At 32.7% G+C, this 72,089-nt stretch overlaps 4 protein-coding genes across 6 annotated transcripts in view; 2 read left to right on the plus strand and 2 right to left on the minus strand.

The window, feature by feature from the left end:
- The first annotated feature begins 3,565 nt into the window (after positions 1-3,565).
- LOC106884356 (ubiquitin-associated domain-containing protein 1) lies at positions 3,566-28,006 on the plus strand. Of its 2 annotated transcripts, none has more exons than XM_014935699.3 (11): positions 3,566-3,913; positions 7,013-7,071; positions 9,750-9,860; positions 11,326-11,428; positions 12,147-12,261; positions 13,008-13,125; positions 13,707-13,808; positions 14,614-14,700; positions 17,056-17,194; positions 19,195-19,366; positions 27,820-28,006. In XM_014935699.3, exons 1-10 carry the CDS (start codon positions 3,658-3,660, stop codon positions 19,362-19,364), a joined length of 1,260 nt encoding a protein of 419 aa, XP_014791185.1. In that variant the 5' UTR covers positions 3,566-3,657; the 3' UTR covers positions 19,365-19,366; positions 27,820-28,006. The 2 variants fall into 2 exon arrangements, with proteins under 2 accessions (XP_014791185.1, XP_014791186.1); XM_014935700.3 differs by having other exon boundaries at positions 27,823-28,006.
- Positions 27,756-43,904, minus strand: LOC106884357 (uncharacterized). 2 transcript variants are annotated; one of them, XM_014935701.3, is made up of 9 exons: positions 43,419-43,904; positions 40,855-40,972; positions 38,580-38,680; positions 35,404-35,545; positions 34,180-34,274; positions 33,392-33,497; positions 31,360-31,444; positions 30,266-30,461; positions 27,756-28,442 (listed from the first exon to the last, which is right to left on the minus strand). In XM_014935701.3, the coding sequence occupies exons 1-9, from the start codon at positions 43,560-43,562 to the stop codon at positions 28,317-28,319; spliced, it is 1,113 nt and encodes a 370-aa protein (XP_014791187.1). In that variant the 5' UTR covers positions 43,563-43,904; the 3' UTR covers positions 27,756-28,316. The 2 variants fall into 2 exon arrangements, with proteins under 2 accessions (XP_014791187.1, XP_052832299.1); XM_052976339.2 differs by lacking the exon at positions 43,419-43,904 and adding an exon at positions 42,116-42,292 and having other exon boundaries at positions 28,146-28,442.
- LOC149137030 (histone H3-like) lies at positions 36,907-37,314 on the plus strand (the record flags this gene model as incomplete). Its single annotated transcript, XM_089348296.1, has 1 exon — positions 36,907-37,314. A coding segment is annotated over one exon (408 nt), but the record flags the coding sequence as incomplete, so codon positions are not given.
- A 16,857-nt stretch (positions 43,905-60,761) lies between the features above and the next one.
- Positions 60,762-72,089, minus strand: part of LOC106884355 (RNA-binding protein RO60) — a 64,001-nt gene continuing 52,673 nt past the window's right edge. Inside the window, exons 3-7 of the mRNA XM_014935698.3 lie at positions 69,134-69,285; positions 68,464-68,590; positions 65,570-65,815; positions 65,289-65,458; positions 60,762-61,866 (exon numbers count right to left, since the gene is read on the minus strand). Of these exons, the coding sequence (XP_014791184.1) occupies positions 61,734-61,866; positions 65,289-65,458; positions 65,570-65,815; positions 68,464-68,590; positions 69,134-69,285 (828 nt within the window). The 3' untranslated portion in view covers positions 60,762-61,733. The remainder of the gene's footprint in view (positions 61,867-65,288; positions 65,459-65,569; positions 65,816-68,463; positions 68,591-69,133; positions 69,286-72,089) is intronic.

The raw sequence follows: 72,089 nt of genomic DNA on the forward strand, positions 1-72,089 counted from the left end.
AAAGTTTTATAATTATAAACATAATTAAAATTAGGGTTCAGCAAAAATTGCTTCACCACACACCGAAATTTAGAAATAGTAGTTTTAACTGCTATTTCTAAATTTCGGTGTGTGATGAAGCAATTTTTGCTGAACCCTAATTTTAATTTTATATATATATATATATATATATATATATATATATATATATATATATATATATATATTAATTATCATCATCATTTAATGTCTGCTCTCCATGCTGGCATGAGTTGAACCATTTTCATAGAGCTAGCTAGCAGGGAGCTGTCTGGACTCCAATTGTCTGTTGTGGCATGGTTTCTACAGCTGGATACCCTTTCTAATGCCAACCACTTAATAGAATATGCTGGTTGCTTTTTTACATGTCACCATCACAGGTGCTTTTATGCAGCACTGGCATGAGTGTGTTAAAATAGCACTGACACAGGTGCATTAATGCAGCACCAGTACAGGTGCTTTTTAAGTGGCACCAGCACCTGAAAGAACAAGCCTGTGTGTGTGGAAGACAACGATTTTACTTAGCTTGGCATCTATATATATACTAAAGGAAGATAAGCCTGGCATGTTTAGAAAATCATTCGAGCGAGGTCGTTGCCAGTGCTGCTGGACTGGCTCCTGTGCAGGTGGCACGTAAAAAACACCATTTTGAGCGTGACCATTGCTAGTACTGCATGACTGGCCTTCATGCCGGTGGCACATAAAAACACCCACTACACTCTCGAAGTGGTTGGCGTTAGGAAGGACATCCAGCTGTAGAAATTCTGCCAGATCAGATTGGAGCCTGGTGCAGCCATCCGGTTCACCAGTACTCTGTCAAATCGTCCAACCCATGCTAGCATGGAAAGCGGATGTTAAATGATGATGATGATGATATGTATGTATGTACGCCCTCATACATTAATTGCTGTAACTGTATATAAGCATAGTTGCTACATAGCCTTAAGTTAAATCTGAAGTAAAAAAAAGTATATGTATATCGTCATCATCGATTTAATGTCCATTTTCTATGCTTTATTGAAACAAGTTTTCTAGAGCTGAATGTGATTCCTATTGTCAACCCTCACCTGTTTCCAAATAAGGTAGTATTTCCTTATAGCAAGACATGCTTTCTTGAAAGATTGGGAACAAAGAATACTGTTTACAGGATGCTGCTGCCCATTTACAAGTATCATACAATGCCGAGACAAGGGAACACACACACACACATGTATGTGTGTGTGTGTATATATCATCATCATCATCATCATCGTTTAACGTCCGCTTTCCATGCTAGCATGGGTTGGACGTTTTGACTGAGGACTGGTGCAACCGGATGGCTACACCAGGCTCCAATCTAATTTGGCAGAGTTTCTACAGCTGGATGCCCTTCCTAACGCCAACCACTCAGAGAGTGTAGTGGGTGCTTTTACGTGTCACCCGCACGAAAACGGCCACGCTCGAAATGGTGTCTTTTATGTGCCACCCGCACAAGAGCCAGTCCAGGGGCACTGGCAACGATCTCACTTGGCTTGCCGGGTCTTCTCACGCACAGCACATTTCCAAAGGTCTCGGTCAGTAGTCATCGCCTCGGTGAGGCCCAATGTTCGAAGGTCTTGCCTCACCACCTCAGCCCAGGTCTTCCTGGGCCTACCTCTTTCACGGGTTCCCTCAACTGTCAGGGAGTGGCACTTTTTCACGCAGCTATCCTCATTCATTCTCACCACATGGCCAAACCAGCGCAATCGTCTCTCTTGCACACCACTACTGACGCTTCTTATGTTCAGCTTTTCTCTCAAGATACTTACACTCTGACGGGTATGCACATTTACATTACACATCCAGCGGAGCATATATATACTACATATGTGGGAAATTCTGTCTGTGCGTGTGTTTGTGGAGTTGTTAGATAACTCCTCCTACATCATTTTATTGATTTTGATGAAACTTGACATGTGAGTAGAACTCATGTCTGGAAACCTCATGGCATAATCAGATTGTTGAAAAAAATCGATAATAGGGCCTCTGAAAGGATCCTTGTATATATCTAATATATTTTATTTAAAAAAACAAGGGAAATAACCCATTCGCCTCTGGAAGGGATCCTCATATATAGCCAAGGGAAATAACTCATTCATTTTCCTAAATTATTTGGTAAAAATGAAATTGAGTATGCTTATTTCTTAGTATTTGAACTGTTAGAGTTATTTTCCCAATTTATTCAGTACAATTCTTAAACAAGTAAATAGTATTTTCCTAAACAATAGATCCACTTATTTCGGTTAGTGACTTATTCACGAATATACCAACACTAGCAACCCTGAAGCTAATATTCTCTGCGAACGCACAAAAGCCCTTTTCAGAGTTATTTACTTTGAATTGTAATTATCTCATATCTGATTAGCCTGTTATTATGTAACATGCTTCACGATTTTAGTATAAATACCTTATTAGTATTTCCTCCTATGTTCATAATACTCTGGGAACGCATTAAAGCCCTTTTCGGGGTTACTTTATTTGAATTCTTACTATCAAATAACTAATTTCATGTTATTACACAAGTGACTTCACAATTTGGTATTTATAACTTATTGGGAATTTCTAAAAATGATATCCTGTGTAAGACAGTTTCGTATTCTCTGTAAATGCACAAAAACCATTTTAAGGGCTACATACTTTGTATTGTTATTATTGGATTAGCGAAGCAGTTATGAGAATAGAACCAAGGGATAAGCCCCGCTTTTCCGGGAATTACTGGGTACATCAGCTAGTATATATATATATGGTGCTACATAAAAAGCACCCAATACACTCTGTAAAGTGATTGGTATTTAGGAAGAGCATCCAGCCATAGAAACCATACTAAAGCAGGTAGCAGGGTTTGGTGCAGTCTTCTGACTTGCCAGTTCCTGTGGAATTATCCATCTATTCCAGCATGGAAAAGAAAATTTAAATGACAGTGATACAAGCTTCTTTTAGTTTTTGATCTACCAAATCCATTCACAAGTTTAGGGCCGGTCCAGGACTTTAGCTGAAGACACTTGCCTAAGATGCTATGCAGTAGGACTGGACCCAAAACCGTGTGGGTTCATCAACTTTTCTCTAAAACTTTTAACTCCAAAATTATTTTAATACATAATTATATGGTAAGTATTCCAACATTTTCATGTAACAGACATTTATATTTATCCTATATAAGGAATTATGATCAGGTAATAATCTAATACAACAGGTATTTTTTGAAAAAATATTTTGTTGATGCCCTTCGAAAGTAGGACCTTAATCTTTTCCCTTTCTTCTATTCTAAATGTGAAACCTTTTATCAATGTAATAAAAAAATTTTCTTATCCTTCCAACTAGTTAAATCTCCCTATTGTAACTATTGTACTTCACTTAGTTGTTAGTTCTTCAGAAATTTTTCAAAACTTGTATTTCTCATAATAAATAAGAAAAATTAGCCCCAGGTAAGGGACGTATTTATTCTCCGATGAAGAGCTGTATTTGAAACGTCAGATTTTTATTGTCTTTGTAGGTTATTCACCTCGAGTTGGGTTAGGTTTAGAATAGGGGGCGTTGTTTCGTAACAAGGGAAATAATTCAGCTACACGACATGTCTCTCGAAGCGTCGTTAAGACTTGACGATTGACGGACAAAATCTCAATGTTTGTCTCGGATACGTTAGTCTTTTCACCTTCAACAATGAAGGTTCGAATTACTAATATGGAAGGTGTCGATATTATCGATGAATTTCGACCAGATTTAACGGTAGATATGGTAAAGATCCGTTCTTTAAGCCAACTTTTTAGTCCAATGGAAAGCATGAAAGTCTCTCTCTATCACAAAGTTTTACTCGTCCGAACTGGTAAGGTTCTAAATGAGGAATCCACATTGCAACAAGAAGGTCTTCGAGATAACGGTGAGAAGTTATTTTGTTATTTTACTATGACACACACTCCACCTCAACATGGATCCAGCTTAATTTTCACAATTATTTCAAACTGAGTTCATTTAAACGTCATTCTTAGCAAATTAACACATGTCTGTCCGCGAAACTTTTGTTTAGCCGAACGATTTGCCGTTGCTATTGTGTATGTAACTTGTAAATATTGGAATTTTTGAAATGATTTTCTTTTCTGGTTATTCAAAGCAAGCTCTTCAAGTTACGGTAGAATACCGATTAACAGTTTCAATTGGTTAATGTTCATTGAATATTTATAGGAAGGAATGTGTAGAGTTGTTTCGGTAAGGCATTATTATGAAAGAAAAGTTTGGGCATACTGTTTTGTTCCAGAAATGTTGTAAGATAAAATAAGTTGGTGATAGGTGAATTAATGAGTTGTGTGGTTTAGCATTTGGCACTGAAATGCTAACATTAAGCTCCGGTATTGCTCACCATAATAGTATTAATAGTAAAATTTCTTGATGCTGTTCAGTGATAAATTAAGGACTAGATTTTTCACTAAAGAAGAGTTTGCAAGTGAAGCAAGTTTTATCGAGAGGGTGTAACAGGAAAAAGGCTACAGCACTTCAATCCAGGTTGATTAACTATATAATAAATTGTGAAATTGAGTTTGTTAAATGCCGCAAGCGAGTATTGAACCGACAATATTGTTTTGCATCGTTGCTGTCAAATGTAAACATACTAACCAATGTTATCTATCTATATATATATAGCTGAAACTGTTTCGCTTCTGTCGTCGCTAAAACTTTCAGAAAGGCATAAATATCGCAATTTATGCATATATAGACCTGCACACGCACACACTGGCTCAATCAAAATTTCGAAGATTTAATTCATTAGTCACACAGTTTAGGTATTTTGATATAAATGTGACTCGAGAATAAAACAGATTGTGGATCTGTCATACTGATAGCAATTTCGAGAACAAAATAAATAAACTAATTATAAACCGATAAGCTAACATGATCATCAACGATTCAAAACCTATTTCTCAATCAGATATAAGTTACATCTATTTTTATATCTCATTCCTGTAGCATCTCCCCATAGGTACAATGTTATACATTTTTGACTACATCGTGCCAGGTTTAATGGGTATCTTCCACTACTAACTCTTAGATGTTCAGTCACCATCTCGATACACTTGCATTGAACCTTATTTCTAAGTGAACAACATTTCACATGTAATACACATCTCTCTGGTTATGGAAGTATTGCCTTGCATATACAGAACTAATTTTACAGGAGTTAATCTCCCTCTCTTCAGTTTTCTATTGTAGGATGAGTTGATTCTTGCAAATTTAAACATTTTTGCATTGTTTACAGTTGGATATTCTTACAACCAGTAACCACTTATGCATAAAAATAAGTGTTGTTCATATAATTAAAAAAGATTGTTGTTATTTTCCCTGGAAATATAGATCTAGTATTGCTTTGAACAAATGAACTCTTGTCCATTAAGGAATGTAGACTGAAAGATGACTAACAGAAGACACAATAAATTGCTATGTGTCATTTTAAATATATATATTCAAGTACAATTTTTATCAACTTCATAAAGAGCTGGATAATGAAGAAGCTTATATGCTTGGTTGCTTCAACTTGTTAGAAATAGTAGTCAACTTGATTATACTATGGCATCTTAAATAAGGAAATCACACAGGAGATAATATAGTTCCACATACTCCTTATATTATTGGTAATAGGTTTGCTTGGATCGTAAGAAGGAAAAGCTAAGTAAAACTGTAAATTCCAGAAATGTATATCATTGACACTGTTCTTAGAAAGTTTGAAATATGTTGTGAATTTACAAAGCAAAAATAATTGAGAGAGTAATTAAAGGCATGTGTGAAGGTGAGGTGACTGTAGTATTGCAGATATGTGATGTGAGTAGACAACGCATGGTATGTGTCATGTGTTGATTCTATTGTTCAACCTTGATAATGCACACTTATGTTCACCAGTGGCCCTCCCATCTTTTAACAAAGTGTATTGACTGGACTCTTTCATTTTTTTTTCAACTCACAGATGAGGTTTGATAGAGTTTTGGCTGCTAATTCCAAAGGACTAAGGAAGATATAGGAAGTAATATAGAAGTAATGAGGCTGGATCTCAGGTTATTTGGTTGAAAATATGAGACTAAAGGAAAGTAGTGATATATTGCAGTGCAGATATTTTAAAAAGCATAGTTTAAAATGATGGTGGTGAATATTCCTTTACTTGTTTCAGTCATTTGACTGCAACTATGCTGGGGCACCACCTTGAAGAATTTTAGTCAAATGAATCAACTTCAGTACATATTTTTTAAAGGCTGGTACTTATTCTATCAGTCTCTTTTGTCAAACTGCAAAGTTATGGGGACATATACCAACACCAGTTGTCAAGTGGTGGTGGGGACAAACACACACACATATGTATTACAGGCTTCTTTCAGCTTCTGTCTGCCAAATCCATTCACAAGGCACTTGCTCAAGGTATTATGTAGTGGGACTGAACCCAGAACTGTGTGGTTGGGAAGCAAACTTCTTCCCACACAGCCAAGCTTGTACCTAGGAATTAGTATCGAAACCAGTTTCTGAATTTCTCTTACTTTAGTACATATATAACCACTAGCGTAGCTAGAGTGGGTGCCGCCTGGGGGGGGGGGCCCTTCTGTTTGCCGCTCCGAGACCCCACAAAAAACAGCAGACCCAAAAGTGCCGCCCCTTTAAGAGTGATGCTCAGGGTGAACCGCCCCTAGCTACAGTAGTGTGTATAACCAAAGAAAGTAAACTAGAAAAAGAAAAAAAATCTTTGGAATTTCCTCAAAAGTGAAAAGAAATATGCTCAACTACTGATGAGCGTATAAAATTGGAAAGCTGATAAAAATTTTGCTGTCTGTGGGTATGGCCTTAGAATTTTCTTCAAAACTTTGTTACATGGAATCTGACTTCACGAACCCTGTAGTAAACTGGATGGAGAAATAGAAATATTAAAAAAAACAATTCTTTGTGAGTTGTGCATAAAGGATGTTTAAGATTAATTCTATATCTTTGTTTTATTGTTTTCTGGCAGATGAAATAATTATTCTGAAACGTCGGTTGCCACCTTTTGTTTATGATGGAGCTGACAAGGTGAGTGATACTTTTGTATATTTTTAAAATATAATTTCCTAGCCTGTAATTTGTAAATTCCTTTTCTAAACCATTGCAACCTGCTCAAATATGTCTGGAATATCTTATATTTTATTTTATTGTCTGTGTTATCTATAGAACTTAGCCAGCATTCATACAATTTGTGTGTGTGTGTGTGTGTGTTGGGAAAAACTTCAGTTTAGGACTATGAAAGAGTTACATTAATACTATGTTTACAGTCTTTGACTTGTATTTCTTCTTTCTGGAATGTCAGTATGCTTAAAGTAGAAGTTGGTTGATTTTGGCAAATCTTTGAAAGTTTCATATTTGTCCAGAGCAGTCAATGAGAATTACATTGATTTCTGACATTGACACAAGACTACAAACTTTTAAGGTGGATATAGTCAATTATACTACAGGTGTAGGTGAATGTAATGCAAGATGACTTTGCTGTAACACAAAATCACAAGTTAAGCATGGGTAGCTCCATTTATTTTTAGTTAGGCCATGAGATGCTTCATGGTTGTTTAGCTCCAGGTCATCCTTGAGAGAGGAGACTTATGATCAAAGATGTTCCAACTATGATTATCTTACTTCTTTTTCAGACATAGTGTTTAGGACTTTATTAAGATGGTAAGGTGTGATTTGAGGGAGATTTAGCTGCTATTCCTAAAAAATAGAACTGTTACATATCATAAATTAATTTTACAATATTTTTTTCTATTTAAGCATGCATTTCTTTTTGTGCTGTCATTAGATTTGTACAACCTTATATAGATGTCATTTTTAAGTTCTACAGATGTCTGTGTTATTTTAGCCAATAAGTGTCTGCAAGTCATTTTCGACTATTTAAATAGAAGTAAAATTGCTCCTCTCTAACTCTCTCATTGATGTCACTGGTAGCCAAAGGTAAACTATCTTATTTTCCTCTTGCTCTAGCCCCTCCCTAGACATTTATCTATGGATTAGCCTCAGTAGTATAGAAACTTCAATTTTGCAGTACTTTAAACCAAACATAAAATCATTTGCTGACTGTTATTTTTTACTAGTTTAAAAACTCATCTACACGTCTATTTACCATTGTTCTTTATCTGTTGGAAACTTTTTACTTTACAAACATGAATGAAATACTTCCTATGACACATTATTTGACTTTGCAAAACACACATACATTCTCACAAATACATTTATGAAACTTTACCTAAATAGATTTTGCAATTCAAGATCTGTTATATTCTTGTTTCAGTTACTCATATACCATTTACTATGTAATTATTATTGCAATATTTATCAAACAAGATCAGAAGAGATCTATTTTCTGCTAGAATTAAAAAAAAAATTATAATCCTTTACTGATGCTATGGATAATTATTTTAATTTCTTACAAATCTAGTTCCAACCAACTAATAAAATTGTAGATTTTATTTTTTTCATCATTATTTTACTAGCTGACAAAACGCTTAGTAGCATTTTGTCTGTCTACACATTCTGAGTTCAAAACCTGCCAAGGTTAATTTTGTCTTTCATCCTTTTGGCATTGATAACTACCAGTCAAGCATTGGGGTTGATGTAATAGACTATCCCCCTCCACCAAAATTTCAGGCCTTGTGCCTATAGAAGAAAAGATTATTCTATTAGGTTTTTTTCATGTAAGTATAGGATAGATAAGTTCACTGTATTGTACTTGCACCTCAATCCTGCAGTTTATTTTATTTCATAGTTTTGGTTTTATTTTTTTTACTACCTACATCTGTTTGTTCTCCCCATACCATTTATACTCTATATTCAGCAACCACTCCTAGTTATGTCTTGTGACTCATCTATGCTTCAATTATCACTGAAGGCAAATGTGTATAATGTCAAATGCAGATTTCTTTATGTATTCTAACATATTGTCTTCTAATTAAAAGTGCATCAAATCTCACATGCTCTCAGTTTAGGGCTAACACTACTGTACATTTTTCCTACTTAGGAATATCTGATATGTCACTTTTTATCTTGCTTTTAGATATGCTCCCTGATATCTCATTTATTCTTTTATTTGTTTCAGTCATTTGACTGTGGCCATGCTGGGGCACCATCTGGAAGAAATTTAGTCGATCAAATCAACCCCAGGACTTATTTTTTTTTAAAGCCTGGTACTTATTCTATTGGTCACTTTTGCCAAACTGCTAAGTGACAGGGATGTAAACACACCAACACTGGTTGGAGGATAAATGCAGACACAGTTGTGCACACACACACACACATACATGATTAGCTCTTTTCACTTTCCGTCAACCAAATCCATTCACAAGGCTTTGGTTGGTCTGAGGCTATAGTAAAAGACACTTGCCCAAGGTATCATGCATTGGAACTGGACTGGACTGGAACCATTTGGCTGGGGAGCAAGCTTCTTACCACACAGCCATGCCTGCATCTTTATCCACTTTTTTTCTATACATGACTTTCATCCCTTGGGATCTATTCTGCTGCTTTGTTGCCTGCTGTTTTATTGATCCTCTGTTTCAGTTACAAAACTAATCATTTGAAGTCCTTTGGAAATGTCCTGCTACTATGAATCATATGTCATTACTTATGAAATATCTTAATTAGAATTATATATTCACATATTTTGGTGAGCCACTAACATGTAATAATTGGTAATATTTCAACCACTTTCTCTGTTGTTTTCACAGAAAGAAGAATCACGTAAAGGCCCCAATTCTGAAAGTGTTAATAAAGCTACTGCAGGATTGACTCCTTGTAATATGGAACCGACTACTGATAAACCTCCCAATGGAGGGGATGTAAGATTTTTTGCTTTCATTGCTGGAAATAAATTTAAAAAATAATGCTTTTTCTTTTTCTTATATACTGTTTGTTATGTCAAAACATTAATGAGGTAATAAAGCCATGTTTTAAGAAAGTTTCTTTGCAGAGGTGTTTTACATAGACTGCACCTATAATGTTATAGTCTTATTGTTAAGTTAATGTTATCAATGCAGGAAGCATTAAAAACCTGGATACTGGTGCCACATAAACAGCAGCTGTGCCGGTGCTGTGTAAAAGCATCCAGTGCACTCTTGTTAAGTGGTTGGAATTAGGAAAGTCATCCAGCTGTAGAAACCATGCCAAAACAGACATGGAGTCTGGGCAGTTCTTCAGCTGGCCAGCTCCTGTCAAACTGTTTGATCCATGCCAGCATGGAAAACAAGCGTTAAATGATGATGATGATGGCATATTATGACCTTGTATCATCCTGTACATTTTGTACGTTTATATATGCATCCTGTACATTTACATGGTATTTCTTTCATTACTACTTTGGCTAGTTCAATGAAGTCTGTGCTCTTCTGATGAGGTAATAAGACCAGAACACGTTCAGAACTGTCATTTATTTGTCCATTTTTACAATAATTTTTACAATCATTAGCATGGGTTACATAAATACTTATTGTTGAAGCTTTATTTAACAGCTGGATGGCCTTCTTGCCACTAACCCTCTCTTGTTTTTCAAACGAGATTGTTTTTCATTCTGTATGTCTTCAAAAGCACAAAGGATTTGCTGGCAGGGAAATGTCAACGGAAAACATTGACCATGGCTCATGATCACAGAATGTAAACATCGATACACACACACACATGCGTGCACTCGCGTGCGGCTTTGTAGGCAATAATAGAAGACATTTGGCCAAGGTGTCATGCAGTAGGACTGAAAACCATGTGGTTGCAAAGTGAATTTCTTAACTACACAGTCATGCTTACATGTATTATGTATTTGCTATAAAAACAAAAACAAACATTGTTAGTCAGTGATTAATTTTGATTTTTCCTTGTCATAAAATTATTTCTTGTTAGCTTTTAATTTTCTATTACGTTTTGTATTGACGACATCTCTTCAATTACTTAATATGTATATTTTATTGACATAACTTAATTGTTTATTAACTTATATCTAGAATCTTAATATGTTCACCTATACCAGTGATTCACATAACCCTTGGGGTTCCATGTAAGAATTTGTTGATAAAATTTATGTGAAATAAATTGGTTATACTTCTACAATACAATATTTCAACCATTTTTTAAATACAATCCCTAATAATATTTCATTATAAACATATAATAGGATTTTTTAAACATCGAGTGGCTGTTGGGGTCCCCCCCCCCCCCAAGTAAAATAGGAATCAATGGATCTATAAGAAAAAAATGGTTGAGAACTACTTATCTATGACAACTTCTAATTAGTATTTTCTTTATTTAAAATTTCAGTTTCAATCAGAATTTAGGAAGATATTAATTACTTTGATTGAAGCATCTCAGAAAATTCTGTGCCTAAAGCCAGACGCATCAAAAATTTTTAGACATGCTGAAGGTAAGTAATTTTTAGTTCTTTTTATACAGATCTTGAAAGTTACACAGTATATATGAGGCTAAACTATTGATATATTAATGATTATATAACCATAAATTTGAGCTTTGCTGTAGTCATTGTGTTATATCTTTTTGGCAAGACATTATTGACATTTTCAGTTTGTGGCTAAGGGTTTTATATTACTAAGAATTTCAACTGTAAAAGCAAAAGCTGCAGCAATAATATGCTAAGTCATTGTCATAATCATCATTTATTATTTTAACATCTATTTTCCCATTATGATATGTGTTGAACAGATTGACAAGTTGAGATATTACTTCACCTCATGATCCTATCATTTTGAGCCCCACCTCATTATGTATTTTCATTCTTTGATCTTCCCCTATCAACATACAACCCACCCCCCAGTAAATGTCTTTCAATCTTGTTGCATGTCTGTTCTAATGCTGATGCCTATGAAACCTCACCATTTTTTCAGTATAGCAGTCCTCTGCATTACATGCAAGTAAAGTTGTATATCCAATGGCTCATACTTTCATCTACTTATAAGAAAAAATGAATGTGATGAAAGTTTTTTTGTTAGTATTTTTAATTAGTTATGAAATTCAACTTTAAGCCAGTATAAACCTAGAAATGAACTTAAAGTGACATTTGAAACTATTTCTATTACCTTTTAACTGATTGAAACTGTAAAGATGTTTATTACTTTTCCTTTTAGAAATCAGTAACCAATATCTACCTTGTGCCTCAAAAATGGATGAAACCACTGTAAAGAAGCTAACTGACATGGGATTCCCAGAAGACAGAGCACGTAAGGCTCTAGCCCTTAACAAGTAAGACTTTTTGTACAATTCATTTCTGAAATGCTTAAGTTGGTTTTTAGTATTTTTATATATTGCTACTCTATTTTGTGTGGAAATTTGTATCACTTTGTTTGAATGAATGTTTGTTCTGGTTTAAAGAATGCTTGTTTGCCCAATCCTTTCATTCAGTGTGACTGTATTATTTAGTTGATATGTTAATTCTCCTTTCTACAACATTCAAAATCTTTTATGAAGTTGTGTCCTTAACTAAGAAGTGAAGTCCTACATTCCCAGTGTATTGGCTATATCTTATTTGATCATTATTGATATTTTTTGCCTGTAGACTTTGCTTCAGCCATTAGTGTTTTAAAAAACAGCTTATGATAATGTTTCATATGCAGTAATAATGTTTAGAACAATCATTGAAGCTATTTTATATTATTTGTATTCACTTGTGAATATTGAGCTACATTACATGCTTAATTTTAAGTGATGCAAATAAAGAGATTATAAAAATGTAATATTTAAAATGCAAACATATACTTACCATTCAGTCCTGGATAAATCAACAATAAATTTAGTATTTTAATTTCTTCATGTTAAAATTATAACTTTTGTTTCCAAAATCTTTGTAGAATTCTGTGTATTATTCCTATGTATTTTTTCAAAATATTCAAATTCTGAAATTTTTTTTCCTTATTTGATAATTTTAGAATGCTGTCCTCTAATTTTTGAGTTAGCTCTACTTCTAAACATTTCTTGCATGTTCTTTATAGGATGAACTTCCTTCTAGCTATGGAGTGGCTTCTTACACATAACTCTAATTCTGATACGGATACTCCTCTAAGTAATGAAGAAGACGAAGAAAATGAAGAAACTGAAAAACAGCAATTAGTAAGAACCAGATGTACATAGTATTGTAATTAATGTATTACATTGCCAAGCTGCATTTAGTTGGGGATTTCCACTTCCTAAAACATATTAGCTCTTTAGACTCAGGTATAGAACACAACAGTATGTTTTAGTTATTTGAAATGTATACATTGTTAAATAACAATCTATTGTCATTGTTGCCTGTTAGAAATATTTAAAGATGTATGGATGAGATGGTTTATTTGTTGAAACATTTGATTTATTTTGCCATGTGCCCTTCCTGTTGCTAGCCACTCAGCCATGAATTAGTGTGGCATCTATTTTTTGCCACCCAGACAAAACTCTAACAAGCAGTACTATGTCTCTTGTTAAGGGGCACAAAATCTATGGCTGTAACATGATTTCACTTGATAACCATGAGGTTATTAGCTAAGCATTCCTTTTACAGCCATTTCACAACATTGTTCTCATCATCACCATTAGCAAGAAAGTCTCACTGTTTACAATTTAAAATTTGATATCTTAAAATTTTTTTTTCTTCAACAATAATATTGAATAAATGAATGTTAGTAGAAAATTGCATTCTTTGTTTTCTTACATAGGAAGGGGCCACTGCTGCTACCCCCAACCAATCAGCAAAAGCAAATAGTCTAATAAATTCTTTGAAACGGTTCAAAAAGAGAGAATTCCGTCCAAATCCGAGGGTGAGTTACCAATATGTTTCATTATCTAGGGTAGTTGTCTTAATGTTCTTAATAAAGCATAACGCTTTAGGCAAATAGAGTTAGCTAAATCACTCATATCACCCAAGTGAGAGAGTCATGGTGCAATGTTGAAGCTAAATACATAGGATTTTTGTCCTGAAGCTAGTATTTAAATACTTCATTTATTAAAATATTCATTCATTAAATTTTGAGCTTTGCTTTCACTAAATGTTCTATTGTCATTATTGAAATTAAAATATCATACTTCAAATAATTTTAGAAAGCAGTTTGATTAAAAATACATGTCAGTTTTTCTAGAGTTCTAAAATAGGAGTTTTAGTATCCCAAAGTTTGAATTATTAAAAGCAGGTTTCAAAGCTATATTGTTTTCAGTTATCATTTCTGAACTAGTTATATGATAATCCTTCTGACAGAACTTATACTCTTTTATCTAATGAAGCTAATTTTAAAAGATGTTTAGGATACTCTTTTCTTTGTTGCATAGTAAATAAGTTAGTGATACTGGCATTGACTGAATGTACATTTCTTATTGATGGAGAAAAAGGTTGAGATTACTTTTATTTTAAAATTGCTTTTTTTTTTCATTTTTCATTAATTAATTCACACATTCATTTGTATGTTAGCTCAGTTTCACATGCTAAACTTCCTATTTTAACACCCACTTTGTCATTTTCTCTCTCTTCTTACATCCTTTACTACAAAGTAAGATGGGCTTGGAAGATCACTCATTCATTCACCCACTAAATATAGTTAAGAATGAAGGTTTTATATTCTATTTTGACAGGCTCTGCTCACATTAATGGAAATGGGTTTTGAAGAATCTGAGGCTATCAGTGCTCTCCGTGTGGCTGGTAATAATCAAGATACAGCTGTAAGTTTATATTTGATTTTAAAATATGTAATGTTTATGGATAATATAAAAACAAGAGTGAGCTGAAGATAACTTAGAGCAAAGTTATTGTAATGAGCAGACTTTTGTTATAGATTACATATGTACCATTCACAAAACTCCACTCTCTGGTTTGGTTCATCTTTGAGATTATGGTCTATTCCTGGAATGTAACTTTTCCAATGAGAGTGCTTTAAATGTAATGGGTGCTTGATTTTGAAATTTGTATCTGACAGCTTACTTGCTGCACAGATTTTCTTGAACTCTGACGAAATACGTTTCCAGTACCCTTTTTTGCTTTCTGGGACTTTTCTTGCAGTCATCCAGAACATTTCTTGTGATGGTAAGTCACATAGGAGGATCAGTTTGAAACTCATTTCTAAATTGTTTTTGCACTTCAGCTGCATTTTCAAACTTCCAGTAGCACTTTAGGACAAATTTCCTTTGTTCAAAGGTTTAGTCCAGGTCTCTTCATTATTTCTATATCAAAGAAAAGAAAATTGAGTTTTTAGCTTTTAAAGTGTGTATACATTTTTTGGGACACACACATATAAACACACACGTGTGTGTGTGTAATTAGATACATCAAATATATTAAATATATTAGTTTGGGTATGAAATACAAAATATGTGTGGTAAGTAGCTTGCTTACCAACCACATGGTTCTGGGTTCAGTCCCACTGCTTGGCACCTTGGGCAAGTGTCTTCTACTATAACCTCGGGCCGACCAAAGCCTTGTGAGTGGATTTGGTAGACGGAAACTGAAAGAAGCCTGTCGTATATATGTATATATATGTATGTGTGTGTATATGTTTGTCCCCCCCAACTTTACTTGACAACCGATGCTGGTGTGTTTACGTCCCCGTAACTTAGCGGTTCGGCAAAAGAGACCGATAGAATAAGTACTAGGCTTACAAAGAATAAGTCCTGGGGTCGATTTGCTCGACTAAAGGCGGTGCTCCAGCATGGCTGCAGTCAAATGACTGAAACAAGTAAAAGAGTAAAAGAGTATGTATACATGTAAAACGAGAAAGGTGGAATCTTTCAGATGATGAATTTTTAAGTATAAATAATATAAATATTTATATTAATAAGTCCAACTGACACAGAGTACAAATGACAGGTGGAATAATTAAATATGGAGAGTTAGCTGTATTATTGGATTTTTGGTCATAGTAGAGAGCTTTTCACCTCATTTGAGTGATGAAGTCGTTTGTTTTCTGTAGTAAGAGATCAATGTAGAGATCCCTCAGTGGGATTGGAATATTCTTTATAGATGTACCCAAGAGTTGCTTATCAATGAGTGTTATCTATATGTAGTGCTCAGCCAACTAATAGGTGTATAGTTCACAGATGAGAACTAGAGATTCTTTGTGTAGAAGACACTTAGTAGCTCAAAAGATTCAAACTTAGACTCTGATGTCTTTACAAGGGATCATTCCACAAGGTAAAGAAAGGCTATAAGAGGGACCAAGTTGAGTGGGTATGTAGGCAATTATACAGATAAACAAATTAGATGCATCGAATATTTATTTACTACATTATATATATATATATATATATATATATATATATATATATATATATATATATATATATATATATATATGGTTCAAAATGATACAAAAGACTGAGATAGGTAAGGGAACAACAAACAGGGTGTATTAGTTTGATGCTTAGGAAAAATGGAAAAAAGTCTTTGACATTTTGAGCATACATTCTTCTGCAGAAAGGAATGAGGAGAGGTAAAAAGGTGTCTGGATTAATGGTTGCACATGTTGAATTGACCTTATATACATTCCTACATTCAATGTCTTGGGTACTCTTGTTTGAAAAACTACTTACTAATAAATATATAAACAAATGGATATGTAAAGATTATATGTCAGATTCCATGCAAATATTAACCAGTTTGAAAATTTTCATATGTTGTTGGGGTAGATATTTACATGGATTGATGTCTTTGCAAATTTATCTAATTAGATAAAGTAAATGACAATAGAATAGTGTTTTTCTTTCAGAAATAACTATATTATAGTAGTCCTCTACCTTAAGTAATCAATCTTACTAATTACTAAATTATCTAAATTTTCGAACTCATCTAATATATATCAGCATAAAAAAACTACCAAACTTTAAATTATATTGTTTTATTACTGTTATTCAGCTGAAGGTGTTAACTCAAGTATATATATTGGTAAAGAGCTGAGTTAATGTTTAGTTGGTCTACTGTATGTAAGTTATAAAAATATGCCTGGGTGATACTGAGAGATGTTGTGATGACAGTCATGAAGGATTTAAAAATTAAAAAAACATTTTTTCCCTGTATTTCTTTAGTGTGAATGGTTGCTAGGTGATCGCAAGACTGTCCCAAGTGATGTTGATGAAGGACTTGATGTCAATGGTCCAATCTATAAAGCCATTATGTCAAATCCAATAATTCAAGTGGGACTGAATAATCCAAGATGTTTATTAGGTAAGTCTTTTGTTAATAAGTTATTTTATGTGCTTATTATCATATTTGATGGCAAATGAGGCACTTAAAAAAATGTCTGAAAAAGTAATCATCCCTGAGTCCTATATGTAAAGTTAAGCCTCCCACAAACTTTAAAACATTAAAAACATTTTTTATCCTGAATATGTGCTATTAAAACTGGGGTGCATCTAATATGCCAATGCATCTTTTATGCTATCGAATACAATTACTACAACTTATTTTTTTCTTATTTCATGATACCATATTCAGAATGCCTAAGTCTGTGTGGCTGCTCAACTACCTTGAATTAGCATCCACATCTCCTTTAGATTATATCTACCCTGTTAATAAGAAGACATTTTGGATAATGTTGTCTTAAATAAGACTGTGTCTAAAACTATCCCTGGATGATCATGGCTGGAATATATATATTCATTAGAGGTCTATTTATGAACAACAATTATGTTTTTGTGACCCACAAAAAAAAGTAATCAAGTTAATTTTGTACTATCTGCACAACTATATCTTTCTTCACTGAATATATACTGGTCCTAAAAATGGATTTTTCAAATACCTTTTGGTTTTATGCTGCATAAAATTATAGTTTTAATCCAACATATTTATTTATCCATTATTATTTATTTACAATGTTTGTTTATTTTTTTCATTAATTTTCAAATGTTACAGTCATGTTTATTTGTCAATAAAGTTTACAAAATTGAGTAAGTTTGTGTTGATTAAAGAAGAGAAGTGAACAACATGAGAATGTTCAATGGTCAAGACAAAAACATGTGAGCACATACTCTCCAGAACAAAGATAGAGTTTTAAATGGCAACATGGCTTCTAGAAACAAAAAGTAAATGGTGAGGAGAGGTGGGTAGAGAGAGAGAAAATTTGTTGATGCTAGTGTAAGAAACATTTTCTTTGTTTGCCTGTATGAGAAATGATCCCTGATATAAGGGAATATTACGTAATGAGAGGTGGTTCTGTAGAGCAGCTTGATAAATAGAAATGCAGGCCACAGGTTTGGCAATTCCTTGACTGTTGTTGTAGATACTAAGAGGATGTTCAAGAATGTCCTTTATATACAGCAAATGAAGTTGGTGTAGGTGCAGTCAAAGTGGTTGGTAATGTATAACTTACTATTCTGTATCTTTGTTTTTTTCACTTTTAGCCAACTAATTTGCATAAGTACAGGTGTAACTGTGTAACTGAAAAGCTTGCTTCTGAATCATATGGTTCTGGGTTCAGTTCCATTTCATGGTACTACAGCCATAGGACAACCAAGGCCTTGTGAGTGGATTTGGTTGATGGAAACTGAATGAAGCTCAAATGTATGTATGTATGTGTGAGCAAGAGTGTTAGTGTTGCCTTGTCTTGACATTATATGACAGAAGTAAATGAGCGTTACTGTCATACAAGCAATGTCAATTCATTTCCAGACATGGCTAGCCAAGGGGAAAATATAACTTTACTTGGAAACAGGTGAGGGTTGGTGACAGGAAGGGCATCTACCTCAACAAATTCTGACCAACTCAAGCAAACATGAAAAAGTGGCTGTTAAAAAGATAATGTGTTTTGTTGTGCTTGTATAGGTAAACATCTTTTTAATTCCTCCCATTTATTTTTGCTTTATTACTCTAACCTGTGACTTGGTCAGCTCCCCTTACTCTTTTCTTAAACTCTTCTTGCAGCCATCTCATTCCTTCAGCAAAAGCCTCTTCCTGAAATTTTAGAATTCAGCTCTTTTCATAACACATGAATTTATTTTATTTTTAAAACTGTATTCGCTGATTTTCGCCAACACAGCTCATCGCTAATTTCTTTTGATTTTAAGGAAATGGGTGGGGAGAATCTGTATTTTGCATGTATAGCATTTAGTTGAAAAGGGAAGTTGTTGCCTTTTTATGAGAAATGAAATATTGCTATTGTTTTTTCTATTCTTAATTTCAGATTTTATTAGATCTATTAATTATTGTTGTTATTTATTTTGTTACAGCATTCATTTTGATGCTAGAGAGTCCTTTGACAGCAAATCAATGGTTGAGTGATGCTGAAACAGGTCCTGTCTTGCTACAAGTTTCTCGAATTTATCATGCTGAAAAGAACTCCAACAAAGCTTTGGCATCTCAGAACAGTCTAGGTCTTGGAGGTAGCACCAGTAGATGATGGTAACTTACATTAGCAGCCATTATAGCTTCAATTTTCTCCAGTCCTCTCATGGAACAGTCTAGGTCTTCAAGTAGATAGTGACAACTTCTGGCTTAGCAACAATTATAGTTTGAATTCCCTTCTATTACTTTATTACAATCCTTCTTTTTTATTTTTTTACTTAGCTTCCTTCTCTGTAAGTCCACTTTGTTTTTCTTTCACATCATTACACAATTTTTTTTATTGCATTTCCACCATTTTGTGACTATTCTGTTTTCTAATGATTTATCAGTGAACTTTCTCAATAGCATTAAGTTACAGTGTACATATTTAATGCAAGGAGCATTCAAAAGCTAAATAGAAATAATTGTATCGAATAATTATGAAGAAAAAAAAACGATATTAGTTAATGACTAGTGTTATTTAGATGTTTTTTGCAAGTACAGGAAATAACTCCGGACATGCTCTTACGATCTCATCAGCAAAGTGTAGCCTTCACTGTACTTAACAAAATAGTGATGAAAGAATCACCATAATTTTTTTCTCAAATAGTCCCAATTGATTAACGAATTGTATGCAAAGCCCTGACATCACTTTTCTTCTTGAAGCTCTCCTATTTAATGTTATTTTGCTTCAGTTTTGTTAAGGAGAGTGTTTTGAAGTAAGTGTAATAGACACTGTCCTATGTCACATTTGTCTATAATTTTCAATTCAGACTTTGCGTCTGTATACTTTTATTATCCAAGACTTATGAAGTCCTGGAAACAATAAAGAAGGGCTTTCATCTTCAGTCCTTATAACTTGCTAGAAAAAATATTTTCATTTCCTTTTTTGAAATTCTTTAATGCATAGTTTCTCTTGAACTAAATTTCTACATAAGGATGCAGTGAAGCAACTTTATGCATTTTACAGCTAAATGGAAAGTTAACTGTTTGGTCTCAAATGAAAATAAGAAATAAAATATATATTCATATGACACTTAATGAAGAGAAGAAAATGGTTAAATATGATTTAAGGATTGGTGAACAAATGACTTTTGGGTGTGTTTTGATGAACAAGGTTTCCAATTGTTCAATCAATAGAACTACTTTGTGTATTATTGTGTAAGTGGCCGAATATACCTCAGTCACTTATACCCTGAGTGTGTTCTTCAGGTAGACTCTGCATAACATTGTGTGACAAAGCTGAGTCTTTGAAAGTCCATTTGACAGGTTCCCATGCAGTTTCTGTCAATCCAGTATCACTGTCAAGGCTTGGGTTGTCCCGAAATTATAGTAGTTGACATTTGCCTGCAGTTAAAGAATCCAGAACCTCAGGAGTGAGAGGCAAAATTATTAACTACTCAGCAATGTTTCTACATTAGTAATAGTTTGTTGTTATATACTGGAAATAGTTTAATAATCAATGAGTTGATTCTAGATATTTATTTGCTTATGTTGGCAAATCTACTTAGTGATTGTTTAGTTAAGCTGTTGATTTCCTTTTGAATAACTGTACAAATTTACAGAAAATTGTGTTCCTCTTCTAGTAGTATTTGTATTGTTCCCTAATATGGAATTTTTGAAAAAATTGAAGCAACCTTGCAGATCATCTTGGTAGCCAATTATATTTTAAAAATACTTTATTTTATTTTATTTTACTTTTGGTTTTCCTAACTAGTTAGTTACTTGGTTTTAATTGTTTGTGGAAAGTTGTCTGTTTTGTTATTTTTTATTGCTTTGGGCAAGATGGTTATAAAGTTAACATTGTAATTAATTAAAGCAGTAATTTTATTGGAAGGTGCTTAATGTTTGAAAGGGCAAAATGGAAATTAATTTATTGCCAAATAATAAGCTGTGAATTTTATGGAAATGAAAAAAAGTTTTATTGAAATACATCAATGTTGTAAATGACTGGAATAATAGCGTTGGTTAAAATGTGTTAGCATATTTAGTTTTGCTACTCTGTTCTGTGTTTATATCTTGCTTTTGGCTGAATTTAGCATTTGTCCCTTGAAGGCTGCTGAAATAAATATTGATAATATACTGGGGTTAATTCTTAATTATATTATCTCTCAAAAATTAGTCTTTGTGGCTGGTAAAAAGGAAAAAAGATTAAAACTACATATCTAATGGAAACTAATATCATCAAAAAAGTTAACTTTGAGGATCTTGTAAAAAATGAAAATTGTGAATTGCTCCTGTCTTGCTAGTTTGAGATTTTATTGTAAAAATATTCAAACAAGCTTCTTTATTAATTGCAAAGTCTTTCAATTAAGTTAAAGCAATCAGAAGTAACTAATGTGGAATATAACTCTGTATAAGAAAGAAACTAACATACTTATTATTATTCTCTTTGAATTTTGGAAAATCATTAAAAGCCTATAAACTTTTATGCACATTTTTGAGTCTTGCTACAATACCCACTGATATATATATGTGTGTGTGTATGCATGCACACACACAAAGCAGATTCAAAAAATTGAAAAACGCCAGCAGTATATTTTATTTGGTTAAGAAATTATAAATTTCTTATGGCTTTAGACTGGAGGGGCCATGCCAATGGTTTTTGCAGGCTTTCTGGGATAGGGAAATCAATATAGTTTACATTCATCTTGAACTGTTGTAAGTTGACATCTGCAGGAGAAATATGGGTGGGGAAGGAATTTTGAAAGATAAATATTCTTGGGAGGAAAGATTGGGCTAAGGGGTTAAGACATAGTAAAGGTGATATAAATGGGAGAGATAGCTGTATCAGTTGAGCCAGGGCAGAAGTAGTATGCAACTAGCTAGTTCAAAACATAACAAATGTATGTCAATGCATCGGTATTTATGTTAGCACACACATGCTCATAAGTGTTCTTTTGTGTACGTAACTATACAGAAATGTATGCATGTGTGAATGTGTGTGAATGCAAATTATGTAACTTTTAGGTCAACCAAGTATTAAACAATCAATAAGAAGATTGTTGATAATATCTGAAAGGCATGTCTGATTTGTGATGTTGATAGAGATACATTATCACTTTCATTTTCCTTTTTGATTTCAACGTTATTGTCTTTTTATTATTTTAATTTTTCATTGCAAGATCTTTGCTGTTTTAAGTTTTGCATGCATGCATTAGTATCCTCATCCTTGTTAGTTCCATTGTTGAACATCAGTACCTTATCCCTTTAGCATTTAAACCAGCCATATCCAGCCTAAATATTCTTGTTTTATGTTTGAACCAACCAGATCTGGATCCTCATACTTATCCAACTATGTCATTCTAAAAATATGTTATCATATCATCGAAATCCAAAAGCAACAAGCTAATGCATGATTAATTCAAAACAGTGTTAATAAATAAGCATTATATTTAACAGAATAATCTAAATGCTAGAGGGTTAATGATTTAATGTTATCTGTTACTTGGATTTATGATGGACTGTAAGGATTTCCTCCTGTCAACTCCTTTGTATGATAAATCTCTTCATCTTTGCATTCACCATTAAATTTTCATTATGAGAAAATTTATTTGCAGTTGTTGCTATTGATAACAGGCCAATGTTATAAGTTTCATGGCAGATTCCTTACTGTTTTGTGTAGTAAGGTGTAGGTTGAACATCCATTAGTTCAACTTTTGCAAAAGAATCACATTTGCTTGACAAGCTATAACAGCAAAATAAAATCCCAAACTTTTTTTATTGAGGAAGTCTATTAAAGCTTTTCTGCTTAATGAGTTTCTTTAGAATGATGTATTTTGTTAGACTGGGAATGATTGAATATGATTGAATGCACATCTTCCAGTAATGTTTTATGCTTAAGTTTTTTTTTAATTTCATAATCAAGTTTAATGTTCCCTTAGTGTATTATTTAATTGTTCAACCTGATTACTTCTTATTTAAGGGTAAGGTGATGGTGGCATCTGAAAAATTGAATTATTTTTTAATTATCAAATTGTAAGATTACACAGGAGTTCCATGAAAAAAGAGAGAGAATAGTGAAGAAAGTCATAACTATTGTTGCGCTCAAATCTTTACAAAGGAAAACAAATGGATGTTTTGAAAAAGAAAAAAGTTCAGTAATAACAACAAATAGTTATTTGTTTTGAGGTATTAGATGGCAAATGACCTTTTAAATAAATGCTAACTTAACACATTGTGTAGCTTTTATCAAAGAATTGTATGATGAGAGAAGCATGATTTTAAAAGAGCACAAATATAATACTTTGTACAGGTTTGTTTGACATCATAGTCATGTAAATAAGGAAGGATTTTGAAGAAATAAAACACAGCTTTCTCCAAAAAGTCCAAACAATTAGTAATTTATCTAATGACATGAGTTGATTAGACATCAACTCAACTAGTAGGAGCATATTTAGCTTGACACTTTAAACAATAGTATATTTATTATCATGATCATTATCATCTCAGTATCTTATCAGTTTGTGAAAAATATATGAAATGACCTGTTTATCTGTATGCAGTAGGTAATGTCCAAGTAAGACATTTTTTCACCTTTGAAAATAAAATTGACTTTAGCAAAGGTTTCTTTCCTTGTGTTTGAAAAATTACATTCATTAGTTGTTGGTGTTTTTAAGAAAAAGGTGACAGGTAATTTTTCGATGTAAAAATATTCATGAGATAGTTTGAGAATCATCTGTTTCTACATGAAATGTTATTTCATCTCTAATAGATGTAAGTAAAATTTCATGTATTTTACTTTTTTGGCTCTGAATTGAAGAAATTTAGTATTCTCTGAAAATTGAGAAATCCACTTGGTGTAATAATTAAGTACTTCCAAAGAATGCTTTGTTGAATCAGAGAGTGAAATAATGATTTAAATCTTAGCATCAGTTGTATTGGGAGTTTTTACTACATTGTGATTTTCATCCAAAGTTTTCTTAAATAGCTATTGGGTAACTGCGTATTAATCTCACAAAAAAATTTGAAGCTATTTTTTTTTTATATATAATGGTATGACTTATAATTAAGAAGTTGGATGAATCTGCTGAGTATTCTGAAACATATGGCATACAGATCTTTATTGTTAAGATCTGAAATTAATTACAATGTTAATTACATTTTGATTCCTTATTATTATATTATAAATAGTTGAAAAAAATAGGTAAATTGATGGCTATCTATTTGGAGTATACTATAACTGAATCATTGTACCGAGAAATTTTTTGATTTATTAAATATCAACCAAGTAACTCTTTTGTTGATATTTTCTATCGTGTTATTGTCATTTAAATTATAGGCAGCTTATAATAAAATGGAAGCACTTTGTTAAATGAAATAAATTTTTGAATAAGGATTGAACGTGCTTCCTTTTGTTTAACTGTTTAGCTAAATTTTCTTTGTATTTTATAACTTTGATAGCATTCAGATATTTTCTGCCCTGTAATAATATATCTACTGATAATGATGACTGGTGTTGAACCTTATAAGAACCTTAAGGTGTTAAAAGGCTCTAATTTATGAGTTGTATAATTCACTAATGTCTTCTTGCAGCAACACTTTTTTTTTTAATTCTGTAAATTATCATTGAAGGTGGATTTGTATATCAGATATGAAAACCTTATTTGTGTAGAAAATAAATGATATCTTACCTTAGAACCTTCAACAATATTGTGGTTATATTAGCTTTTTTTTTTACGAGGATGATTCCATAACTGAAATGTTTTATTTTGACAGTCATTCTTAAATAGATTACATTTAAGATGGTGCCTTAAATGATATATTGCTTGCTGTTATACTAGGAAGCATTTCTGCCTTTATCAAAATCTATTCTTTATGCTATAATGTACACATGGCTGTACTGCTAGCCAGCCAACCTCTTTCTTTGCATGAATATCTGTTCCAACTTCAGCCTGTATTTTTTGTATCTTCCAGTTGATGCCTTTCATTTTCTACTTTAACATTCTATCGAAAAATGTTTCCATTTACTGGTAATGAGGTCACTTATGTTTGATTGTTGCAGTCAATCTAGCTTTGCACCAACTTTTGTTTTTTGCCTTTTAATTATTTTAAAAATTACTCCTTTCTCCTTTAATGATATGAACTAAAACATTTAAATTAGTAGTTGAACAGACCAGTAACTTTCTTTAAAGATATTGTTTCAGAGTTGCTTTTGAAATACTCATGTAATTTTCAGAATTCTTGTACTTTAGGTTTTCTACAAATCTGTGCACATTTTTCATGTTTTTTTCTCTTGTGCTTGAGATATAAGGCTTCTTAAAAGTCTTAAGAAGGGACATGATATTACTTGAAATATCTTTTCTTGCATTTTGTGTATTCAATATTTTTTATTCTAAACTGAAGATACTTTTCAAGCCTTTTAGCTTTTAGTCCAGTATGAGCACTAACTTGTCAGGTTGGATGGGGTTGATGTTTGTAAATTATTTGCCTTTCATCGTTTGTTACTGCTCATGATGGTCATTTGTTAAGTCAGAATGTCTATCACTATTTATTGTTTGTTTATAATTTTAAACTTTTATTTATGAAATACCATTTATGAAATTTATTTCATCTATTAAAAAAATGGTCTGTTGATTCTTTAATGATTACCTATTGAGTGAACATAACTCTGGTTTTACCATCAATATAATGGCTTGCTTTCCATTCTTTACAAAAATTTCTCTCTCCCCACTGCAAGCAATCTGAAAGACATAACAACTAAATGATGTGTTTGAAGACCCCTTTTTGTAAGCTTTAAAAGGAAATAATTCCATTTCTTTCAGTGTTTCACATAGACATTTTTAGCCTAACATTCAATAGAATACAAGAAAGAATTACAAAATTATATGTATGTATGTATAAACCAAGGCTGTGTTTTAGTTTAATTGTTTCTTATTAAAGATTTTTCTTATTTTCTTATTAGTCCTTCTTGTTTAGTTTGGAACAGTAATATTCCTAAATCCAGTATCATTTCAAGACTTTCTTTGACCTCATCTTCTCTGTTAAAAACTATTCCCGAAGTTACTTTCAGTAATATATCTTAAATAAATAAAACTGTAATGTACAACATTAAAATATTTTCAGCATTCAACATCGACATAAATCATAAATCCATGATAAAATAATTGGTTGATCTCATCACGCCATAATAAAATAGAGTAAATAAATGTTTAGGTACCATATTTATTACATATCAAAAAAAGTAACAGGTTTTGAAGGTATAATATATATATATATATATATATATATATATATATATATATATATAAAGAATGCTTGAAAGAGCAGTCTTTCACTTAACATGGCAATCAACTTCTTGAACTCATATGGATTAATTTTTGATGATGCAGACAACCTCCAGTACCTTTGGATTCTAGATTTGTATATTTTAGAGTGTTTTTTTATTTTTTATCTAAGACAATGCTGAAGACTTTGTGTAAGTCAGCCTAACAAGAATATCCAGACATGTGTCATTAGTGTGAAGTGAAATGATTAAAATAGGAATCAAAAGCAGGTTGTGAACCCAGCCTCCAATCTATGGCTCATTTTAGAATATGCATGTACTGAATATGGCATACAAAATGTTCTTAATAGAAAAAAATTCTCTTGTAGCACCAGTATTCAAGATATTTAACACTTCTAATATGTACTATTTTTGGTTTTCATAATTTTCTACAGTATTTATTCAGTAATATTAACAATCTAGTCAAGCTGTTTGTTATCAGTATTGTATATTAGTTTTTTTGCATGTTTTAATGTTTTTACACCTATTTTGAGATCTGATCCCTTATTTGAATTTCCATTAGTAATTAAAAATCTTAATATTGCAACACATATATATATCACATCAACTATTGGTGATTATGGAAAATTCAAAAGTAAAGTTTTTCTATGAGTTATATCCATTAAAAAAGACAAAGTAATTTATATTATTTAATGAGATTTTTCTTTATAAATATATTTTTAAATTTTGACATTCTGTTTCAATATTCCGCAAAAGTTAATTAATTGTTGACTTTTGTAAAAAAAAAAAAAATAAAAATGAAAAAGAATATATGAACAGTTGCTGTGATTTCCTACATTAAAACATCTCAATAATATTTGGAGATGGTTGATGACTCACTCACATATTTGCTCACTTTTTTTTCTACAATAAATTCAATTTGTATTTGTCAATGGCTTTTTATTGTTATTATTTGTACTGAATTAAATATTTAAAACTTGTTTAACAGCTAAAATATTTTAGCATATTAAATTTTTACTGCTTGATTGCTTCAAAACTGTTACACATACAAATTATTAATTTCGAATCACAGAGGAAAACATAAAATGAAATGCGTTGTTGTAAAATTGTCTAAATGTAAGGTATTGGTAGTTAGAACCCTCCATCTGTAGGATTTACTTTACATTCAGCAAAATTTCTAATGCACAGTGGCTTTTAAATTGACCTGCCTTTTTGAGCTAGAAACATGAAAGAATTAATCTGTTGAGATTCATATATATCTTTTATTTTATGTAATTTTAAATAACTCTATATTTTTCTGTATTAGTAGGCTTCATCTTCAAACAGTTAATGGAAAAAGAATTTTATCGAAGTCATGATTAGAACCTTGATATTATGGTGGAAAATAGGAACATTATTGGCAATTGGGATATTTTTTGGGATATCTAACAAAATCTCTAAAATAAGACAAAAATAATAGAAAAAGAAAAAAATAAAGTATTTTTGAAATTTTGTATGTTCATTGTGTTAAACATATTTCAGTTCTTTTCTTAGCAGTTATTTTTAAAGATGCATTTAATGTTTTACAAAAAATTATGACTTCTATAGAAGTGCATTAGTATCCAAATAAAAAAAAAAGATTAAAGCTCTACATTTCTTAATATCGTTTAAAAACATTAAACTGGTTTTATTTCAATTAAGCACAACATTAACAATAATTCAGATGCACCATTTTATCTTAAACTGTTTGTAATGTTGTCAGCAACTTGGTCTAGTGATAGAGAGAATACATTAACTACTTGATTTTTAAATGCATTGATGGTTTCAAATGTTAGCTTCTTCATTATCAAACCGGAAACTCTCGATGTGTCTGTTGTGGTGAACTATCTCCCATCGATTAAACCATGGGCCTGATACACAGGTGTTAAATTCATCATCAATGTTCTCATCCTGTTGAATAAAAGCAATTCTATTGATTTCTTATTCTGATATTGATGTCTTACACAAGAGAAAAAATATTAAAAATAGGAACAATAATTATTAGCATAAATGTTTCTAATTTAGACATGGGGCTAGCAATTGTGAGAAGGAGGAGTTAGTGACCCCAACTCCAGTACTTTTTGACTGGTACTTTATTTCATTGATCAAAGAGGAATGAAAGGCAATGTTGATCACTGCAGGATTTAAACTCAATGTAAAGAGCCATATCTAAGTGACCGCAAGGTATCCTATCCAAAGCTCCAACCTATTATAATCATCATCATTTAACATCCATTTTCCATGTTGGCTTAGGTTGGACAGTTTGACTGGATATGACCAGCCAGAGGACTGCACCAAGCTGCAATGTCTGTTTTAGTATGGTTTCTACAGCTGGATGCACTTCCTAACACCAACCACTTTACAGAATGTACTGGACACATTTTGCATGACACCACTACCAGTGAGAAGACTCACAAGACAATACTACATCTCACTCAACTGAGTGATGTGTAGTATTGAACAAGGTGGTTTTATGCCAGGTGTTAAGAGGCTGAAGTATGATAGAGGAACAGCAACACGTGTTTTGCTGTAGAAGAAAATATATGGCTACCCTAGTTGGAAAAGCAAGATAGTGGTGAAAATGTGTCTCAGATACTCTCAAGTTACGAGAAGGTGAATATAAGAAAAATGATACAGAGGATTGGACAGGGTGGATGGGTAAGTAAACAAATTAGTGAGAATGTGAAAGGAGAGTGGTAGATGGATAGAGATGGGGACAAAGGGGAACACAGCTGGAGTGGCGGTGTTAGGAAGAGTAGTTGCATGGGAGAGATTTGTCAGACAGACTGTGTGCAGAGGCATAGCGATATAAACCTTTAAATCTTTAAAAATGTTTCAGCTTCAAGGCTGCTGTCATGCTGTAACACCATTGTTGTATAAGGATTATTATAATACTGGAATCAGATAAGTCTTTTTTTTTTTTGACTTGCATTGTTCTGACGACCTGTGGGTACCACTGTACTTTCTTATTGAAAGGCAATGAATTACAAAAACAGTAGAAACCAAATGCCTGACGGTATTTAGTTTTGTTCCTCCATATTCAGAGTTAATATTTTATGAGGGTTAATAAATACCAATGATTGATTATCAACTAAAAAATATCTCTACAAACCTGCATTCATATGGTTAAGCTAGAAATGACTATCGGTTTACCAGGGTTGGTATTAATGTAGATTAATTATAAAATGTTTGATGCATTTACATATGCTCTATTATCCTAAATATCATCTAAATTCCATACAGATAAAAGAGATAACCACATAAAAAATGAAATGAAATGATATTTCCTATTGCATAAAAAAATCATGCATTATCTTGTTGATCAAAGCTACAAGATAATGTATAATTAATTCAAAGCAATATAAATAAATGAGCATTACACTTGATAGAATAATCTGAATGCGAAAGTGTTAAACTCCAGAAACCTTGTCCAAAGGTGCCAGGTGAGCAGACAGCAGGCTAAGTCTATCACCCAAGTAGGCCATAGTAAGATTTGAACTTAGAACACAAAGAGCCAGTATAACTATCTGACCCAATGTTCTTACAGTTATGCCTATCCTCCATCATAGATTCTACTTTTGTATTGATCTCAAAAGTATGAAAGGTATAATTGTCTTCAGTGAGATTTGGAACAAGGGTACAGAGAGGTGTAACAAATACCCTGAGACAGTCTTCCTGACATTCTAATGATTCTGCCAGTTTATCACCTATAGATAGCAAAATATTAAATATACCTTCTTAGAATAACGTTTTTGCCACTCAGTTTTACGGTCAGTTGAAAGAAACTTTTCCCAGTCTGGCTCTAAATTTGGCTGTTTTTCTGATCTCATTAGTATTCCTTCTTGGAGATTATAAAATCCCCATTTTTCCTTTGGAGATTGCCACCGTAAATCAACACTCCAACGCACATCATTTGAAATATTTAACAAACTGTGAATAGAACAAAAGTTGATCTGTTATTAAGATTGGTTCAAAAATATAATTGGGAAATTTCAAACCTGATCATTAATCTTCTCCCAACAATCACAATCAATATTGGAAATATAAAAAAAAAAATTTTTGGTTGAATGGATTTAGTTATAACTGTTTATAATGTTTATATAACTGTTTATATTAATGATTTCTAAAAAATATAAATATTGGTTTCAAATTTTGGCACTTGGCCAACAAGTTTGGGGGAGCGGGTAAGTTGATTACATCAACCTCGATGGTCAACTGGTACTAATTTTATCGACCCTGAAAGGATGAAAGGCAAAGTCAACCTCGGTGGAATTGAATTCAGATCATAAAGATGAACGAAATGCTGCTAAGCATTTTGCCCAGCATACTAATGATTCTGCCAGCTCACTGCCGTAAAGAATGTTAATATTGAACAAAGATCCTTAATTTCAAAGAAAGTAAATATATGCCAAATAATACAGATAAAACTTATATTAAAAAAAAAAAAGAATTAATTGTACTTTGCTTTCAGATTCTAGATTATCCCTCAAAACTAAACAAAATGTTATTTTCTACTCTAGGCACAAAGCCTGAAATTTTGTTGGGAGGGGGCCAGTTGATTAGATTGACCCCAGTACACAACTGGTACTTATTTTATTGACCCCGAAAGGATGAAAGGCAAAGTCGACCTCAGCAGAATCTGAACTCATATTGTAAAGGCAGATGAAATAACGCTAAGTATTTCACCCGGCGTGCTAACATTTCTGCCAGCTTGTCACTTTAAACTAAACGAAATATTAAATACCTGAAAGGTTCATGGAAGGTTTCATAAAACCTATCATAATTTAATATCCCAGCATTATTTTCAGTTGAAAGTTGAGATATTTACCTTCGATGTGGTGTGATATTTTGAAATAGGAGCATTCCACCATAAGGAACATGGCAAGTTATAATATCTCTCTCTAAATCAACACCTGAAGATAATAAAAATTAAAAATCATATTGAGTATTATAAGATTATTAGAATTATTATATTTAGATTAAATTTGACTATCATGAAATGATATTCTAAAATGAAATTCTGCTAATATATGATTACAAGCCATACACAGGGGATATCATATATAGTAAATATGTTGTATTGCCTATAGTTATAAAGTTATGAATGATGTTGAGTTATCTGAATCAAAATGAATTTTTTAAATAAGTCAGTAGAGAAAGGCCAGCAGCCATGAACCTTCTTCAAGTCATCTAAGACTAGTAGGGGCAACACATTATACTGCATCCAGGGGTGAGGCTCTAGTTTAGGAGTTTTGTGTAGGATGGATTCATCTGTTAGTTACTACCACTCTTGGATCTGCTCTGGCCTGAGATGTTAGTATAGGTGAAATAGTGAGAGACAACCTTGTGACTAAGGCACAAAGGACTTGGAGGAAGGCTAACTCTAGACATGTGTTACACTGGCCAACTGATATGTGAACAAACCTTGATGTTACATGAACCAATCTCACTGTCTAATGCTTAGATAGGCTTTGTGCTTCAATGAGAAAGACTAGCGGAGTAACCAACAGGAAACCATTGCTTCTAAATAAGACCATGAATCTTCAGACTTAGGCATGGAGGTTTGTGATTGCTGATACTTGTAGGTGTAATGTCTGAAGAGAAAGAGAAGACTAAGAGGAGGAAGTTATCCTCAGATTGGAGTCCTGGCTTGAAGGCTTGAAACAGTATACTCCATTAAAAGCACTCAAAGGCCGAGTGGTGTTATTAAACCAGATGACTTATGTCTATTACTCAAGATAAAAAAACTTCTCCCTCTGATAAGTTTCACAGAGTTTGTCTCCCAAATTTCACCCAGAAAGCTTTGGTTAATCCAAGATTATGGTGAAAGAGACTTGCTTAAGGTGACATGGTGAGTGTTCAAATCTGAAACATGTGAAAGTGAATTTCTTAACCATGTAGCTATAGCTGCACTATACTGAATGTAATATAGAAGTAATCAATCATGTTTTTGATACCAGCACAGCAGACATTTCATTATAGGAAGAAAACTGCACCTTGTTTGGCATGAATTAAAGATGGCATATAGTACAGACTGTATCATATATTGATGTAGAATTCAAGTTGTCTACTTATTGTTTGGGAACTATTATATAAGCATCATATATTAAGGAAGTATTGGACATGAAATACTAGTTATCACCAAGTATTGAACATAAAATACTAGTTATCACCAAATTTTAAACTGCTGATAGTATGCAAATTTACTATATGGATCATGGAAGGATAAAGATTTTACAATCAAGAAAAGTAAGCCTCATTTTCTCAATTAATTTAGTCTGTTATTTTACTTGTGATCTAGTGCTTGTTTTCAGTACAATGGAATGTAAATAAAATACAGAATACAATTGTGTTGTAATTTCTCATGTCTCCTTGGATTGAAGTGACAACTGAAATTTTTGTCTTGACATAATGTGTCAAGAGTAGATTAGATTAGCAGACTCCTATCTTTCTGTAGCTGTATTCAGCTGTATGTGACTTTTTGGATGAAGAATAAGTAAAGTTATGATATTTATTCTGCTCCAAAATATATCATCAGTATAAATTAGTCGCTCAGACTAAGAATTGAAACTAAGTCATAGATTCAGCTCAGTGAGAGCTTAATATTCTGCAATACTTACAAGTGAAAATGATACAAGAAGTTATAAGTAGTTGACATATGAGTTTTCCTTACAAAATTTCAAAGATTTAAACAAGTAACACCACTTCATAATAACTTTTGTAAAGTCATGAATACCTCAACATCACATATCTCCTCTTTTCAAAATATAGGGCCTTATATATAGGTTGAAAAAAATTGCTTTAGATATTTAAGAACAAGAACTTGTTCAGTGATAGTCACAGTTGAAGTAAATTCTTACCTAATGTTTTTTGCATTTCTTCTTCAGCCAGATCAACATACCATGTATCTCCAGGGCTGCAAGTATGGTGAGCAATCTTTCCAGTGTGATGACCATAGCGAGCCATCTATTAAAGGCAGAACAGAGTCATTTTAAAGTGTTCAGGGCTATGACTTTCAGCTAGAAATAGGAGACAATACAGTAAGACAATAGGAATGCGCAACAATTTTCTCAGACATTCCTATTATCGAAATTTTGAAAGATAATTTCTGCTACTATACTTATGTCATTGTGACTACTATATACAAAGTCATGGTCAAATGAGAGAAAACCTCCAAGCAACACATATGCAAACAGTACGAACATACTTCACAAACCATTCACCCAATAAATTATGAAACAATTTCCCAACTCATCAGCACAAATGCAAATACACTATCCATGCACACTCATCTTCAACGTGGCTCAACTTAGAACTAACTAATTATTCTTCCTTCATTCCTAAACCCAAACACATATTGGATACTGCTCATCCTGTAAGGCCTACATGATGTAATCTTTTACATTGCACACATATACCTAAATGACAACATACCTCACTAAAACAGACCAACTTTTCAAGATGTGGAACCAAGTCTCTGCTTCTTGAATGAAATTCGATAATTGCAGCACAGTTCAGTTGACAAGAACAGTGATGAGATGATGATGAATAGTGATGAGAACAGTGACAATATAACAATGGTTATAGTGATACCTGTAATGATTCTTTCAAAATTTTGATATGAAGATGATATTAAACAATTATTTACTTGCATGCCTCCATTTCTAGCATTGGTATTCAAGAATGGGATCCATGCAGTCAGTATCATATGATCATAAGAATCAGGATCAAAATAGGCACTATCTGGAAAAAAAAAAAAAATTAAACTATCACTTCAGTGAATAAATTAAGTGATGAAATATTGGTTTCAAACTTTTGCACAAGACCAGAAAATTAGGGAGAAAAGTAAGTCGATTACATCAATTCCAGTGATCAATTGGTACTCATTGACCTCAAAAGGATGAAAGGCAAAATCAATTTTGGCAAAATATAAACTCAGAATGTGAAAATGGATGAAATGCCACTAAGTATTTTGCCTGGCATGCAAACAATTTGCCACCGCACAGCCTAAAGTAATGAAGTATTAATAGTTTACATAGAAAAATATTGATTTCTTATAAAGGTAATTCAAATATTAAAATATATTCCTTCATTTAAACACATGATACCTTTTCAGCTAGCACTCATCACCCATTTACATCTCGTGTCAACATACATATGTCTCCGACCTATGTCAGCTAAAGCCTTTAATACATGGCTATTTTCTTACTTCCCTTGCAGAGGGAAGGAGACTTCTGTTTCTCTCATTTCTTTTTAGTTTCCACAAATCTTCCACTTTTATTTCCACATCTTACTATGCTGCAGTAACACCTCTTACAAATGCTTTATATAAACTGCCTTCATCCAAAAAGAAATCCTTTGTTGCTTACTGATTATTCAGACGAAAGAAACTATCAGCTGTATCTAATGAGGAGTTCAAATATTTTGTTTCATGGGTATATGTTTTGGTAAATTATTCCAACAAATCTATAATATCTGAAGTTTAGGTTTTATTACAGTCTGTCAGGGATTTTGCTACATTTCTGAGGTACCATTTCTTGAACTAAGTGTACAGTACTGAATTTCTAACTATACCTTTCCTATATTTTGAGTAAGCTCACTTTTAAGATCACAAAGGAATTTTGTGTTAATCTCATTTGCCATGCTAAACCTGTTGACTGTAAACCATGCTTCCATGTTTGGAACAATTTCCGTGACTGTTTGATAGATTTCGTTTTGAGAACCAACAATATGGAAAGTAAAGTTGTACCTTGTAGGATTTGAATTCAGGAAATAAGGTGACATAATTAAATATCACAAAATGTTTAATAATAAAAAAAACCCTCTCTACCATCAACCAGAAAAAATTTTAAAAAATACATATATATGTTACCTTGGTGCCATGGAACTTGTACAATTTTAGAATTTGGAATTTTAGGACGAAGGTTCCAAACTGGATGACCAGAAATTTCTGGTCCCAAAATCTGTTCAGCAATATTCAGTAATCTTTCATTGGACCAAAGGTTTTGAAAACTCTTTTGTGATAACAAATTTGTAAATAAAACAAAGGGAATAATTTTAGAAGTAAAAAAAGGTTGGATATATTTTTAAAAAGGGTGAATGTAATGTTTTAAAAATACATAATTGATAAATTATTTACTTTACACAAAGGTGAAAAAAATTGAATCAAACATCAAATATCTGTATTTTCTGATGGACTGCTTAATGGATGCAGTGATGTCAATTCAGAAAAGAAGTAGTCCTATTAGGTTATGGGATACATCTTCTTCGCCATCTCTCTTTCTCCTCTCTTTTCTCTTTTTTCAGCTGGGATAGCTGCATGTCTCCTTTACTGCAATACTCCTTTTGCCGTCCCTCTATCATGCTCTTGTCTCTCATCAACTTACACAAAGCCATCCCCATCCATATTACTTCCCTTTCAGTTGAAGAGGTCTTATCTTGCACTGGTGATCTCACTGGTGCTGGTGCCAAGTAAAAAGCACCCAGTTCACTCTGTAAAGTGGTTGTCAGTAGGAAAGGCATCCAGCTGTACAAACCATGTCAAAGCTGGCAAAATTGTCAAACTCATTCCAGCAGGAAAAGCGAACATTAAATGATGATGATGATAATGATGACGATGATGATGATAAAATGGAAGTTGTGATGATTATCATCATTTTTTTTAGATCTTCAATGTTGTGGGAGTACTTAAATGACAATCAAAAATTAAATATAAGACATTAATTTTTTTTTAAATTGCAGTTTGCACTGTCATTTACAGGTTTCCTATGAGTCAATGTTTGATTGCTTTTACAATAGCGAGAGTGATAGGAGAGTGTTCTTGTAACTCAGGGCAGAATAAGTACCAACACAATACTTTGTTTGAAGAGCACTGGTTTTCTGGGATTCACTCTAAAGCTTGCATCCTTTGTTAATACTGCATTTGAAACTATGTTGTTGGGAAGTGAACTTTTTAACTACATACATGCACACATATACATACCTACACACACATATACATACACGTACATATACTCAACCAAAATAGAAAGCACCTATGCTGGGATCACATAACATGTGGCTGTGTTGGTGCTATATAAAAAGCACTCAGTACACTCTGTAAAATGGTTGGCATTAGGAAGGGCATCCAGTCACAGAAACCATGCCAAAACAGATAATTGGAGCCTGATGTAGCTCTTCTGCTTACCAGCTCCTGTCAAACTGTCCAACCCATACCAGCATGGAAAACAGACATTAAATGATGATGATGACAAATCTCTGTTATGGTATTGAGGAGTAGTCTTTTTTTGGCAGTTAACACTAAATTTATATATATATATATATATATATATATATATATATATATATATATATATATATATATATATATATATATATACAGGCTTGTACTAGACAGACCGCTCGTAAATCTACCGGAGGAGAAGCTCCCAGGAAGCAACTGGCCACCAAGGCTGCCCGAAAGAGCACCCCAGCTATCGGTGGTGTGAAGAAGCCTCATAGATACAGGCCTGGAACTGTTGCTCTTCATGAAATCCATAGATACCAGAAGTCTACTGAATTACTTATCCGTAAACTGCCATTCCAGCATTTGGTTCATGAAATTGCTCAGGATTTCAAGCCCAATCTTCATTTCCAGAGTTCAGCCGTAATGGCTCTTCAAGAAGCTAGCAAAGCTTACCTTGTTGGTCTCTTTGAAGACACCAACTTGTGCACAATCCACACCAAGAGAGTTACCATCATGCCAAAGGACATCCAGCTGGCCAGGCGTATCTGTGGTGAATGAGCTTAAATTCCATATTGAAGAAAAACTCAAACGGCCCTTTCAAGTGCCACCTCCATTGTCATGAGAGTGATTCCATCTTCTTAAGTGTCAATCTAATGCACCCAGGTTGCTTGTTTTTTTACCTTGTCTTCATGTTTTTTTCATTTGTACCATGTATATTATATTCTCATAACAGCTAATTTACTGAGCAGTTTCAAAACCCATTGGTTGAGAAAAACCTTGGCAATTATCAGGGATGGCTGGAAGGAATGATATGAAATGAGCTCTTTGCTACTGGATGTTTTCAGGTCTAATAGTTTTTAGGTCTAACAGCTGTTGGAAAAAGCCAGAATGAAATGCATGGAAGAAATCACTCTGGTCAACACCCAGAGAGCAAAAGATTTTTGATTCATTGGAGTTATGCTCCTTGGATTGGGAGCAAAAGGGCTATCATGATAGAGGAGATCTTTGTCTGTATGATGGGGTCAGAGCTGGTTTGAAAGTAGGGTGAGGTAGAGATATGGGGGATGTGAGTGGGGAGGGTGGAGAGGGTTAATTGTAACATCATGTGTGGTCAAGTACATGTCTATGTGTGTGTCTGTTTATATATGTAGCAAAGCTTAATTCCTCAGATTATAGTGAGAGGAAATAACCAATGGAGGTGTAGTTGAAACCATTGAGAACAGGAGTAAAAAAAACTTTATTGTTATAAATTAGGTTGGAGTCTTTAGTATTAGGTTGGAGAGTTCTTTAGTATAATCTTTTTCTCAGTCAAGCAGAGCCTGTACTTCCTACTGCTGCTAAAGTAAGGTTTACCCATTTCTAGCTTACTCGACTTGATGTCAAAATATGCAGTCTTTTCTTTTACTATCCATATATGCCTTGCTAGAGAGGTGACATACTGAATGAGGACTTGTGGACTGGATACTAAATGAGGACTTGTGGACTGGATATTAAATGAGGACTTGTGGTTGTTGAATCAGGTATTGAAGGAACCTTCTATCACGCCTACATATTTCTGGTGGACAATGCTGAGAATTCTATTGTAAATGCAGACACAAGTAATAAAAGTATAAAGAAGTTTCCTCTCTGACAACAGCTTCACGAAAGAAATATTGATTTCAGAGATTATGTCAGGTTGGTTGATTAATATGTTGTAGATGAAAAATGTTAATAAAAAAATGTCAATGAAGTCATTATTTACAGGGATAAGTTCATCACCTTAAAACTTCAACTATCATGAATTTTCAATTTTTATATGATTACATGAAACATGAAATAATTACCTTGGTCAACTTTTGAGATTTGAAGATGAGAATAGATGCTCCTGAAAATTCCTTGTCTATCTCTGTCAATCTTTGAAATAATCCACAGTCTTCATGAAGGTCTAGAAATAATGTTTTGAATGTTTTTGAGTGATAAAACAAATGTGATAGTAGAGGGAACATTGACAGACAAATTACAAAGATTTGAAGATGTGTAAAGAAGGAACAATACAACCACTAAAGAGGATGTACAAAATGCGTAGAGCTTAAACAACATGTTTATCTAACACATGCAGTAGTAATGAATAAATGATTCTCAAATACTCAAAAGTATGAGCATGTAAAATTATCATATTTTCAGAAATAGCAGACAGAATATGAGAGAAAAATGTTATATTCCAAAGAAAACTATGTTAATAATATTATTGATTCATTGGTTTTTAAAAATGCTAAAAGGAAAAATGTATGAAAATGCAAATTTGAGTAATTATATGGCAGACATGCCTTGAGTTGCTCACATAAAATATTGTTTAGAAACTAACCGAGTAAATGATTTATAGAAATTTCTAAAATTGTATTACTGATGTTCCATAACTTATTTACTCATCAATGCACCATTGAAAATGTTACTAACATGCAGTATAATCTTCATGATGGCTGGGAATGTTGGATATCTGAGGGACATGAGGTTGTTGGTCTATATCCTGTCGCAAATCCCTATATTAAATCTCAAATATAGTTCATAAAAAAGCTGTCACAGGCTAAAAATAGTTCCCCACTGTAATATTGATAACACTGCAAAATTCATGAGTGTTTTATTAATTTGCAGCGGGTGTAGTTTTTTAGGGGTATAAATTTGAGAAGGATGGGCTGTGTCACTATCTTGCCCTAGGTACATGAAAGTAATAATGGTTATTAGACTCCTGATGTACCTAGGATAAATCATTTAAGTTGTGGGAAAATTTTATTAGTATTGCAATCTAATTAAACAGTTGTTAGTTTCCAATCTCTCTTCTATTTATAGGAGAGTAAATAGATTTTATTAAAGTATCTGTTTTAAATGTTTTCTTTTTAGTAGAGACATAATAAACAGCAATAAAATTGTTGTTCATATATCCAGTTAGTAAGCTGGCCAATTGCATTATTGAGAAAGGTGTATGGCAGTGCTACTCAAAGTGGTGGCTTGCGGACCACCACCAGTCCATGAGTCATCAGCTGCCGGTGTGTGGTGAGTTTCCAGAAAAGAAAGAAATGTAAAATGCTTATAAAATGCTTATGAAATGCTTATGTAATATTGTATTATTTGTTTACAAAATAAATATAAGATAAAAGAAATTGTCCACTTTTATTGTATTCATTATATATATTGTTTCTGGTATAAATTAATATTACTAAGAAATACTCCTTTCTATTATAAGCACAAGGCTTGAAATTTCGGGGGAGGATGAAAAGCAAAGTTGACCTCAACGGAATTTGAACTCAGAACGTAGTAATGGGTGAAATATCGCCAAACATTTCGTCCAGCGTGCTAATGATTCTGCCAGCTCACCGCCTTCTAAGAAATATTACCGCACATTGGGGAAAAAAAACTGCTGGTACGCCACATCAGATAGTTTGAGAAGCACTGATGTATGGTATCTCTTCAATGATTAATTTGTTAATTGTTTCAAAGTACCGAGCAATAAAAAGAAAGAGAACTGGGAATAAAGACTGAGATTTGTCTAGAAATGAAAGCTGAAGTGTACATGAAGATCAGTGAAAATGGGTACAATATCATAAAGAGTAAAATTTATTTATGAGTGTCACTTCACAACTAGTAGCATAATTACAAAGTAAATACAGATATATTTAATAGTGCCATTAAAACAAAAAGTAGTGTTGCTCAGAAAAAAAAATATATATTTGACAACTATTCTGTATACTTTGATGGAAATTGCATGAACCAACAAACACTTGATGGTTATTTTGGCTCTTATTGAAATGTTTACCAGTTATCGTGTAGTTTTTACTTTCCTCTGTGTTTTAAGTGGTTAGCCACTTGCAAATAGGAACTTTTCATATCCTTTTATAACTACTTGCTAGAATTAAATAAGTAACAGATGAGTTTAAAAAAAGAGAAAAAGAAAGGAGTAAGTTAGAAATAAAAGTGCATGGAATAGTTTAACAATCAAATTTGTTTTGTACAAAATTTGAATTTATACTGTATTTCAATAAAGTGGTAGGGAAAAATTTGCTACCTTGAGTGGGAAATTAGTATGTAAGGTGCATGAAAGAAATCAATCTTACTAAAACATACCACTGATTTTTCCTGCTTTATACAGTTTCTGTGCCAGATTGTCAACTAGGATTTCAATGTCATTACAACATGGTTGAAGTTCTTCAGGTGTGAAAAGGTCATTCACAATAAGAAAACCCTGATATTAAATAGAAGAGAATGATATATAATGTTTTAGAAAGCAACGATTGAAAGGGTTATATAGCACAAGTGATTAGAGACAGAGTTAACCTTGATGAGATGCAGTTTGGATTTGTTAGGAAGAGGTACTGATGCCCTGTTCCTAGAAAGAAAACTGTAAAACTTGACAAAAACTTAGCTGCTATACCGAGTATTTGTTGATCTTGCAAAGGCTTTTAATAGGGTTTTATGCTCTGTAATTTGGTGGCTGTTAAAGAAGGCTACATGAATGTCATGTGAGGATCATGAAAACTGGAGTGGGTGGCAAAATAAGAGTGAACAGTGACTACAGCAATGAATTTAATATGCAAATAGGGGTTCATTAGGGCTCAATCCTCAGTCACATTCTCTTTACCTAAGTTTTTCAGCCCATTACAAGGGACATGGAAACAAATCCTAGAATTGACAGGCCTCAAAGTAAACTTAGCAAAGATTAAAGTTTTAGTTAGAAATAAGACAAGTCTCTGATAACACTAAGGAAATAGCTACATATGATTTGCAATAAAGGAGACATAGAAATTCTATATTGCACCCAGCGTAAACCAGGGATACACAAGAGATGTAGTGAGATAACAGGTTAACAAAGAAGGTGAACTTCATATAAGATGGATGCACAAAAGTAGTAAACACTAAAAGTACTGTGAAACAGATTCTCTCAAATGCCTGGGCAGCTCTGTAGTAGTTGACAGCTTTTGTTATCTAGGTGACCAAATTAGCAGTGGAAGTGGGTGTTCTGAAAGAACAGTGGCCAGAATAAGAATGACTGGAAAAAGTTCAGGTAATTTTTATTTCTTTTGGTTACAAAGTTTCTCTCTCAGAGTAAACGGCAGACTGTATGATGTTTGTTTACAAAATATGATACTGCTAGGTGAACCATGGACATTAAATGCAGATTTGTGAAGGTTTGAAAGAAACAAAGTGAGCATACTCCATTGCATTTGTAATGATAGTATGTATGAATGATGGGACAAAAATGAGCCGAGAAAAAAAAAATGGATATAAGAGGAATCAGATGTAGTGTGCAAGAAAGGAAACTGAAGTTGTATGGACATGTGATGTGTAGGGAAGATGACAACTGCATAAAGAAATTAAACACACTCACAATAGATGGAAACCGTGAAACAGGGAAACAGACATAAGAAGACATGGGATAAAGTGAAGTCTCCATCTACTGCCGTTCACTTTTTGGATTTCCTTTCATCTCTCTCTATCTCTCAGCTTGTTCTTACTCATCTTTTATCACTTATTTTCTCTCCATTCATCTTCTTGTCTATTTATTGTGCCAAGCAACCTTTGTAAGTAGGTATGGCATTAGTTTGTCTCTGATCCTGTCATCTCTCTGATACTCTTATTCACTACACCATACTTCCCCACTGACAATCCTTATCACTTTGTCCCGTTAAGATACCTATACATGTGGGACTACATCAGATTTGTTTGAAACAAATATGCTCTACAATCACCCATTCTGTGTCATCAGTCATCACTCTGTTTCATCCAACCAGTCATTACTGAAATCTGCTGTCTGTAACTCTTACTCATTTCTCTTACTATTCCTCTCTAGAGTTCTCTTTCATAGTAGCAAACACATAACTCCCATCATGTCTCCCTTCCATTACTCACACCTCTTTCTCTCTACATACAGTTCCTCCCTTCCACCACTCACCCTGGTTCTTTTTCTATTATCTGCTATTTACTATCTTGAGTATATTGTCTTGAATGAACAGAAATCTCATTAGCTTGTGGGCAATCTTTAACTTTGAGGAGTACACGGCAACCTAACTAGTATGAGTGCAACAATTAAATGCAAAATGTGCAGACTGTAAATTGAATGGTAGACAAGTAAAGGTTGCATAAGATCGAGAGATCCTTTTAGTTTGGTGGAGAGTATGACAACCCTTCTAGTGTTAAGTGTTGCAATAAAAGGTGGCCAGTACACTCTGTAAAGAATTTAGTTTTAAGAAGAGCATCTAACAGAAACCATGCCAAAAATCGAATGTATGAGCAAGGCATGATTCTTTGACCCTCTAGAAAGGCAGCAACTCCTGTTAAGGACTGACATGAAACATGACAACACATCAAAATCATGCCAGTAGCGATAACAAATGTAAAAGTGATGATGATGATGATGATGACAACGATGACAATGATAATGATGACGATGACAATGATGATGGTAATGATTGGCTGTGCTTCTTTTATAATTCAAATTTTCACAGTAAATAACTAATACCAGCCTTTAGAATGATAAGTTGGAGTGATACCAATTTTCAAAAACTTTTTTGATCAATGACAGGTATCACATAAACAGTATTACATAAGAATCATACCCTTTTTACACAGAAAAGCAATTAGGATTATAATGATGAATGGATATTGTAAAATATATAGGAGAATTAATTTACCTCATCGAAAAATTTCTTTATCTGTTCTTCTGTTAAATGACCTGGTTTTGAAATTTTAGGTTGAGGTGGAATTTCTGTGAACACATTTGAGTAGAGTTCATTATTCTGGCCAAGAAGAGATGATTTGGGGTCAGTTGATTCCATGAGAAAAGCGTTCTCTGTATGTGCTTCTTTAGTTATGGTTGCTATAAGATCATTCGTGATATTTATTTTTCTAACTCAGTTGTATATGTTGTTATCTAAGATATAGTTTGGCAGGTAAAGTTACTTTGACATGTCTTGAGTCCAAAGTTTAATTAGGTTAACAGATTACAGCATCTCCTCTTCACTCACCTGAAAAGTGGGTTATAAGTAACAATACTCTCTAGTTATTTATGTTAGTTGATCATATCATCTCCTTATGTAACTATAATATATATAATTATCAATTGTGAAATTAATTTATCTAGCTTCATTACAATTATTTAAAAACAGCCCCCCCCCCCAGTTACCTCTGATAAAGGCATGACATTCATGTCTAGGGTTTGAAGCTTACTCACATTTGCATTTTAAAGTGACTGATTTACTAATTAGTGCAAGCATATAAATAGTATGATAATTTTGAAATCTTAGTTGTGGAGACTTGTTATTGAATTCATTTAGCAGTGTTTTTTTCAAAACTTATTTTCCTTCACCTTTAAAATACTTGAGCTCTTCACTCCCAGTGGAACCTAGACCATCAACAACTTCTCATCATTATTCTCAACTCAGTCCTATCTTTTCTGCATTTCTACAGATAAGTCCCTGCATTATCAGCTCTGCCTCAGTATCCTGTCTCCAGCTATTTTTAGGGCAACCTCCCTTCCACATCCCTTGTGGGTTCCAGGTCATGTGTTTCCTTGAGGTAAGGCTTCTTTCTTCTGGGTACTGTTGGTTTTGAATAATCATTGATGCTTCTGTAACTTTGCTTTTTTTCCAAGTATGGGTGTTGGCCTTATGCAAGCCTGTTTTTACCTCTGAAAAGAAGTGGACCATATTAGTCTGGTCTCTACCCTTTGACCTGTCTAGCATAGGAAACCCTGCTAGGAGCTTGCACACTACTGGCATAACTCTTACAGTCATGGAGACATACAAACCATTGCATTACAAGAACTAGACCTTGTGGTGGCCTTCTTTAAAATAGTGTATTCTGTTAACATTTGTGTGAAACCAGAAAGCAATGTCTAAAAAGGTATCATACATGCCTTATAAGAGATCAGTTTTCTTTTGTCTTTTTTTTTCTTCCTGTCTTTCTTTTTTTGTTCTGTTTTTTTCCCCCCTCTAACCAAGCCTTCAAAAATTCATCACAGACCCACACTTACTTACATATACATACATACACACATATAGATTCAAAATAACAAATAACATTCCCTTCCCAATTCAACTCTAAATTTTTTCAACTAACTCTCTCTGTCTCTCTCTCTCTCTCTCTCTCTCTCTCTCTCACACACACACACACACACACAATTAAAACTGAGAATTTGTTTGTGACTCATGCCTGATGATGTGCTGGCACGAAACTTGAGTCACAAGACAAGCTCTTTGTTTCACTTTTAATAAAGAAACTATATCATCTATGACATGTATTGAGCACTCCTTTCCCATTCACATTAATAGCACTTATATATATATATATCTGAACGAGGTATTAACAGTAACTGCACGACAAGGTGAAGTATATAAGTATATTTGCCATATATATATATATATATAAAATTGCTGATGTAAACGTTGGTTGGCTAGCTCATTGGTTGATTTCTCTAATCACACTTTACATTGTATAAAGAGAGAGAGGAAAGGAGAGATACAGAGATGGTTACTATATGAGGTGCAGAATGAGTGCACATGCAATGCTTAGTAGCAAGCAATGAGTAAAGAAATGCAACACTTTCTATTGAGTATGTCTGGGAAGAGTGTCAGTATCTTTTTCCTGTATTCATACAGCCTCTTTAATTTGAATTAATGTTGGGTCTTTTGGATGCATGGGAAGAATTTTTACTTATTCTTTTATTAATCCATTGTTTTTCTACTGCATCTTGATTGAGTATGGATATTTGCTTCATTATATTCTTGCCAGTGTTTTATGTTTTTTTCACGTACACTTCAAATTGTTCCTCCTATATGGGTTGTGATGGTGTCTTTATATTGCCCTCCCATGTATCTCATGTGGTACACTATATTTCTGTTTTTGCAGATAAAGAATTTCTTTATTTCTTTAATTTAATTGTGGATTATATTAGCATGTATGCATATTTAAATACCAGTACATGATAACAAAAGCCAAGTTACATATGTTTGTTCTCACAATCATATGACATTTGATTGCTCTTTCTACTTCTAATTCTTTGATATCATATTTCAAGGAAAAATAATTTTCATTGTTATGGATCAAATTTCTTAATGTTTGAATTGAAAAGGATCATTCTAAAATTATTTGTTTTGCATTTATAGATTCAAAATATTTATTGTACAAAAAGCTACTAGTAAAAGTGGAGATTATTTGTTAAAACAATAAATCTATAAAATATAATTATATATTTATATGTGTGAATGTGCATAAGTGTATACATGTGAATATCATTATATACAAACATACATGCATGTGTGCACACACACATGCTCATGCAGACACAAACACACGTAATTGAATTTATCTCATTTCTATCATTTTCCCCATGTATTGCCTTGATTTTTTTTTTCTTTTATCATCCTTATTCTCTATATTTTCTAATTAAGATGTTTGTTTTGGAATCATGTGGCTCTGGGTACAATGCCACAGAGTGGCATTTTCAGCAAGTCTTTTATTATAGCTCTAAGTTGACCAATACTTTGCGAGAGAAATTTGGTAGATGGAAACTTTGCAGAAACTTGTCACATTATAATCATTTTATGTGCTTGAATTGGTTGGTCAGGTTTACCCTTGTACAGTGTTTCACCACATGTTTTGGTCCATTATCATTTCTGTCATGAAGTTTAGCCTTCTGAAATCATCTTACATTTCCCAAGTCTTCCTCTGCAATTAAATTCCACTTGTATCTCCTGGCATTTTTTTCATCTAACTGTCACCCTTCATATGTATCACATGTGTGTACCAGTGCAGTTTGCTCAGTTGCACACTATAGATGATTCATTTTATTATCAGTTTACCTCTTAACTAATTTGTACTCTGTAGTTCATTCACTCTAACATTACATATCCAGTAGAGCATGCTTACCTCATTTCTCTCCAGCCTTATCCACTGCATTGAAAGCTTATGCAATATAACATTTTATGCACAAGTATCATAAAATTTGTTCTCTATTATTTTTGTTGGCAGTAGGAATAATAATTCACTGAACTTTTTCCTTTTTCTTTTCACTCTGACTACTATTCTTTCAGAATACTTACCTCCACAATTAATCATATCACCTGAGTAACAGAATCTACTTCTAGGAAGCTTTCCAGCTATCTGAAAAAAACCCCTATTATATATGTACTTGATCTGATAATAAATGGGCACCTTCCTTTTCTGACTGTCTGCCTGTTGATCCCACTGCATCTCTTGTGCACCCACATAAAATTACCAACCAACCAACCAACCATCCCTCCCTCCCTCTCTCATTCTGTAAAATAAAGCAAAATATTTGTTAGAATGGTGTCCTCATCTTGATTGTCGCTTTCACTATGTTTTGGCTGTATCAGTTCTAGTCTTCTTCAGGTGTTTTGTGATTCACCTCAGTGCCTTGCCTGGGATTGAACTCAGGACTTCTAGGTGACTGCACAGTATTAACCAGTATTCTTATCCACTACACTATGCCTGTATGCAGTGTTCTTATTCACACTAGCTCACTGCTTTCCATTTTTTAAAGGCTAACAATGCAGAACATTGGCAAAATGCTTACTTTCAGCAATTGTCCTTGTTAAGCAAACTTGATATCTTGCTTCTCTTCCAAATACCCGATACTGTTCTTAATCACCCAATTTCTTCCATTCTTTTTAGAATCATCTCTTAGCTTTTATGGTCTAAGCCACTGTACCATTCCACCACCATATCACTTTGTTGGTTGGAAACTTATTCCATTCAGAGAACTGGTTGTCTTGTAGAAACTCCCAGTTTTGTCTTTTGTGTGATAAACCTCTATCTCCTTCTGGTCATCATAATCTCACTTAATACTTCTTTTGAAGCTATATACAGCTAAAGGAACTTTCAGTTTCCATTCTTTCTCTAAATTGGCTTCCCTCTCTGGGCTTATCTAGCTCTTGTTTTGATTTCACTGATTTCTATGCTGAGTGGTACATTTTTCCGGGAAAAGACTCAGTATTCACAACCATCTGTCCTCTTATAGTGAGTAAGGAGTGTATCTGGCTTATGTGTTCACCCAAGTGATAAGTGATCAGGTAAAGTTCAAGAAATTGATCAGTTTTCTGTGATGGAAATGACCTAATCATAGAGCTCATAGGACCTTGGGTCCTTTTCATTCTGTGTAACATAAATATAACCTCCATGAACATTGAAACTGCTATCATTATGTTACTGTGTCCATTTAAATCACTAGCAATGTTACTGTTGGTTGTTACTAAGGTGGTCTGCAAGACAACCTAACAGAAAAACAAAATAAAACCCTTTTACTTATAAGGTGGTATCAAAAAGTTCCTGGACTAGTTATGTTCAATAAAAAATAACTTATTTACCTAAGTTTTAACATAATCTCCTTTGAAATAGTTACCTTGTGCAGCAATACAATGGTCCCAGTGTTTCTGCCACTTTTGAGAGTTGTTTTCTATAAATGAGTTGAGGACCTTCAGCGGTTCGCTCTAGATCTTGACAATGGTGTTAAAACAGCAACCGATGAGTTGCATTTTCATCTTGGGGAAGAGATAGAAGTCTGCAGGTGCTAAATCTGGTGAATAGGACAGGTGCAGAAGCAATACGCTGTTGTTTTTGGTGAGAAACTAATGAGTGAGGAGAGCTTGGTGACAGGGTGCATTGTCCTCATGAAGAATTCGATTCTTTGTGCTCCACAGATCTGATCACTTTTGCTGAATCCCCTCCCTCAAACACTTCCAAACATTGCAGTAGAACTCTTAATTGATGGTCTGGCCCTGGAGGATGAATTCTTGATGCACAATATTGTGGGTGTGGAAAAAAAATGATGAACATGCTCTTGATTGAACTGCATATCATTATGTACTAATGATATGTCCCATATCATTAGTACATAACTGAAAACTCCATTTTATTTAGTGATTCAAGGAAGCATAGACGGGAATTGCTTTGTTATCATCTGTACGTAAATACAAGGATCCAAGTTTATTATTGCAACACAACAAAACATTTTTTACTTATATAAAAATCATACAATTTACACTGATGAATTATTGAGAGTTAAGTGTCCATGAGAGAGAGCCATGCTTAGCACACAAAGTATCAGTCTTTCAGAGGTAGGATAACACTCTATTAACTTAGCTGACTGTAACTGTGATTCAGTTTAGCTAAGCAGACGTTCTGTATACAAACATGTTTCTTCAGCTAATGATCAGTTGTTAACCTGTATTCATCTTCTAATTCTTTCATTAATATTGTTTCGAATTTTGGTACAAGGCCAGCAATTCCAGGGGAAGGTTAAGTTGATTATATTGACCCAGTGCTCAACTGGTACTTATTTTAAAGACCTTGAAAGGCTGAAAAGCAAAGTCAACTTCAGTGAAATTTGAATTTAGAATGTAAAGATGGATGAAATGCTGCTAAGCATTTTGCCTGGCATGCAAACGATTCCACCAGCTCATACTTTTACTAATATAACAATTGCCTCTAAAGTGGTGAGCTGGTAAAATTGTTAGCACACTGGACAAAATGCTTAATGACATTTTGTCCGTCTTTATGTTCTGAGTTCAAATTCCGCTGAGGTTGACTTTGTCTTTCATCCTTTTGAGGTTAATAAAATATATACCATTTGAATCCTGGGGTTGATATAATCGACTTACCCCAATCCCTGAAATTGCTGGCATTGTGCAAAATTTGAAACCAATATTAGAATTGTCTTTGAATTAACAAACTTTAAACCTTCGTCTACGTAATGTATATGTCTTATTCTATCGCTTCTAGTGTCACTCTTACTCTGCACTAGATCTATACTAAAAACACTTAGCTCAATTGTTCCTCTTCATAAATACATCTATTTCAAACTTCTTCTTAATACATTTTCTTTTCTTACAATTAACTTGTAAGTTGGGGAAAACTGAAGTAAATAAATATATATGGTTGTTGTTCTTTCTGCAACCAAATTTACAAAAAAAATCAAAATTGATGTAGTGTTAATAAGTTTCATATTTACTGTTCAGCTCAACTGCTCAGAATCTTAATCAATTTGCCAAAACACTTCTATAAAATGAAACAAAATATAAAAAACTCCATTTAAAAGGAATATTTTGCAAATAAATCTTTAATAACTAGAAAAGATAAATACAGACATTTCCTTAAAAGTCAAAATTAATTGATTTATTTAAAATTTTATTAGGAGAATCTTAGTATGCTTTATCCTTTGAATATGAATATTTAAAAAATATATATATAAAATGTTTGTAGCCTTAAGAATACTCTTTTAGAAGGATTTCAGATATAATTCTTCATTTAAGAAATGTCTATTACCAATACTGACAAAATTTGTAGTATCTAATTCTTTGAAGCATATTTTCAACTCTTTATGAATGTACTCCCTTATCTATACCTTGTTGAGAACAACTGCTGCAAATTTTCCAAGAATTTAGAGATGTGTGAGTGGATATATTGAAACTTCACATAAAAAGGCACTATTGAAACTAATTCAAATTTTTATTTTATAAATCTCTGATACTATGATTTTATTTTAAAATTATAAGCTTGGCAAAGAAGGCATATAAAACTACGAAACACACTTTTACCCATTTTATGATAAATATCCAAAGCTCTTTTAGGCAGTTTTTATCAAAAGCATTTAAATTTCTTTCTAGAAGAAATTTTAAATAATTGAAGTTTTCTCATAATACAATCAATATTGCAACTATTCCATAAATAAATGCTTAATACAGAGTGCTCAATAGTTGTAAATGTTTTGTAGACAATACAGCTTTTCACATATGTATGCAGTTTTTTTTGGGTGGCAAGACAATCTATATTATTAGGCCTTAAAGAATCTCATAAAATCTCCTGATACTGGGTGCAGCGATTCATTTACATTGCTCTTTAGGGAAGTAGGGGTAGCATAATTTTTAAGCATGTTGTCATTAAATATAGTAGTCGAGTCAGTATAAAACTTTTATGGAGAGATGAAATAAATAATTGTTTTATCACAAAACAAAGTGCTTGACTTCCTGGAGAAGGGGCTGATAATCATTGAAGAGTTATGAAAGTTAAATATTGCACCTAATATCAAGAGATTTTATTAGATATTTTGTTTAATATCTAGTAATAAAGATTGCATTGTTTCCCAGTTTATTTCATTAAATAACTGCATGCATGCACACATACACCTTTATCTTCAGCTGTGATGTTTTCCAAGTTCACTCTTCAGTCATGAATTCTCATTTCTTATGACTTGAAACAAATTACTTATTTTTAAAATGATGAGCTAGTAACATATGAAACAATAATTTGGAAAACTAATTAAATTTGTATAATTATTTAGAAATAATAATTGCTTCTCAGATTTTATGTTTAAATCCAGGAGAAATGAGACAACAAAAATGAAAATTTATTTTTAAGCACTTAATACTTTGATGAATTAGAAACTCGTCTTCATGAGTGAATCATAACTCAGAGGGTAACTATACATACACTTTTTGGTTGTGTCCCTATATCTTTATTATTTATATACAAAATAAAATGTATGCTATTTGTATTGCATATACATAGTGCATATATATATACACACACACAGAGACAGACATATACATATTACATATATATGTATACATCATATATATGTTAAAAACATACACACACATGATGTGCACAATCACACATAGCTTGAAAATAGTAAAATAAACCTGGATTGCAACTCTAACATTTTCCCATAGATTGAGGACAGATTTTGTTTATAAAATTGATAAATAACAATTGGGTAAGATATGCATATATTTACACATAGGAACTCACTTTGCAATACATTTTTTGCTTGTATATAACAGAAATATTAAACATGTATGTAATATCATATGAATTTTTGGATGGCTATACCCCAAAAAGGAATACTGTATATGCATAATAATATACAAATATAATTTTGTAGCATTACTATAAATAGATGTGTATTTAATACACATAAAGTTTTATATACACACTTATAGAAATATAAAGATTCCATGATAATAGCTATGAAGTGAGACATTTTACTTCAAATAAAACAGGTTTTTCTCTTTCCAAACCAAATTATTTTTGATAATATTTTTCTTGTGCTTAGGGTTTACAACTTTGATTGCACAAACAAACAAAACCATAGAATACTTTATATATGTATATATACTATGCATATTTCAGTATTTTAATAAATTATATTAAAGTTTTATATACTATAAAATTTTTAGCATATATATATATTATATTGTGGACCCAATGTATTTCTCTTTATTGTTTGGGTTCATATGTCTGTAGATATGCATTTCATTAAAAATTCAAAAATAAACTTGAAGATACACATTTTGTTTTCATTTTTCACTTATTTATCTTTAAAGCAAAAATTAAACAAAAACTAAAGACCCATGTACAGAATTTTCCAGATTACATTTTTCATTAGAAATAAAAATAAACAACATAAATATTAATTAAAAATACAATAGGGGTGATGACACAATTTTCAGAAAAAAATATATTAAATCATAATATAATTTCTTTATTTAGACACAACTAAAAAGTTTTAATAGTTAGAGAATAAAATGGATGTAGAATGAGAATTTATGATTTAGAATACAGCACTTTAGTTCTAATTCATAGTTTATTGATTCTTGTTTGTAAAAATAACACAAAATATTTCCAATGCAACAACATTTATGTTCAGAAACACATTTTTATTTACTTTTTTGGAATTTATAAATACATTTCAAGGTAATATACTTTGATAATGGCCCCAAATTTTGCAACATTTGAGATTCTTAGATTTATGTAAGGTTCAGTGATATGACCTATTTATTGACATAGCAGGGCATATAAACAAATGCATGTGGAATATCAATGGTATGTGAGCAATGTGGTGTTAACCATTTTGTTACTATATTTCTGTTGAGATACATTGCTTTTGTTTCAATTAATTTTGAAAATAATAAGGAATTTAGTACAATAATTCAATATTAAACTGAAGTCTAGAACATAAATGTCAGTTGGGTGTAAGGTTTTGATTCAGATCACTTTAAAATAGGAATTTTTTAACATAGACCAGAGGTGGTATCAGTTTGGTATAAAAAGGGTTAAACAAGGTCAGATCATTTGGCCAGTGACACCTCATCACTTTGTATAACAGTCAGAAAGTTATAAATTTTTTTTATAATAGTCACATTTTTCCAAAATTGGAAATTCTTATATTTTTGAACTTTGATTAATTTTCTTTGATTTTTGGACATTTGAGAATATTCTAACTATAGAGATTAATAATCTTTTCTTTCTTTGTCAAAACTTATGATGACTTAGAACAATCCAGTTACTTGCCTTGCACACCATCCAATCCAATAATTTATCCACATGACAGGCAGCCACATTTACTATTGTCTATCACAAAAGTAACAATGTTATACATTTCGATAGGTACACCATAAAAACAAATGAAATAGAGATAAAAATGATTTAAGATTTATAATTCTCATTTTTAATAATGATTTGAAAATTGTTTGAAAACAAATTTTCTTTCTTTTCTTATTTTGTGATGAAGCAAAATTTAGGGTCCTGACTTTGCATATTACCCTATTTTTAGTGTTATTATTTTTAACTTCAATAATTAAGGGCTCAAACTTTATGTTGATAAAAAATGTGCCAAAGATCATGTATAGAAGAACATTTCAATTTTCAAGTGTATCATATCTTATATTTAATATGTTGATCAATTCTAAATACCACAGTAATTGTAGAGAATCTAAACATTTACAGTTTTAAAATGTTTGCGAATGAAAGTTGGGAAAATGGAAATTAACAAATTTTCAAATCTTAAGGCACTGCATATAATAACGGTTTGATTTGAAATTTTAATAAAAAAAATGTAATGGCATTTGGGCATGAAATTTTAGCTGCTTGAAGCTTTCTAAAGCAGAATTTAAAACATAACATGAGATATATTACGTGGTACAAAATTGAGAGTTACATTTGAAAAGCGTTTATGCTAACCACCATTTGGCTTTGGATGAAGAATTTCAACAAATTTTGATGCTTTTGAAGGAGATAGCGTAAGATATTTATTTCCAAAATACAAATGTGATTGTCAACAAAAATATTTAAAAGCTAAATTAAATCCCATTATTACAGTATTAATTTGAATTTTCTTTTAATTTCAAGTATACTAATTGAAATGCAATTCCACTTCAGTGGAGAATGAGACATAAAAGGTTGGTGCCAACAAAAACAAGCTTAATTAGTATTTATAATAAATACTTAGAGTTAAGAAAGGTAACAGCTATTAAATCTATTCAAAATGAAAAATATTTAATGTTTGGCAGATAATTTGACTTTTAGCTATTTTAGTAAAGTATTAAAAGAAATGAAATTTCTTCTTTTGAAATTTACTTGTAAGATAGATATAAATGGAACTTAACCATTGAGGTTAATCACTCAGAGATACCAACTGCATGAAGAATAATAGTTAAGTTAGCATATTTATTGTAACGGACATTAGTCAGTTAATTAAAACATCTATGTGACGAGGAAAAGCTTAATGACTAATATTTTAAATAATTTTGGTAAGTACAAGAGACAGCTCCAGACATGTTTCAATTTCATAAAGCTGACTCAACAAAGCTGAAAAAAGATTCTTATAAATTTTAAGCTTTACCTATCAATATTAAACACAAAATACAATGCAAATAAAAAATTCAGTTGAACTATTAATGCAAGTAGATGGTTATTATATGTATCAAATAATTAAAAAACAAGGACTATTGATAGTTTGTCAATAGCTCGATTACAAAAGTTAAGAAATCAAATTATATGTATTTCATCAATTTCAAATGTAAGTGATGTAAGTTTGAAAGAAAAATATAACAAGTGTTCTGAACACTTTTATTGAAGAAACTAGATAAATTGGAAAAGATACCATTTATGTTGTCCAAGTAGCATAAAGAGCATGGAGATTTTAGATGTCTGACAAGAGAATTTTACACTGACAAGTTTTAATTATTAGAATTTGGCATTTTCAAATTCTTAATTAACTGAAATTTTAAAATTTTAGTCATATTGAAAGCAATTGAATACATCAATGTAATTTAAGCATTATCAAACTAAAGTGGTTTTTAGACAGGCAGATCATTAGGAAAACCCAGTTCTAAACTAGGTGTTGTAAACCTTTAAACCACAATAAACAGACTTAAAATATGAAACACTTACACAGAATATATGAAAGTGCTTATGACACAACAAATGTATCAGAAAGAGCATTTGACTAGAATATTTTGCTCATTCACCTCAAATCCTTGTTAGGAAAAGGTAATGGTTACGTCTTTACTATTGAAGTAAATAAAAATGACCATTTACTGTATGCTGATATAAAAAATTGTTAAAAAGAATGTGAGACATGAAAATATGAAGTAATGAGTTTTCTTTGGTACAAATTTCTTTTAAGTTAGAAAGAGGATATGATTGACAAACTTAATCTATTAGTATTACTTCTACCAATTACAGAGGATGAAATGCAAAATCAGCCATAGCAGGTTTTGTATTAAAAAAACTAAAGGTCTAAGTTGAATATTATAAAGCCTCTAGTCTATAACAACTTCACTGCGCTGGAATATGTAACGGTCATGCTATTCTTAAAGTGAACATGTAATAATACAAACTAAGTCATGGACTATTGAGTAGAATTATTTCTAGAAAAATTCCTTAATGATGAAATATTACATTTGATTAAAAGTATAGGTGAGGAATAATATATTTTTATTTGAATATGCAAGATAGCAGATAAATACACTAAAATTTAGTAAAATAAGAATTAAGTACTAAAGAGGAAAGCTGTAATTAATTCCATTTTAAAAAATAAATGTTAATTACTTACAAAAATATAACTCCTTTCCAAACATTTATTAGGCCAGGCAATCACATCTATTAAATTCTATCATAACCACAGTTTCTGGCTGCATGTACAATGGCTACTATATTAAAGTAGATCAAACATAATACTTGAAATGAATTTTTTAAATGAGAGGAGTTTCAGCATTGTTATTTTCTAATTGATTTTGTTATAAAAGAAATTTCAGATATTGTTAACAACTCTTTGGTGCAAATGGATTAATAATAATTTTCCTTACAAAGTAGTGAAGTTGATTTACAGGTCAGTAAAATTAAAAATAGAAAAGGAAAGTGATGATAGTCCAATCATATTAGACATAAATAAAATTGATCCAGGTTGAAACTGAAACCAGACCAAGGACTCAATTTATCAAGAATTTATTACTGCATTGCAATGCCTTTTACAATAACAAAAATAAATCTATTTTATGAGGTGGAACTGCATCAGCGACCAGGCTGCTGAAGTATGATGAAACTTTTTGACACTTCATAAAAGACAGTACTATTAAGTCATAAATGAAAGCTGAATATAATAACTAGTGTGTGCTTTTAAATGGCTAAAATGGTTTTTCCATGACATAATTGTTTCAGTTCCAAAACATGATTTCAAATCAAGTCAAATTTGTAGAACTCTCAAATCTATTTCATTCTTGGGATTAACAAATTTTGATCTAAAACGTTTTAATAATTTACTTCATTGAAAATTTGATAAAAGCAGTTTAAAGGAAAATGTTAAATCCTTTGAAGATGTATTAACTCTTTGTTACTACAATTCAGTTGAAATTTACTTCCTTTCTTCCAATTAATTTTTAAGATACTTAAGAATTTAATAAAATAACTGTCATTATTAAGCTGGTGTTTGGAACATAAATTAACATGAAATTTTGATGGTAGGTTTTAATTTAGATCCTTTTAAAACAGAAAGCTTGTGTTACAGGCCCACAGTGGTCTCAGGCGGATTGGTACCGAACAGATTAAAAAACAAATAGAATCAAACTGTGCATTAAAATTTTCCAATTTTGTGAAATATTAATTAACCTTAAAGAATTTGAGCTTGCTTTTAAAAATTTTATTCAAAGAAAAACTGCATATCTGGTTTTAAAATTTAATTTCAATACCCTTTTGTTGTTGCATAAAGATAAAAAAACGTTTATCAAATAAATAAATGCAAAATTAATCTAAACTCTACTGTAAAATCTTTAAAACATTTGGCAAAAGCTTCTTTTTTTTTTGCTGAATATCTGGAATAATCAGTGTTATGTCAGGTGTGAACCGTTTAATTAAGCTAAAATATATGTTACTGAATTCCATTTCAGTTGTGAAATCAGAATACAGAAAGAGCTAATTTAAATTAATTAAATACATATTTGGTTAAAAAGCCAGTTAAAATCAAAAATACAGAAATTCATAGAATTTAGTGATGGATTAAAATATTATCACACAATATTTGAAAAGAGCTATTGTATTGGACCACAAAGAAAAATAAAAAAAAGGTTACAGCAAGCAATGTTAGATGGAATGCAAAGAAGGTGAGATTTAGCATAGCTTGATTTTACTGTGTTAAACATTTCAGAGAAAGAAAATGAGGAACAAAAAACAAAACTGCATTCAAAAATAAAGGAATGCTCCACTGCTAAGAGTAAAACTAAACAGCGAAGTTTTTAAAATATTTTCCAGAAATATTTTCATAGAAATAAAATTTAATTTCTAAACTGGATCAGATGAACATATAGTATTGCTTCTTCTTTTACTTACAAAATAGTAACAAAGATTTATATTTATTTTACTTTCAATATTTTCTAATCTAAACAAGCTATTTTTATGGTGGTAGCTTTCTGGTCATTGATGCTAGCATTTTTATCTTTAGATGTGATATTATTTATTGATAAGAATAAAACAAATTAGAAACTAAGTACATATTAAAATTTTTAAGATATTCAACACGTAGAAGGAAGATTAAAAGCAGGACAGAAAGAAGTGCTGATTCTAAAGTTGGATTTTCTTTGCTACTATAAGCTATTCAAATTTTCTGCTTTTTTTTTTCAGACAAAAATACTCCATAAAAACATTGCTTTATAAAGTATTTCATATTAAATGAAAAAAAAAAAAAAAAGTCCCCTCTTCTGTGTAAAAAAACCCCAAAAAACCCCCAAAAGAAACAACAAATAATTTAATGAAAATTGTGTCATACATTTAACCTTTCAAATTTTGTGCTGAAAAATTGCTCTCGAATTTCTATCACTGAATCTTCTTTCGAGTGTATGTGTGTGTGTGTGTGTGTGTGTGTGTGTGTGTGTGTATGTATATTTTTGTATACACACATGATATATAATTATACAAACATGCACATACACACACAAAAAAAAAATGCACACACACATACGTATATATATATATATATATATATATATATATATATATATATATATATACACACACACACACATACATGGATACACAGTCTGATCAATAAGTATCTGAACTGTTGCCATAGTAATGAAGCTAAAGCATGCAAAGTGAAGCTGCTTGGTATAGATTGACCTTGAACTCTGCTCTGCATGTGCACTAAGTTTTAATGTTCTAGCTCACTTCCGCTGTTTACAGCATTGCTTGGAAGGAAGGTGTGTAGCATGTGATCATTGCATTGATTATGACAGAGAAAGTTGAGCAAAGAATCTGCATTAAATTTTGCCAAAAGCTTGGTGATACCTGCTCAGAGGTCTACACAAAGTTTTCAAAAAGTTTTCATTGTTCTCGACACTATCAAGGAGATCTTGTGCAACTGAAGTGAGAGTGTCTTTTTGGTCAGCTGAAAGCAGTTTTGGCACAAACTTGGCAGACATGCATCTCATACCCAAATTTGCAGTGATAATGGACTGAACTGAACTGTAACAGATCTGCACATCTTCTGACAACTCACAGATAATGATTTGACAATTTTCCCTCACAGTTGCACACACATCTGCGATATTCTCAATATTTTGCAATTTTCTCAGTTCTGCTGAGATAATATCAACATTTTTTCAGCCATCTTGGAAACATCTGAACCACTTGTACACTTGTGTGCAGCTCATACACTTTCTGCAACTTTGCATAGGCCTTTGAACGGGTATCGGCATGATAACTTTTTCTGTCATGGTCAATGCAACAATCACACACTACACACCTTCCTTCCAAGCACTGCTGTAAACAGTGGAAATGAGCAAGAACGTTGAAACTTAGTGTGCATGCACAGTATAGATCAAGGTCAATCTTTGCCAAGCGGTTTCACCCTGCATGCTTTAGCTTCGTTACTATGGCAACAATCTGGATACTTATTGATCAGACCTCATATAATTATATATATATATATATATATATATATATATATATATATATATGTATATATTTACATATATATACACACATGTATATGTATATATGTATATATATATATATATATATATATATATATATATATATAGATGTATGTATGTATGTATGTATGTAAGTATGTATGCATACATACATACATGTATCTGTATAGACAAACACACATGCTATACATTATGAATACATACACATATAATGGGAGACTTTGTGTGAGACAGAAGGTATGGTGTGAAAAAAAAACAGTATATTAAGAAATGAGCAATCCTCACAAAATTAGGAATGCATGCAATACATATAACAATATTCAAGACACTGAAAAGGTAAAAAAAAAACACCCCATCAAAAATAACAACAGCTTCTTGCAATGTGTGGTAACATGATAACAATGAACAAAAAAAAAAAATTCTGCCATGCTTGTGTGGGTGACTCAATGAACATCAGTTAAAGAGAGATACCAAGAGATTAGTGGTAGTACAAAAAGCTACAGCGAGGAGTATGACTGAGCAGGAGCTCAAACCAAAAGATAATTTGTACTCAAGGAATTAAAACTTTAGGAAGGAAGTTCATGCACGTAGAAAAATATCTTAGAATAGGAAATGAAAAACAAAAATAGTTTTTTTGTTTCATTTTTTGTGATATAACTAACAAACACACCAAAAAAACTATAAACTTAAGACTAGATCTTATGAAGAGTCAGTACACTTCTTTTTAGGGATTTTACATTAACTGAAGATTTCTTTAAAGCCAAATTTAAATTCCCATCCTTTATTAGAAGAAAACCAGTTTCTTCCCACTCACTCCATTTTTGCACAATACATAATGAATAATATAATTGAAGTTTCAATAGATTTTTTTTAATGTTTTATTTACTCCATGTACCAGTGTTCAACACAGAAGTATTGGAAGAAATAAGCACTCAAAAATAGTGATATATAAAATGGAAGGATTCATTATATATATATGTGTGTATATACATGTGCAAGTGTATGTATAACATATATGCACACACACTCATATATATATATATATATATATATATATATATATATATATATATACACACACACATACACTACACATATACAATATATACATGCATATACAATATATATAAAAACCTATATATATGTATATATACATAAATGCAGGTATTTATATGTATGCATTTATATGTATATATGTATATATATATATATATATATATATATATATATATATATATATATATATATATATATATATATATATATATATATATATATATACTCACACACACACACAGAGACAAAAAAGATTTTTTAATTCAAAATTATTAATCATACAATCCTTAGAAAATTATACATATAAAGTAACACAGGTTTTGTGTTAGTACTTTCCTTCTTTCCAGCTTTTCAAATACATGTAGTATGTGGATACTATGTATGTTTGAAAAACTGAATACAGAAGAAAGTTTTTCTGCGAACACTTTCATCATCAGGTCTCCATTAATGTGCTTTTTTAAAAAAAGATCTTATATAATTAATAATTTTTAATAAAAAAAAAAAATCATTTTTCAAATATTTTGACTGTATTAAGAAATTTTTCTAAAATTTTCAAATATATATACACACACAGGTGCATATATATTGTTTGGCTTGTAGTATAGTTCATCATTCTAATAATACTATATAAAATTTTGGGTATAAATTTGTGGGGTAATGAGAAGGGATCTTTTCATCTTGGAAATATATCAGAAATTTTGTCATAAGAAAAACCTATGAAATATAACTGGAAGTGAAGTTGAAATATTGGATGTGGGATAATTGGGGCTAGTAGATGAAGAAGAAATTGAAGAATATCATAAGGTGAAAGAGAACTGGAGAATAGGTGTATGAACCCCAATTAGTAGAGAAAAAAAAATTTATTAGAGGACAGTAAAGAGTACAGAAAACATAACGGAGAAATGAGAGAAAAACTAATACAAGAGGCAGAAGTGAGTAGGGAAACAATAAGACGACAAATGTTCAAGTGAGTGCTTGGGTGTGTAAATACTTTTTAATAGTTTATTACAGTAAATAATTTCATCTCTTTCATTGCCAGAAGTGGTAAATACAGACTTCTTTCTGCTGCTCACCAAATGCCCTGCTGAGGTGAGAAGAGAGTCAGCATTTAAGAGTTTAAAATAGATAGTTTTGTAACACCACATATAACTCAGCAGAAACAGTCAATAACTCATTTATCATAAAAAAGAATAGCAAAACAAAGCAAAACAACAACAAGCATGTTTCCCCCTTTTTTTTTTAAAGCTTTTTCAGCTAAGTTTAGTATGGTTGCACACCACATGTCATAGCCATTCCAGAAGTAAAAACCTTCGATGCCATAACACTGATAATAAAAATTCAGTTCAGTTAAAAAATAAGAAAAGTTTAAAAGAGCAAACTTCTCATATTGAAGGAATTCTAAAAAGATATCACAAAATAGCAGTCTGAGGTAATTAAAAAAAAATCAGAATTGGTACAAATGTCTATCATAGTGTAGAATTGTGAGAGAATGCGTTGAATTAAAACTGCCAAACTGACAAGGCAGCTGTAGGTTAAAATCTGCCGCTGGGAGTGGAGGAAAACTTAGGAAATTAGCCTTGACAAGGACATATTTGGCAGTAGTAGATGTGGAGAGAAAGTTTTCTTTTTTGGTGCCAGCAGCAATCATGGAACAGTGTAGTTTGAAAGTCAGAGATTTCCTAAAACAAAATCATGGATGACACGTGGTGCATTCTCATCAAAACCAGCAATATCTAACATGCCATTATCAGATGGGTCAGCAAATCTTAATCTATTGGTGGATATAGCACAGTTAATATACCTGAAATAATAAAATATTGAAGTAAATCAAACTGACAACAGTATTAATGTTTATAAATAAATATACAATATTCATGTGTATTGAAAACAATTGTTTGTAAAATAAATGTAAAATAAGGTATGTATAAATGTTACATCTGTTATTAATAAGTCTATTACTATTACTAATATTTTCAGTATTCATTCATATAAATATGAATAAATGACCATCTTCACACACACACTAAAAAAATTGTAAAAGAAAACATGACTTTCTTTGTGATTTGACTGGAATTTCTTTCTTTCGAAAGAAAATGCCATCAAGTTACATGTGGCTATTTTGACAAACTATACAACAGAATTATCACTCTCCTTTTGGTCAACAATAATCAGCATTGTCACCCATAAGATTTTAATATTTTCAGGGAATTTGAGGCTTCTTGGATTCTAGTTGAAACCTTCTCAAGGTTCAATTAGGTTTTCATGTTCTCTTTTCCTTCTGATTGTTGGGAGTAACAAAATAAATACCAAACATTTATGGAGATGAATTTTGTAAAGCTATGATGGCTGTGAAAGTTATTCAGCCCTAAAGTCTACAAAAACAGATTAACATGAAGAAACATTTACAATAGGCCCCATGATCTGTAGCTTCTAAAATAACTTATAAATGGTAGTAAAACATGGAATGTAAATCAGAAGAAATGGAGAGGAATGATCCCTTGGCTGTTCAATGTGTGGCAAGCTGAACACTGGAAATGTAACTTTTCCCTTCACTCATGCTGTTACTGTCATAGAGGAAGGCACGAGGGCCATACACTCTCATTTACTCTTTCTTCTAAAAATACACAACCTTGTGTCTATGTAATAAATCTTAGGAGAATATATCTCTCCAGCACAAAAGGTAATATGCCTTTGCATAATTAATATCATGACTATTGGAATTTAGTCAAGACATAAAAAGTACAAAGCAAGTTATGTACTAAAAATACATGGTGATAATTTTAAGTCACTTTTATATTTTTGTATTTAAGGAAGTAAAAATCACTTTGAAGTTCATATCTGGGTGGGGCAACTAAATATATATTTTATATAAAATTATAGTAGCACTGCTAAAATAATCTGAATCTACCAAAGTTAAATATTATTAAGATTAATGGTTAATTTGGACTGTAACCTTAAAATTACTTTGTTACTATTTAGCTTTGTTTCTTCAATTACTAGTTGACCCAAAAATATTATAAGAGACCTAACAATTGACCTGTACAACAGAATTACCACTATCTTTATTGTCATCAATATTCAATATTGTCCCAACCAGAATTTTGATATTTTCAGAGAATCAGGGGCTTATCAGTTTCTAGTTTAAGTTTTGCTCTTTTACTAAAGAGAAGGTATTTAGTGTGTAATTTAAAGCAAAGAAACAGTTTGACAAGAATGATTAATTTGTCAAAAATGTGTCAAATTTATACATGAATGGCTAAATTTATTCTCTCAGTTCAAATTACTGTTGTTCTGGCTATGTTGGAGCACTGCCAGAAAACAGTTCAAACTATATTTAGAGGTGTAGCTATTACTCTCGCTTTAAATAACTAGATAACTTACTCAAAGTCATACAGCATCAAACTTTAAACACTTTTTGTTGTCATTTATTCAAAACTCCAGATATGAAGAATTGTCTAACTCATTCTAACATGGAGACTTGAAAATGTTATAGGAATCATCATCATCATCATCGTTTAACGTCCGCTTTCCATGCTAGCATGGGTTAGATGATTTGACTGAGGACTGGTAAACCAGATGGCTACACCAGGCTCTAATCTGATTTGGCAGAGTTTCTACAGCTAGATGCCCTTCCTAATGCCAACCACTCCGAGAATGTAGTGGATGCTTTTACGTGCCACCGGCACGAAGGCCAGTCAGGCGGTACTAGCAACGGCCACGCTCAAAATGGTGTATTTTATGTGCCACCTACACAAGAGCCAGTCCAGCGGCACTGGCAACGATCTCGCTCGAATGTCTTTTCACGTGCCAGGAAGGCGACGCTGGTAACAATCACGCTCAAATGGTGCTATACATACATATATATATATATATCTTATCTATAAAAGGCAGATTTTCTGTGTGTGTGTGTGTGTGTTTAAAATTCATACATTTACACAATTCCAAATTTCTTGAATTAAAGAATCGGAATTAATATTCTAAATACAAACAATGATGGTTTTTTTTTTTGAAGAATAACATTTGTGTTTTCTTGTTATTGAAAACAAGATTGACATATCTCCATTGGGAGATGCTTTCAAAGACATTGTACATGGAATCAGTGTAGGTTTGGTGTGAGGTGTATAGGCTGCAAGTGGATGAAGCATGGTTGGGGGATGTCAGGAAGGAATGAATAGCAGCTGTGTAAGAAGTATTGTTTGGATGTGACAGCAAGTTAGTTATTGATTTACAGAAAGAAGAGACTGAGGCACAAAATCAAACTTTGGATTTACTGGAGTAAATAGAATGAGGGACAGCAAGAGCTGTTAACACATGCTTACATTCTGTTATATATTTCATTGATAAATTTCAATAAACACATATATACAAGAATATGCACTAATTAAAGATCAAATACAAATAACTCCAATGTCAATACTAAATACACTGTCTTTAAAATAGCGTGTTATCACTGAGGTACCACCTGGACACTGAATCACTTCTCACTTCGTACCTTGAAGTGGCACTTGGGCACCTCATCACAACTATTTATCTCCTTGCAATTACTACTGGTCTATTCTTACCTTTTCCCCCGAATGTGAGTAGCTATATAGCTCCTCTACAACAAGCTGCTCTACTTCAACCTCTTCTCTCATACTTTAATCTCATCTAGCATAAGGACCCCCCACCATCACTCTCCTTGAGTTTTGTACACTTGTGAGCTGGATGGCAACCTCAATAGTGCCAGTAACAGGGGAAAAAAGCACTCAGTACACACTGTAGAGTAGTTGGAAAAAAACCATATCAAAGTAGATAGTGGAGCATGAATGCAGTCCTAGGACTCATCAGATCCTGTCAAACCATCCAACCATGGAGGTACTTGGCTTAGTAGTTTGGGGGTTGGACTCATGATCCTAAGATTGTGGTTTCGATTCCTGGACCGGATAACATCTTGTGTCCTTGAGCAAAACATTTTATATCATGTTGCCTCAGACCAGTCAGCTAGCAAAAATGAGTAATCCTGCAATGGACTGGCATCCCATCCTGGGAAAATATATGCACCACAGAAACCGGGAAACTGGCCCCATGAGTCTATATAACCCGGGAAGGAGCCTTATCTAAACCATTTGATCCATGCCAGCATGGAACATGGAGATTAAATGATGGTGATGATAATAATGATGATGATGATGATGACTATGACAATGATGATATACAACATAATATACAGAGAAAATATATTACTTTGCATTAGGCATGTCCATTTTTGTTCTGTACAGTTTCATAGCTTCTCCTGGAGAAATATCACTGATGCATTCTCTACAATCAGTAATCACAAGAAATACATCAATAAGGGATTTTTTAGCAATGGCCCACTTGACAGGCAAAGACAGATCTCTAGCATTTTGCAGCAACTATAAATAGAGAGAAACAACATTAAATACAGTGACCATGCTAGAAACTTATTTAATATAAACAGAAGGTAACTATGAATGAGTTCAGAATAACAAATTTGAGGCACTCACTGGGAAACTGCAAATTAGATCACAAATTTCTGAGAGCTGCATATTTGGTGTAATTTTTAAATTAAGTGCGACCGCTGGCAATAACAATAGTAGTTGAAAGTCATCTTCTTTGTGTGCAATAATCATTGACATTAAGGCAGCAGCCAGTTTTGTAGAGATGACTGGTGCTCCTCGGACTGCATTGCGGAATACATTGTCGTCTGCCTTTACAGCAACAAGAAAGCGTTTACCGGTGCTTGGCACATTCTATTAAGAAAAGATTTGAACAAAAATTTAATTCATTATCAAGTATTTAGGTTAAATGAATTTAATTAAAATGAAAAATAGAAAATGGAGTTTGAATGCAGTAATATTAAATCAGTTGTGAAGTTGAAGACATCAATTACAAGAGAGAGAAAATAAAGAATGTGTCTATGTGTGTCAGAGTCTACAAATATACACTGAAAAGGAATTATTGGCTATCAGAAGATATAGATATTTATCAGGCAAGCTATTTTTCTAAGTAATCTTTATAGAACCTTTTCATGTGGATGAGGACAATTGTTTCAAAGAAACATTCAAGAGTTATCCTTCTTTACATCAGTCCAATGGTGAAGGTTGATGGAATTCAATTTCATTAACCATCTTTCTATGATGAGAAAAGGAAAAATGTCACAATATTGGTTATATTGTGGGATGGTGTAGGACTCAACTGTGGTTATCATTGTTTAGATAAATACAGTGATCAATATTCAGAGAATTTAATTTCTTTAATTATCTTCCATTGATGAAGAAATTAAATGCCACAATATTGGTTAAATGTAGAAACATTGGAAGGACTCAACTGTATTAATTCAAATTGGAGTGAATAAATAATTAGTGAATTAAATTGAAATGAAAAATTAATGTGTGGGTAACTTAAGCTAGGTAATATTTGGAATGAATTAAATTTTTATTTTCCAGCAAACAAATCAAACTTTTTATACCATAAATTTACAACCATATTGTTGGCTTATACACCAAAATGACTTTGGAGGACCAGATGTTTCATATGAAATATAGCAAAATTTGGAAAAATAGTGACAATGTTTGTATGTTTACACTATGTACTACGGTTACTTATATACTAGAAGATACAGCATTGATTTGCTTTTAACTATTCGATCAGCATCCTGTATCAGAAAACCATTTTTGCAGAAGTGTTTTCTGACAAGAGGAATGCAATCTTTTATGATGCAACCCCCTACCCACCATACTATATGGTTATGAGATGGGACTGGAAGTCCAGTAATGAAACCAACTGTGGGATTGATGTACAATCACACAATAGGTGGTGTCGAAGATTCTGATCAACTGGCATCAACACAAATCAGTGCACAAATTTGTGAAATAGTATAAGAAACTTTTCTTATATGTGGCGGATATGACATTAGTAAATTCGTTTTTGATATGGCATATGCTTAGTGGTGTGGGAGATGGACTAACATTTTCTGAGTTGCTTGTGTAAGAAATAATAGAAGTTTTGAATTTTCAACCATACTGTTCACATGCTTTATGGAATTTTAGTGAGTGGTTAGCAAAAATTACTAAGATGGGAGAGTTTTGTGTTTAGTTAGGTTTAATAAAGAAACAATCTTCTGTTAATATGCACAATACAATTTCTTTATTTAAATTCATCCACCAAATGAAGAACTATAAAGTATATTCCAGATGTCATTAACCCCATGACATCAGTTGATGTAAATTTATGCATGCTGTGTACTTGCTTTAAATCTGATAGTGTAAATATAAATGGCTTTATCTACCCTGGTTTTTGTCCTGGTTGGTGTAAATATCCACTATCATTCACAGTGTTGGTATAGAGGCCATTTTGCAAATTTGATAGGCTTGTTAGATTTCTTATGTAAATATTTTCAACTTAGTGTGAGGCTTCATCAACATAATAATTTTAAAATTGTGGTATTGGTGTACAATCACACAATAAATGGTATCGATAATTATGATCAACTGGTGTCAACACACAAATCAGTGTACAAATTTGTGAAATGGTATAAGAAGCTTTTTTTATACATGGTAGACATGACATTGGAAAATTCATTTTTGATATGGCAAGTGCTTGGTGGTGTGTAGATGGACTAACATTTTGTGAGTTGCTTGTGAAAGAAATAATAAAAGTTTTAGATTTTCAACCATACTGTTCATGGGGGCATTCACATGCCGGTCCTTCCCTGTGCCTAATCGTCAAGGGACATGGACATGTTTCCCTTGCAATTCCACCAACCGAATAAAAGAACATGTCAAAATGATGTGCTGTGTGTGCAGTGCACAGCTGCCACAAAGAGATGAGATATGCACAGACTGTCATGTCCCATTATGTAATACACTCTGTTTTCATATTCACCATACCAAAGTTAATTTTTTATGTTTTGTTAAGCCAATATACAATATTTGTCTGACTTACACTGTTGGGCGATCTTATTCCAGTAGTAATACCACAGGAGCGTTTGGCCCAGTGATAACAGTTTACATACATAAACAGTGCTTACTTTATAGTGGTTAACATAAATATACACTGAACCATTGTTGTGTGCGGAGTGCTGACCTCAGCTGAGATGATTACTGTTGGTGTAGCCTAGTTGCCTGATAAACATCCATTGTCATGGGGTAAACTGTCATTAAATAATTACAATAGTCTCCCTTATTTTTTTTAAATACAAAATGATATTGATTTTTAATGATCCTTCTACTAACAAAAGTGCAATTCTTAAAATATAAGATTTATTCAGAATACCATATTCATTTCTTCTTTTTTAATTCATCAATCTTCACTTTTCAGTAACCAGGTTCTTCTGTCTTACAAACTTGTACTTACAATGTTTTTATTAAAGAAGTAATTCAGTGAGGAAATACCTTACCTGAATAGCAGTGTTTAGTGTGAAGTTAAGAGCTTCTACAACATGAGGGATGCGATTCCATTTGCGCCGTAAACCTTTGCCTTGTTCATATGTACGAAGAGCAATAAGTACTGAGTAAGGATGTATCCTGTCAAAAGACAAAACCATGGTAATGGAATGATTCTTTTACAACTCATTATTTCTATATTTCCAAGTTAGCAGGTTGCACATTTTTGCTTAAGTGAGTTCTCCCACAAAGTCACAATGAGATATGAATATTTTTATCAAATAGAAGTCTAGTAGTCTATCTTTTAAATAAAGGAAACTGGTTTTCTATACTAGTAACTGAAAGCAGAATAAGAATTAGATTCAAACTGACTGGTACCACCAATCAATATTATTCAAAGGTTAAATGCTGATATTAATTTGGCTAGAATGTTTCCAAATATGTTTTAGCAGAATCATTTTTAAGGAAACAAAAACTGAACTGCAACTCAAACTCTGAAATACTTTAAGAATACAATATGCAAAATAGAAAATAGCATAGCTTCCAAATTTACTGATGATGTTTATGTTACTGTTATTAGAAAATTTGATGTTAATAAAATTTTTAAAAAAACCCTAAAAAGCAAAAAGAAACAAGCTGAACCAATATCTTTTAAAAGCAAATCCAGTTTTATTCTAAACTCACTTGCTAGAAAGGATTTCATCGGTATTCTTTAGTCGTTCAATAATGTGTTTAGATGTGTCATTAGCTGGTTCTAACAAACCCTGACTTGCGATCTTGGAAATATTTTGTAACAACATAGGCAGAGGCAGTCTATATGCAAGAGTGTTCCATACCTAAAATGACAAAAAGAAAACCAAAGCAGGAGAATCAAATATTAAATACCAGCACCAATAACAATGATAATAATAATCCTTTCTAATATAGGTACAAGACCAATAATTTCGGCGGGAGGGGATAAATTGATTACATTGACCCCAGTGTTCAAATGGTACTTATTTTATCGACCCCCAAAAAGATGAAAAGCAAAGTCAACCATGGCGGAATTTGAACTGAGAACAAGAAGAAGCATTTTGCTTGGTGTGCTCATAATTCTGCCAGCTCGCAGCCTCAATGACAACAACGGTGACAGTGGCGGTACGACAGCAACAACAATAAATGCAAAAGATTGTTTTAACTGATATGTTACACATTTTGAGAAGAGCATTGTTGCTTTGAGAATGATTACCACCCATCTAATTTGTTTGTTTTTTTCCACATAACCTCAATTCATTTTGAAAATGAACAATCTGATGTGTTTGATTTAATGGCTTATCAATGTATAACAGTGAATTTCTTTGCCCTACATGTTGAGAAGACACTCAACAAGAAATGGAAACAAAATTGAAAGAAGAAAAACTAATAATAATCATCATCATCATCATCGTTTAACGTCCGCTTTCCATGCTAGCATGGGTTGGACGATTTGACTGAGGACTGGAGAAACCGGATGGCAACACCAGGCTCCAGTCTGATTTGGCAGAGTTTCTACAGCTGGATGCCCTTCCTAACGCCAACCACTCAGAGAGTGTAGTGGGTGCTTTTACGTGTCACCCGCACGAAAACGGCCACGCTTGAAATGGTGTCTTTTATGTGCCACCCGCACAAGCCAGTCCAGGGGCACTGGCAACGATCTCGCTTGAAAATCCTACAGGAGCCAGTCAGGCGGTACTGGCAACGGCCACGCTCAAAATGGTGCATCTCATGTGCCACCCGCACAAGAACCAGTCCAGGGGCACTGGCAACGATCTTACTTGGCTTGCCGGGTCTTCTCACGCACAGCACATTTCCAAAGGTCTTGGTCCGTAGTCATCACCTCGGTGAGGCCCAATGTACGAAGGTCTTGCCTCACCACCTCAGCCCAGGTCTTCCTGGGCCTACCTCTTCCACGGGTTCCCTCAACTGTTAGGGTGTGGCACTTTTTCACGCAGCTATCCTCCTCCATTCTCACCACATGTCCATACCAGCGCAATCGTCTCTCTTGCACGCCACAACTGATGCTTCTAATGTTCAGCTTTTCTCTCAAGATACTTACACTCTGACGGGTATTCACATTGACATTACACATCCAACGGAGCATACTGGCTTCATTCCTTGCGAGCTTACGTATGTCCTCAGCATTTACAGCCCATGTTTCACTGCCATGTAGCATGGTTGTTCGTACGCATGCGTCATACAGTCTGCCTTTTACTCTGAGTGAGAGTCCCTTTGTCGCCAGCAGGGGTAAGAGCTCTCTAAACTTTGCCCAGGCTATTCTTATTCTAGCAGCTACACTTTCAGCGCACCCACCCCCACTACTAACTTGGTCGCCCAGATAGCGGAAGCTATCGACTACCTCTAGTTTTTCACCCTGGAATGAGATAGAAGTTGTTTCCTGTTTGTTTGCAGCATAGAGGAGCTCCCAGGGGCAACCTGTCTTGAACTCCTCTGTGATTGCCTGGAGGACTATGGTAAATAAGAGGGGGCTGAGGACAGAACCTTGGTGGACCCCTACCTCTACCCGGAATTCATTGCTGTACTCATTTCCAACCCTCACCTTACTGGCAGCATCTCTGTACATGGCTCGCACAGCTCTCACTAACCATTCTTCTATCCCAAGTTTCCTCATTGACCACCAGATAAGGGACCGGGGGACCCTGTCAAAGGCTTTCTCCATGTCAACGAAAGCCAGGTACAGAGGTTTATTCTTAGCTAGGTATTTCTCCTGCAACTGTCTCACTAGAAATAAGGCATCAGTAGTGCTTTTACCTGGCACGAACCCAAACTGCATCTCATCTAAATTGATTCGCTCCCTAATTAGTTGGGCTATGACCCTCTCTGTAACTTTCATAACCTGATCTAACAGCTTGATGCCTCTGTAATTATTTGTATCTAAAGCGTCCCCTTTACCTTTGTAGCAGTTGACTATGATGCTGCTACACCAGTCATTGGGTAATAATAATCCTTTCTTCTATAGGCACAAGGTCTGAAGTTTTGAGGTGGGGCAAGTTGATTACATCGACCCCAGTGTGTAACTGGTACTTATTTCATCCTGAAAGGATGAAAGGTAAAGTTGACCTTGGCGGAATTTGAACTCAGATCATAAAGATGGATAAAATGCCACTAAGCATTTTGCCTGGCATGCTAAGGATTCTGCCAACTTGCGGCCTTGATAATAATAATAATGATGATGATGATGGTGATGAAAATAATAATAATAATAATAATAATAATAATAATAATAATAATAATAATCCTTTCTACTATCGGCACAAGGTGTGAAATTTTTAGGGAGGAGTAGATCGATTATATTGACCTCAGTACTCAACTGGTATTTAATCTATCGACCTCAAAAGATGAAAGGCAAAGTTGACCTCGGCAGAATTTGAACTCAGAACATAGCGACAGATGAAATACCACTAAGCATTTCACCCAGCATGCTAACGATTTTGCCAGCTTGCTGTCTTAATAATAATAATAATAAACAAAGACATTCACATATGTTTCAAAGATAACCGAGAGGCAAGAATGGCATCTATTTCTATGGCAGTAGAATAGTATACTGAGGCTGGAGACATTTTACAAGCAGTCATTGCACCACTACTATAAAAAAGAGGACAGA

This window comes from Octopus bimaculoides, chromosome 2 (genome assembly GCF_046866305.1).
Source record: "Octopus bimaculoides isolate indiv1 chromosome 2, ASM4686630v1, whole genome shotgun sequence".
NCBI classification, from domain to species: Eukaryota; Metazoa; Mollusca; class Cephalopoda; order Octopoda; family Octopodidae; genus Octopus; species Octopus bimaculoides.

Bases quoted from the DNA above. Each gene is read 5' to 3' on its own strand.
- LOC106884357 (XM_014935701.3), bottom strand. From the start codon at position 43,562: ATGGAATCAACTGACCCCAAATCATCTCTTCTTGGCCAGAATAATGAA. The intron at 35,546-38,579 runs GTAATTATTTCA...TTATCACAAAAG, and splicing joins AATCTCAAAAGTTGACCAAG to AGTTTTCAAAACCTTTGGTC. The intron at 31,445-33,391 runs GTAAGAATTTAC...TATTATCTTCAG, and splicing joins AGAAATGCAAAAAACATTAG to GTGTTGATTTAGAGAGAGAT.
- LOC106884356 (XM_014935699.3), top strand. From the start codon at position 3,658: ATGTTTGTCTCGGATACGTTAGTCTTTTCACCTTCAACAATGAAGGTT. The intron at 3,914-7,012 runs GTGAGAAGTTAT...GTTTTCTGGCAG, and splicing joins AGAAGGTCTTCGAGATAACG to ATGAAATAATTATTCTGAAA. The intron at 12,262-13,007 runs GTAAGACTTTTT...TGTTCTTTATAG, and splicing joins AAGGCTCTAGCCCTTAACAA to GATGAACTTCCTTCTAGCTA.